The 72,089-nt window shown below is 42.1% G+C and overlaps 3 protein-coding genes and 1 long non-coding RNA gene across 6 annotated transcripts in view; 1 reads left to right on the top strand and 3 right to left on the bottom strand.

Annotated features, from left to right (window-relative positions):
* Window positions 1–24,476: 24,476 nt before the first annotated feature.
* Window positions 24,477–26,298, bottom strand: mid1ip1l (MID1 interacting protein 1, like). The gene is given in 3 exon segments (XM_061899950.1): window positions 24,477–25,260; window positions 25,262–25,534; window positions 25,674–26,298. Coding segments are annotated over 2 exon segments (537 nt in total). The 5' UTR covers window positions 25,478–25,534; window positions 25,674–26,298; the 3' UTR covers window positions 24,477–24,939.
* Window positions 26,299–29,984: 3,686 nt separating this feature from the next.
* On the bottom strand, window positions 29,985–56,212 carry tspan7 (tetraspanin 7). The gene is made up of 8 exons (XM_061899948.1): window positions 56,010–56,212; window positions 48,059–48,247; window positions 47,911–47,985; window positions 47,739–47,834; window positions 35,412–35,567; window positions 34,269–34,352; window positions 30,455–30,534; window positions 29,985–30,398 (listed from the first exon to the last, which is right to left on the bottom strand). The coding sequence occupies exons 1-7, from the start codon at window positions 56,094–56,096 to the stop codon at window positions 30,466–30,468; spliced, it is 756 nt and encodes a 251-aa protein (XP_061755932.1). The 5' UTR covers window positions 56,097–56,212; the 3' UTR covers window positions 29,985–30,398; window positions 30,455–30,465.
* On the bottom strand, window positions 46,721–47,732 carry LOC133552636 (uncharacterized). Its single transcript, XR_009806734.1, has 2 exons — window positions 46,907–47,732; window positions 46,721–46,873 (listed from the first exon to the last, which is right to left on the bottom strand). It is a non-coding gene; the product is annotated as an uncharacterized LOC133552636 (long non-coding RNA).
* An 11,027-nt stretch (window positions 56,213–67,239) lies between the features above and the next one.
* Window positions 67,240–72,089, top strand: part of srpx2 (sushi-repeat containing protein X-linked 2) — a 27,988-nt gene continuing 23,138 nt past the window's right edge. For all 3 annotated transcript variants that reach the window (XM_061899946.1, XM_061899947.1, XM_061899945.1), the window contains exon 1: window positions 67,240–67,532. In XM_061899946.1, the coding sequence (XP_061755930.1) occupies window positions 67,481–67,532 (52 nt within the window). In that variant the 5' untranslated portion in view covers window positions 67,240–67,480. The remainder of the gene's footprint in view (window positions 67,533–72,089) is intronic.

Genomic DNA, 72,089 nt, shown 5'->3' with positions numbered 1-72,089 from the left:
GTCCATGAAAAAGTCAAATGTTGGACACCTGGAAGGCAACAAAACAATATTTGTCCATGAAAAAGTCAAATATTGGACACCAAGAAGACAACAAAACATTATTGGTCAATGAAAAATTCAAATATTGGACACCAGGAAAACAAAACAAAGTATTTTCCCATGAAAAAGTCAAATATTGGACACCAGCAAGACAACAAAAACGATAGGTGTCCATGAAAAAGTCAAATGTTGGACACCTGGAAGGCAACAAAACAATATTTGTCCATGAAAAAGTCAAATATTGGACACCAAGAAAACAACAAAACATTATTGGTCAATGAAACATTCAAATATTGGACACCAGGAAGACAAAACAAAATATTTTCCCATGAAAAAGTCAAATATTGGACACCAGCAAGACAACAAAAACGATAGGGGTCCATGAAAAAGTCAAATGTTGGACACCTGGAAGGCAACAAAACAACATTTGTCCATGAAAAAGTCAAATATTGGACACCAAGAAGACAACAAAACATTATTGATCAATGAAAAATTCAAATATTGGACACCAGGAAAACAAAACAAAGTATTTTCCCATGAAAAAGTCAAATATTGGACACCAGCAAGACAACAAAAAAGATAGGTGTCCATGAAAAAGTCAAATGTTGGACACCTGGAAGGCAACAAAACAATATTTGTCCATGAAAACGTCAAATATTGGACACCAAGAAGACAACAAAACATTATTGGTCAATGAAAAATTCAAATGTTGGACACCAGGAAGACAAAACAAAATATTTTCCCATGAAAACGTCAAATATTGGACACCAGGAAGACAAAACAAAATATTTTCCCATGAAAAAGTCAAATATTGGACACCAGGAAGACAACAAAACAATATTTGGGGGGGTGTATCCTGTCACCGTCTGCTGTATGTTCAGTTTTTCCTTGCTGGTGCAGTAATCTACTTATTTATTTATACATATTTATTTATTTTCTATATATATTTATATATTATTTTTATATATTTATTTAATTATATATATGCACCTTATTGCTTTTTTCCATCCTGCACTACCATGAGCTTATGCAACAACATTTCGTTCTTATCTGTGCTGTAAAGTTCAAATTTGCGTGACAATAAAAAGGAAGTCTAAGTCTAAAAGAACAAATGAAAGTGACAAGGCGGGGGTGGGGGGGGGGGGGGGGGGTTGGGGTCAACTTTCACACACACTTTTGACATTGTGGTGCTGAAATCAAACCCTAAATGGAGGATTGACTAAAAAATTTCTCAGACAGTTTAATGTTGAAACCCAGTGTTGCTTTATGATGTCATCTCCACAACATTTGTGACACGCCTTTAAGTGTCAAATCTGTGCAAGATTGGTTGATCATAACAGATTTGCAGGGATAATTCAAGTATTGACCATTTTTCTAAGGATTCTAAAACTTGGGTGATGAATGTTTTACAAACCCTGTTTCCATATGAGTTGGGAAATGGTGTTAGATGTAAATATAAACAGAATACAATGATTTGGAAATCCTTTTCAACCCATATTCAGTTGAATATGCTACAAAGACAACATATTTGATGTTCAAACTCATAAACTTTATTTTTTATTTGCAAATAATAATTAACTTAGATTTTCATGGCTGCAACACGTGCCAAAGTAGTTGGGAAAGGGCATGTTCACCACTGTGTTACATCACCTTGTCTTTTAACAACACTCAATAAATGTTTGGTAACTGAGGAAACTAATTGTTGAAGCTTTGAGCTTTGAAAGTGGAATTCTTTCCCATTCTTGTTTTATCTAGAGCTTCAGTCGTTCAACAGTCCGGGGTCTCCGCTGTCCTATTTTACGCTTCATAATGCGCCACACATTTTCCATGGGAGACAGGTCTGGACTGCAGGCGGGCCAGGAAAGTAGCCACACTCTTTTTTTACGAAGCCACGTTGTTGTAACACGTGCTGAATGTGGCTTGGGATTGTCTGGCTGATATAAGCAGGGGCGTCCATGAAAAAGACAGCGCTTATATGGCAGCATATGTTGTTCCAAAACCTGTATGTACCTTTCAGCATTAATAGTGCCTTCACAGATGTGTAAGTTACCCATGCCTTGGGCACTAATGCACCCCCATACCATCACAGATGCTGGCTTTTCAACTTTGCTTCGATAACAGTCTGGATGGTTCGCTTCCCCTTTGGTCCGGATGACACGATGTCGAATATTTCCAAAAAACAATTTGAAATGTGGACTCGTCAGACCACAGAACACTGTTCCACTTTACATCAGTCCATGTTAGATGATCTCGGGCCCAGAGAAGCCGGCAGCGTTTCTGGATGTTGTTGATAAATGGGTTTGGCTTTGCATAGTAGAGCTTTAACTTGCACTTACAGATGTAGCAACAAACTGTATTTAGTGACAGTGGTTTTCTGAAGTGTTCCTGAGCCCATGTGGTGATATCCTTTAGAGATTGATGTCGGTTTTTAATACAGTGCTGTCCGAGGGATGGAAGGTCACGGTCATTCAATGTTGGTTTCCGGCCATGCCGCTTACGTGGAGTGATTTCTCCAGATTCTCTGAAACTTTTGATGATATTATGGAGCGTAGATGTTGAAATCCCCAAATTTCTTGCAACTGCACTTTGAGAAAGGTTGTTCTTAAAATGTTTGACTATTTGCTCACGCAGTTGTGGACAAAGGGGTGTACCTCACCCCATCCTTTCACAAGAAAGGATGGGGTGAAGGCTTCACTCTTACAGTCGGCTGGGATCGGAGACAAGTCACCCAGCAGATACTGCAGGTGCTGCTACACCTGGATTCATCTACCTGGTGATCTTCGTACAGGTGTAGTCAGCCAGTCTTTACAGGCACGGTGTGAGAAGCTGCGGCGAGGTCAAGGAGGACGCCAGCCTTAATGACATCAGCGGCGATGGCGGTGACGTCGGCAGCACAAGGAGGCGTATTGTCCAACACAATGCTGTCTTCTCTCTCACCGTGCATTGAGAGCATTCCACACATCACATGATGCTGTATGCCATACAGCACAAGCTGTATGCCACATGGCACATGCTGTATGCCACACATCACATGCCGTATGCCATACAGCACATGCTGTATGCCACATGGCACATGCTGTATGCCACATGGCACATGCTGTATGCCACATGGCACATGCTGTATGTCACACATCACATGCTGTATGCCACACATCACATGCCGTATGCCATACAGCACATGCTGTATGCCACATGGCACATGCTGTATGCCACACATCACATGCCGTATGCCACACATCACATGCTGTATGCCACATGGCACATGCTGTATGCCACATGGCACATGCTGTATGCCACACATCACATGCTGTATGCCACATGGCACATGCTGTATGCCACATGGCACATGCTGTATGCCACATGGCACATGCTGTATGCCACACATCACATGCTGTATGCCACACATCACATGCTGTATGCCACATGGCACATGCTGTATGCCACATGGCACATGCTGTATGCCACACATCACATGCTGTATGCCACACATCACATGCTGTATGCCACACATCACATGCTGTATGCCACACAGCACATGCTGTATGCCACACAGCACATGCTGTATGCCACATGCCACATGCTGTATGCCACACATCACATGCTGTATGCCACACAGCACATGCTGTATGCCACATGGCACATGCTGTATGCCACACAGCACATGCTGTATGCCACATGCCACATGCTGTATGCCACACATCACATGCTGTATGCCACACATCACATGCTGTATGCCACACATCACATGCTGTATGCCACACATCACATGCTGTATGCCACATGCCACATGCTGTATGCCACACATCACATGCTGTATGCCACACATCACATGCTGTATGCCACACATCACATGCCGTATGCCACACATCACATGCTGTATGCCACACATCACATGCTGTATGCCACATGGCACATGCTGTATGCCACATGTTGTATGCCACACAGCACATGCTGTATGCCACATGGCACATGCTGTATGCCACATGCTGTATGCCACACATCACATGCTGTATGCCAAACATCACATGCTGTATGCCACATGGCACATGCTGTATGCCACATGCTGTATGCCACACAGCACATGCTGTATGCCTCATGGCACATGCTGTATGCCACATGCTGTATGCCACACATCACATGCTGTATGCCACACATCACATGCTGTATGCCACATGGCACATGCTGTATGCCACATGCTGTATGCCACACATCACATGCTGTATGCCACATGGCACATGCTGTATGCCACACATCACATGCTGTATGCCACACATCACATGCTGTATGCCACATGGCACATGCTGTATGCCACACATCACATGCTGTATGCCACACGGCACATGCTGTATGCCACACATCACATGCTGTATGCCACACATCACATGCTGTATGCCACACATCACATGCTGTATGCCACACATCACATGCTGTATGCCACACATCACATGCTGTATGCCACACATCACATGCTGTATGCCATGTGCTGTATGCCACACAGCACATGCTGTATGCCACATGGCACATGCTGTATGCCACATGCTGTATGCCACACATCACATGCTGTATGCCACACATCACATGCTGTATGCCACATGGCACATGCTGTATGCCACATGCTGTATGCCACACATCACATGCTGTATGCCACATGGCACATGCTGTATGCCACACATCACATGCTGTATGCCACACATCAAATGCTGTAGGCCACATGGCACATGCTGTATGCCACACGGCACATGCTGTATGCCACATGGCACATGCTGTATGCCACACATCACATGCTGTATGCCACACGGCACATGCTGTATGCCACACATCACATGCTGTATGCCACACATCACATGCTGTATGCCACACATCACATGCTGTATGCCACACATCACATGCTGTATGCCACACATCACATGCTGTATGTCACATGGCACATGCTGTATGCCACACATCACATGCTGTATGCCACATGCTGTATGCCACACATCACATGCTGTATGCCACACATCACATGCTGTATGCCACATGGCACATGCTGTATGCCACACATCACATGCTGTATGCCACACGGCACATGCTGTATGCCACACATCACATGCTGTATGCCACACGGCACATGCTGTATGCCACACATCACATGCTGTATGCCACACATCACATGCTGTATGCCACATGGCACATGCTGTATGCCACACATCACATGCTGTATGCCACACGGCACATGCTGTATGCCACACATCACATGCTGTATGCCACACATCACATGCTGTATGCCACATGGCACATGCTGTATGCCACACATCACATGCTGTATGCCACATGGCACATGCTGTATGCCACACATCACATGCTGTATGCCACATGGCACATGCTGTATGCCACACATCACATGCTGTATGCCACACATCACATGCTGTATGCCACACATCACATGCTGTATGCCACACATCACATGCTGTATGCCACATGGCACATGCTGTATGCCACATGGCACATGGTGTATGCCACACATCACATGCTGTATGCCACACATCACATGCTGTATGCCACACATCACATGCTGTATGCCACATCACATGCTGTATGCCACACATCACATGCTGTATGCCACACATCACATGCTGTATGCCACACGGCACATGCTGTATGCCACACATCACATGCTGTATGCCATACAGCACTTGCTGTATGCCACACATCACATGCTGTATGCCACACATCACATGCTGTATGCCACACGGCACATGCTGTATGCCACATGGCACATGCTGTATGCCACACGGCACATGCTGTATGCCACACATCACATGCTGTATGCCACATGGCACATGCTGTATGCCACACATCACATGCTGTATGCCACACGGCACATACTGTATGCCACACATCACATGCTGTATGCCACACATCACATGCTGTATGCCACACGTCACATGCTGTATGCCACACATCACATGCTGTATGCCACATGGCACATGCTGTATGCCACACATCACATGCTGTATGCCACACATCACATGCTGTATGCCACACGTCACATGCTGTATGCCACACATCACATGCTGTATGCCACACATCACATGCTGTATGCCACACATCACATGCTGTATGCCACACATCACATGCTGTATGCCACACATCACATACTGTATGCCACACATCACATGCTGTATGCCACACATCACATGCTGTATGCCACACGTCACATGCTGTATGCCACACATCACATGCTGTATGCCACACATCACATGCTGTATGCCACACATCACATGCTGTATGCCACACATCACATGCTGTATGCCACACGGCACATGCTGTATGCCACACATCACATGCTGTATGCCACACGGCACATGCTGTATGCCACACATCACATGCTGTATGCCACACATCACATGCTCTATGCCACATGGCACATGCTGTATGCCACATATCACATGCTGTATGCCACATGCTGTATGCCACATGCTGTATGCCACACATCACATGCTGTATGCCACACATCACATGCTGTATGCCACACGTCACATGCTGTATGCCACACATCACATGCTGTATGCCACATGGCACATGCTGTATGCCACACATCACATGCTGTATGCCACACATCACATGCTGTATGCCACACATCACATGCTGTATGCCACACATCACATGCTGTATGCCACACGGCACATGCTGTATGCCACACATCACATGCTGTATGCCACACGGCACATGCTGTATGCCACACATCACATGCTGTATGCCACACATCACATGCTCTATGCCACATGGCACATGCTGTATGCCACATATCACATGCTGTATGCCACATGCTGTATGCCACATGCTGTATGCCACACATCACATGCTGTATGCCACATGGCACATGCTGTATGCCACACAGCACAAGCTGTAAGCCACACATCACATGCTGTATGCCACACATCACATGCTGTATGCCACACATCACATGCTGTATGCCACACATCACATGCTGTATGCCACACATCACATGCTGTATGCCACACATCACATGCTGTATGCCACACATCACATGCTGTATGCCACACATCACATGCTGTATGCCACACGGCACATGCTGTATGCCACACATCACATGCTGTATGCCACACATCACATGCTGTATGCCACACGGCACATGCTGTATGCCACACATCACATGCTGTATGCCACACATCATGCTGTATGCCACACATCACATGCTGTATGCCACACATCACATGCTGTATGCCACACATCACATGCTGTATGCCACACGGCACATGCTGTATGCCACACATCACATGCTGTATGCCACACATCACATGCTGTATGCCACACATCACATGCTGTATGCCACACATCACATGCTGTATGCCACACGGCACATGCTGTATGCCACACATCATATGCTGTATGCCACATGGCACATGCTGTATGCCACACATCAAATGCTGTAGGCCACATGGCACATGCTGTATGCCACATGGCACATGCTGTATGCCACACAGCACAAGCTGTATGCCACACATCACATGCTGTATGCCACACATCACATGCTGTATGCCACATGGCACATGCTGTATGCCACATATCACATGCTGTATGCCACATGCTGTATGCCACATGCTGTATGCCACACATCACATGCTGTATGCCACATGGCACATGCTGTATGCCACACAGCACAAGCTGTAAGCCACACATCACATGCTGTATGCCACACATCACATGCTGTATGCCACCCATCACATGCTGTATGCCACACATCACATGCTGTATGCCACACATCACATGCTGTATGCCAGAGCTGCAACTTCTCCTTCATGTGTTTGCGTATGAGAAAAGTGCCAAAGTGTGTTTGCTGAAGGCGCAGATAAGAGCAAACATATGGAAAGTGTGACAGAGCGGCTCCAATCTTTATTTACAACGTTGTTATGACGCGACCTCCTGTCACGGACTGGCGTGACCTAGCTTGAGTCATCATGCCTAGTCCTCATAGCGGACCCTGCCCGGCACGTACAGGTGCAGCGGGCACTTGGCAGCTCTGCATGACGGGCAAACAGGGCAGTGCCCCAGCAGCACCACCTGTCTCCCAAAAGATGATATACTGTATTTCCTTCAATTGCCGCCGGGTGTATAGTATGCACCTGCCTTGAATTACTGCCACGTCAAACTCGCTCCGCAAAATAATTAGCGCATGCTTAGCATTACCGCCGGGTCCAACTCGTCACGTCACGAGTGACACTTCACCTGTCATCATTTTCAAAATGGAGGAGGCTGATTTTGATTATTTGAAATGGCATAAAGGGAAAAAGATGAAGAGCTATTCAGTAGGATTTAAGGTCCAAGCTATTAAATACCGGTATGCTAAAAAGAACAGTAAGCAGCTATGTTTTATTAATATACCTGTGGAGCCGACGGTCCGACAGACAGGTAGGGCACGCTGGAGCCCGGCCCAAGATGGCGGCGAGGAGGCGGCGACGGCGAGCGTGCAAAGAGGAGGAGCGGAAGAGCGACCTGGACCGAGGTTTTATTGAAAAATAAACAAAGTCAAACTGCTCAAGCCATGTCCTTCCTTGGTGGTCCTGGGAACCCACAAGATGACGGCTTGAGACCGTCACAATACCGTAGCTGCGTGTGTCAAATAAGAGTCATTAAACGACTCCCGCCTCCTGGTGGTAGAGGGCGCTAGTGATCCTTCTTGCGACTACTCGGCTGCAGAAGAAGTGACAATGAGTGACGTGATATGTGCTGGGAACGGATATGACGCTGGGGGTGCACGACGGACCTTTTAGGCTGTAAACAACTATGTAAACAACCGGGCTGAAATAAAGCATGTTCCAGTCCTAAATACCCAGTGTATTTTATACAATAACACTTCCTGGTGGCAGCGGTGGGTTAAAGAGATCACCCACGGAGCAGAACGGGAGGGGCAGTTTACCGAGGATAATTCTGTCGTCGCCCCCACATTTGAGGAGCCGAGCTAACTGATAGCAGCGGTCTGACAGCAGTTTTCTGAACTGGACTTTCAATGGAAGCAGGAGGTAATAAAGGAAGATCTCCATCGAGACAGAGAGACTTTTAAAACTGAAGAAAGATAAGGAAGACTTCGATAAACAAGTTATCGATGCTTTTGATCAGAAGTAGCTGCGCATGGTCTTCATTAATAAGTAAAGGTAAGACCATAATAACATTTTTTTTTATATAAAATGTGCTTTTCATGATGCTATCCTTACATCACACTCAAATTTTTATTGCATGCCTTTGGTAAGTGCAGGAGTGAGAAGAGGTCAATTAGCTCCCCGGCGGCAATTCAAGGAAATACGGCTAATGGTACGTTTCAAGCAGGGGCTCCCGTGGCTTCTGATCTAAGTCTTACATGGAATACAGAGCAGTGATTATTCAGGGAAACAAACCATAGGGCAGCGAGTATTCTGCCCCAAGGTGCAGTCATGAGAAAATGCTATGAATGAACTGCCGAGCAACAAGTGGTGATGACACCATTTACATTTTAGTTTTGTTAATTGACTCTGGGGGCAGTAATGAGCAAGCCCTGTGAATCCACTTTGCAGCAGCAAGAGGCTACGAAAACACAACATAATTTGAGATTGTCTTTTTCTGCATTTCTGGTCATGACCCAAAGTTCATGACCATGGGTGAGGATGGGAACGTAGATCGACGGGTAAATTGAGAGCTTTGCCTTCTGGCTCAGCTCCTTCTTCACCACAACGGATCGATATGGCGTCTGCAACAGTGCAGACGCCGTATCAATCCACTCTTCCCTCACTCGTGAACAAGACTCCCAGGTACTTGAACTCCTCCACTTGGGGCAGGGTCTCCTCCCCAACCTGGTGATGGCGCTCCACCCATACCTGGGCCAGAACTATGGATTTGGACTTGGGGGTGCTGAATCTCACCCCGGTCGCTTCACACTTGGCGGCAACTGATCCAGTGAGAGCTGAAGATCCTGGCCAGACGAAGCCAGCAAGACTACATCATCTGCAAAAAGCAGAGACCTAATCCTGCGGTTACCAAACCAGATCTCCTCAACGTCTTGACTGCGCCTACAACTTCTGTCCATAAAAGTTATGAACAGAATTGGTGACAAAGGACAGCCTTGGTGGAGTCCAACCCTCACTGAGAGAGACTCTGACCTGACTGCCGGGAGTGCGGACCAAGTTTTGACACCATGGTCTCTGAGGACTCCTCAAAGGACCTCCCGAGGGACACGGTCCAATGTCTGCTCCAAGGCCACAAAACACATGTAGACCACTTGAGCAAACTCGACTGCTCCTTTATATATATATATATATATATATATATATATATATATATATATATATATCTCAGCGGCTGGACAGGAAACAAAACACACAAAAAACTGTATAGATCAGCGCCCCCTAGAGGTCTGACAAAAATTAAGTGTGGTCCGTAGCAGTACACACTTGTAATACACTTGTAGTACACTTGTAAAATACTTGTAGTACACTTGTAAAACACTTGTAGTACACTTGTAAAAGACTTGTAATACACTTGTAATAAACTTGTTATACACTTGTAATAAACTAGTTATACACTTGTAGTACACTCGTAATACACTCGCAACACACTTGTAGTACACTTTGAATACGCTTGTAACACACTCGTAAAACACTTGCAACACACTTGTAGTACACTTGGAATACGCTTATAACACACTTGTAATACACTTGTTATACACTTGTAATACACTTGTAGTACACTTGTAAAACACTTGTAATACACTTGTAGTACACTTGTAGTACACTTGTAATACACTTGTAGTACACTTGTAGTACACTTGTAATACACTTGTAGTACACTTGTAATACACTTGTAATACACTCGTAATACACTTGTAAAACACTTGTAATACACTTGTAGTACACTTGTAAAACACTTGTAATACACTTGTAATACACTTGTAGTACACTTGAAATACACTTGTAATACACTCGTAATACACTTGTAAAACACTTGTAATACACTTGTAGTACACTTGTAAAACACTTGTAATACACTTGTAGTACACTTGTAGTACACTTGTAATACACTTGTAGTACACTTGTAATACACTTGTAGTACACTTGTAATATACTTGTAATACACTTGTAATACACTTGTAGTACACTTGTAAAACACTTGTAGTACACTTGTAATATACTTGTAATACACTTGTAATACACTTGTAATACACTTATAGTACACTTGTAATACACTTGTAATACACTTGTAGTACACTTGTAAAACACTTGTAATACACTTTTAGTACACTTGTAAAACACTTGTAATACACTTGTAGTACACTTGTAATACACTTGTAATACACTTGTAGTACACTTGTAATACACTTGTAATACACTTGTAGTACACTTGTAATATACTTGTAATACACTTGTAGTACACTTGTAATACACTTGTAGTACACTTGTAATATACTTGTAATACACTTGTAATACACTTGTAATACACTTGTAGTACACTTGTAATACACTTGTAATAAACTTGTTATACACTTGTAATACTCTCGTAATACACTTGTGGTACACTTGTGGTACACTTGTAATACACTTGTAGTACACTCGTAATACACTTGTAACACACTTGTAGTACACTTGTAACACACTTGTAATACACTTGTTATACACTTGTAATACACTTGTAGTACACTTGTAATACACTCGTAATACACTTGTAACACACTTGTAATACACTTGTAGTACACTTGTAATACACTTGTAATATACTTGTAATACACTTGTAATACACTTGTAATACACTTGTAGTACACTTGTAATACACTTGTAATACACTTGTAATACACTTGTAGTACACTTGTAATACACTTGTAATACACTTGTAATACACTTTTAGTACACTTGTAGTACACTTGTAGTACACTTGTAGTACACTTGTAAAACACTTGTAAAACACTTGTAACACACTTGTAATACACTTGTAATACACTTGTAATACACTTGTAGTACACTCGTAATACATTTGCAACACACTTGTAATACACTTGTAACACACTTGTAATACACTTGTAATACACTTGTAGTACACTTGTAATACACTCGTAATACACTTGTAGTACACTTGTAATACACTTGTAATACACTTGTAGTACACTTGTAATACACTTGTAATACACTTGTAGTACACTTGTAATACACTTGTAATACACTTGTAATACACTCGTAATACACTTGTAGTACACTTGTTATACACTTGTAATACACTTGTAGTACACTTGTAGTACACTTGTAATACACTTGTAGTACACTTGTAATACACTCGTAATACACTTGTAATACACTCGTAATACACTTGTAGTACACTTGTAATACACTTGTAATACACTTGTTGTACACTTGTAATACACTCGTAATACACTTGTAATACACTTGTAGTACACTTGTAATACACTTGTAGTACACTTGTAGTACACTTGTAATACACTTGTAGTACACTTGTAATACACTCGTAATACACTCGTAATACACTTGTAGTACACTTGTAATACACTTGTAGTACACTTGTAAAACACTTGTAGTACACTTGTAATACACTTGTAGTACACTTGTAAAACACTTGTAGTACACTTGTAATATACTTGTAATACACTTGTAATACACTTGTAATACACTTATAGTACACTTGTAATACACTTGTAATGCACTTGTAGTACACTTGTAAAACACTTGTAATACACTTTTAGTACACTTGTGAAACACTTGTAATACACTTGTAGTACACTTGTAATACACTTGTAGTACACTTGTAATACACTTGTAAAACACTTGTAGTACACTTGTAATATACTTGTAATACACTTGTAGTACACTTGTAATACACTTGTAGTACACTTGTAATATACTTGTAATACACTTGTAATACACTTGTAATACACTTGTAGTACACTTGTAATACACTTGTAATAAACTTGTTATACACTTGTAATACTCTCGTAATACACTTGTGGTACACTTGTGGTACACTTGTAATACACTTGTAGTACACTCGTAATACACTTGCAACACACTTGTAGTACACTTGTAACACACTTGTAATACACTTGTTATACACTTGTAATACACTTGTAGTACACTTGTAATACACTCGTAATACACTTGTAACACACTTGTAATACACTTGTAGTACACTTGTAATACACTTGTAATATACTTGTAATACACTTGTAATACACTTGTAATACACTTGTAGTACACTTGTAATACACTTGTAATACACTTGTAATACACTTGTAGTACACTTGTAATACACTTGTAATACACTTGTAGTACACTTGTAATACACTTGTAATACACTTGTAATACACTCGTAATACACTTGTAGTACACTTGTTATACACTTGTAATACACTTGTAGTACACTTGTAGTACACTTGTAATACACTTGTAGTACACTTGTAATACACTCGTAATACACTTGTAATACACTCGTAATACACTTGTAGTACACTTGTAATACACTTGTAATACACTTGTAGTACACTTGTAATACACTCGTAATACACTTGTAATACACTTGTAGTACACTTGTAATACACTTGTAGTACACTTGTAGTACACTTGTAATACACTTGTAGTACACTTGTAATACACTCGTAATACACTCGTAATACACTTGTAGTACACTTGTAATACACTTGTAGTACACTTGTAAAACACTTGTAGTACACTTGTAATACACTTGTAGTACACTTGTAAAACACTTGTAGTACACTTGTAATATACTTGTAATACACTTGTAATACACTTGTAATACACTTATAGTACACTTGTAATACACTTGTAATACACTTGTAGTACACTTGTAAAACACTTGTAATACACTTTTAGTACACTTGTGAAACACTTGTAATACACTTGTAGTACACTTGTAATACACTTGTAGTACACTTGTAATACACTTGTAATACACTTGTAGTACACTTGTAATATACTTGTAATACACTTGTAGTACACTTGTAATACACTTGTAGTACACTTGTAATATACTTGTAATACACTTGTAATACACTTGTAATACACTTGTAGTACACTTGTAATACACTTGTAATAAACTTGTTATACACTTGTAATACTCTCGTAATACACTTGTGGTACACTTGTGGTACACTTGTAATACACTTGTAGTACACTCGTAATACACTTGCAACACACTTGTAGTACACTTGTAACACACTTGTAATACACTTGTTATACACTTGTAATACACTTGTAGTACACTTGTAATACACTCGTAATACACTTGTAACACACTTGTAATACACTTGTAGTACACTTGTAATACACTTGTAATATACTTGTAATACACTTGTAATACACTTGTAATACACTTGTAGTACACTTGTAATACACTTGTAATACACTTGTAATACACTTGTAGTACACTTGTAATACACTTGTAATACACTTGTAGTACACTTGTAATACACTTGTAATACACTTGTAATACACTCGTAATACACTTGTAGTACACTTGTTATACACTTGTAATACACTTGTAGTACACTTGTAGTACACTTGTAATACACTTGTAGTACACTTGTAATACACTCGTAATACACTTGTAATACACTCGTAATACACTTGTAGTACACTTGTAATACACTTGTAATACACTTGTAGTACACTTGTAATACACTCGTAATACACTTGTAATACACTTGTAGTACACTTGTAATACACTTGTAGTACACTTGTAGTACACTTGTAATACACTTGTAGTACACTTGTAATACACTCGTAATACACTCGTAATACACTTGTAGTACACTTGTAATACACTTGTAGTACACTTGTAAAACACTTGTAGTACACTTGTAATACACTTGTAGTACACTTGTAAAACACTTGTAGTACACTTGTAATATACTTGTAATACACTTGTAATACACTTGTAATACACTTATAGTACACTTGTAATACACTTGTAATACACTTGTAGTACACTTGTAAAACACTTGTAATACACTTTTAGTACACTTGTGAAACACTTGTAATACACTTGTAGTACACTTGTAATACACTTGTAGTACACTTGTAATACACTTGTAATACACTTGTAGTACACTTGTAATATACTTGTAATACACTTGTAGTACACTTGTAATACACTTGTAGTACACTTGTAATATACTTGTAATACACTTGTAATACACTTGTAATACACTTGTAGTACACTTGTAATACACTTGTAATAAACTTGTTATACACTTGTAATACTCTCGTAATACACTTGTGGTACACTTGTGGTACACTTGTAATACACTTGTAGTACACTCGTAATACACTTGCAACACACTTGTAGTACACTTGTAACACACTTGTAATACACTTGTTATACACTTGTAATACACTTGTAGTACACTTGTAATACACTCGTAATACACTTGTAACACACTTGTAATACACTTGTAGTACACTTGTAATACACTTGTAATATACTTGTAATACACTTGTAATACACTTGTAATACACTTGTAGTACACTTGTAATACACTTGTAATACACTTGTAATACACTTGTAGTACACTTGTAATACACTTGTAATACACTTGTAATACACTTTTAGTACACTTGTAGTACACTTGTAGTACACTTGTAGTACACTTGTAGTACACTTGTAAAACACTTGTAAAACACTTGTAACACACTTGTAATACACTTGTAGTACACTTGTAGTACACTTGTAAAACACTTGTAACACACTTGTAATACACTTGTAGTACACTTGTAAAACACTTGTAATACACTTGTAATACACTTGTAATACACTTGTAGTACACTTGTAAAACACTTGTAATACACTTGTAATACACTTGTAGTACACTTGTAAAACACTTGTAACACACTTGTAATACACTTATAGTACACTTGTAAAACACTTGTAATACATTTGTAAAACACTTGTAATACACTTGTAAAACACTTGTAATACACTTGTAATACACTTGTAGTACACTCGTAATACATTTGCAACACACTTGTAATACACTTGTAACACACTTGTAATACACTTGTAATACACTTGTATAAAACTTGTAATACACTCGTAATACACTTGTAGTACACTTGTAATACACTTGTAATACACTTGTAGTACACTTTTAGTACACTTGTAAAACACTTGTAATACACTTGTAGTACACTTGTAATACACTTGTAGTACACTTGTAATACACTTGTAATACACTTGTAGTACACTTGTAATACACTTGTGGTACACTTGTAATACACTTGTAGTACACTCGTAATACACTTGCAACACACTTGTAGTACACTTGTAACACACTTGTAATACACTTGTTATACACTTGTAATACACTTGTAGTACACTTGTAATACACTCGTAATACACTTGTAACACACTTGTAATACACTTGTAGTACACTTGTAATACACTTGTAATATACTTGTAATACACTTGTAATACACTTGTAATACACTTGTAGTACACTTGTAATACACTTGTAATACACTTGTAAAACACTTGTAATACACTTGTAATACACTTGTAGTACACTCGTAATACATTTGCAACACACTTGTAATACACTTGTAACACACTTGTAATACACTTGTAATACACTTGTATAAAACTTGTAATACACTCGTAATACACTTGTAGTACACTTGTAATACACTTGTAATACACTTGTAGTACACTTGTAATACACTTGTAATACACTTGTAGTACACTTGTAATACACTTGTAATACACTTGTAATACACTCGTAATACACTTGTAGTACACTTGTTATACACTTGTAATACACTTGTAGTACACTTGTAGTACACTTGTAATACACTTGTAGTACACTTGTAATACACTCGTAATACACTTGTAATACACTCGTAATACACTTGTAGTACACTTGTAATACACTTGTAATACACTTGTAGTACACTTGTAATACACTCGTAATACACTTGTAATACACTTGTAATACACTTGTAACACACTTGTAATACACTTGTAATACACTTGTATAAAACTTGTAATACACTCGTAATACACTTGTAGTACACTTGTAATACACTTGTAATACACTTGTAGTACACTTTTAGTACACTTGTAAAACACTTGTAATACACTTGTAGTACACTTGTAATACACTTGTAGTACACTTGTAATACACTTGTAATACACTTGTAGTACACTTGTAATACACTTGTGGTACACTTGTGGTACACTTGTAATACACTTGTAGTACACTCGTAATACACTTGCAACACACTTGTAGTACACTTGTAACACACTTGTAATACACTTGTTATACACTTGTAATACACTTGTAGTACACTTGTAATACACTCGTAATACACTTGTAACACACTTGTAATACACTTGTAGTACACTTGTAATACACTTGTAATATACTTGTAATACACTTGTAATACACTTGTAATACACTTGTAGTACACTTGTAATACACTTGTAATACACTTGTAAAACACTTGTAATACACTTGTAATACACTTGTAGTACACTCGTAATACATTTGCAACACACTTGTAATACACTTGTAACACACTTGTAATACACTTGTAATACACTTGTATAAAACTTGTAATACACTCGTAATACACTTGTAGTACACTTGTAATACACTTGTAATACACTTGTAGTACACTTGTAATACACTTGTAATACACTTGTAGTACACTTGTAATATACTTGTAATACACTTGTAATACACTCGTAATACACTTTAGTACACTTGTTATACACTTGTAATACACTTGTAGTACACTTGTAGTACACTTGTAATACACTTGTAGTACACTTGTAATACACTCGTAATACACTTGTAATACACTCGTAATACACTTGTAGTACACTTGTAATACACTTGTAATACACTTGTAGTACACTTGTAATACACTCGTAATACACTTGTAATACACTCGTAATACACTTGTAATACACTTGTAATACACTCGTAATACACTTGTAGTACACTTGTAATATACTTGTAATACACTTGTAATACACTTGTAGTACACTTGTAGTACACTTGTAATACACTTGTAATACACTTGTAGTACACTTGTAAAACACTTGTAATACACTTGTAATACACTTGCAACACACTTGTAGTACACTTGTAGTACACTTGTAACACACTTGTAATACACTTGTGATACACTTGTAATACACTTGTAGTACACTTGTAATACACTCGTAATACACTTGTAATACACTCGTAGTACACTTGTAGTACACTTGTAGTACACTTGTAAAACACTTGTAATACACTTGTAATACACTTGCAACACACTTGTAGTACACTTGTAGTACACTTGTAACACACTTGTAATACACTTGTTATACACTTGTAATACACTTGTAGTACACTTGTAATACACTTGTAATACACTCGTAATACACTTGTAATACACTCGTAGTACACTTGTAGTACACTTGTAATACACTTGTAGTACACTTGTAATACACTTGTAGTACACTTGTAATACACTTGTAATACACTCGTAATACACTTGTAACACACTTGTAATACACTTGTAATACACTTGTAGTACACTTGTAATACACTTGTAGTACACTCGTAATACACTTGCAACACACTTGTAGTACACTTGTAATACACTTGTAGTACACTCGTAATACACTTGTAACACACTTGTAATACACTTGTAGTACACTTGTAATACACTTGTAATACACTTGTAACACACTTGTAATAAACTTGTTATACACTTGTAATACACTCGTAATACACTTGTAATAAACTTGTTATACACTTGTAACACACTTGTAATACACTTGTAGTACACTTTTAATACACTTGTAGTACACTCGTAATACACTTGTAATACACTTGTAACACACTTGTAATAAACGTGTTATACACTTGTAAAACACTTGTAATACACTCCTCCACCACTTGTGGCACTAATGACAATCTCAAACAAACAGAAGTCTGCAGCTAAAATGAAAAATGTTCAAGCGCAACAATTAGGATGGAAGTGTGGAAGCTATATTTCCACTAGCACTTAAATTGTATTAGCAGTTTATTTAAAAAAGAACAGTTTGAATGTACTTATTTTAGCACGAGGTAAATGTATGTACATGTATTTCTTTAGGAGTGCTTTCTTCTGTTGATGAAATAGTAACCTTTGGGAGCAACACATGCTTTCATATTATTTGACAAACTGTAAGTAAGTTGGATATAACTATTGAATTAGGAGTAAGATTATTTTTACAAAACATGATGATTTCCATGTTTAATGACTTTGTTCTCAAATATGTCTCTTATGAATACAGAAAAAGGCCTAAATGGTCTCCTGAGTTGTAAGAAAGTGTTTCTACTCTTTTCATGACATGTTTTTAATGATTTATTTGCATGTTCTGTTGATTGTTTTGATCTGGAATGAATACAATCCAAGGAGAAGTACATGGCAATAAGAAAGGTGAGCACTATCCATGACATGTTGTCACTACATTTACTTGTTGGATTGATGTTAGTCTCCTTTAACTCAGATGTACTTGTTGTGATTGATGTTAGTCTCCTTTAACTCAGATGTACTTGTTGTGATTGATGTTAGTCTCCTTTAACTCAGTTGTACTTGTTGGATTGATGTTAGTCTCCTTTAACTCCGCCAGCTGTCACTCCTCGGCTTCACCCACTTTACCCTGAAAAGGGGCTCCACTCACCATTCTGTCCTTTGTGAGCTCCAGCAGAGAGAAACCAGGCAAGTTGCCCAGCATGAGGAGGTCAGCGAGGACGCAGACCACATGTCCTCACTTCTTGGCCTTTTGCCCACTGGTCAAGCTCTTGTCATGAGCAAGTGTACTACACCACTGTTGCTACAGCGAGTGGGGATGAGCAAGTGTACTACACCACTGTTGCTACAGCGAGTGGAGATGAGCAAGTGTATTACACCACTGTCGCTACAGCGAGTGGGGATGAGCAAGTGTACTACACCACTGTTGCTACAGCGAGTGGAGATGAGCAAGTGTATTACACCACTGTCGCTACAGCGAGTGGGGATGAGCAAGTGTACTACACCACTGTTGCTACAGCGAGTGGGGATGAGCAAGTGTACGACACCACTGTTGCTACAGCGAGTGGGGATGAGCAAGTGTACTACACCACTGTTGCTACAGCGAGTGGGGATGAGCAAGTGTACTACACCACTGTTGCTACAGCGAGTGGGGATGAGCAAGTGTACGACACCACTGTTGCTACAGCGAGTGGGGATGAGCAAGTGTACTACACCACTGTTGCTACAGCGAGTGGGGATGAGCAAGTGTACTACACCACTGTTGCTACAGCGAGTGGGGATGAGCAAGTGTACGACACCACTGTTGCTACAGCGAGTGGGGATGAGCAAGTGTACTACACCACTGTTGCTACAGCTAGTGGAGATGAGCAAGTGTATTACACCACTGTCGCTACAGCGAGTGGGGATGAGCAAGTGTACTACACCACTGTTGCTACAGCAAGTGGGGATGAGCAAGTGTACTACACCACTGTTGCTACAGCAAGTGGGGATGAGCAAGTGTACTACACCACTGTTGCTACAGCGAGTGGGGATGAGCAAGTGTACTACACCACTGTTGCTACAGCGAGTGGGGATGAGCAAGTGTACTACACCACTGTTGCTACAGCAAGTGGGGATGAGCAAGTGTACTACACCACTGTTGCTACAGCGAGTGGGGATGAGCAAGTGTACGACACCACTGTTGCTACAGCGAGTGGGGATGAGCAAGTGTACTACACCACTGTTGCTACAGCGAGTGGGGATGAGCAAGTGTACGACACCACTGTTGCTACAGCGAGTGGGGATGAGCAAGTGTACTACACCACTGTTGCTACAGCGAGTGGGGATGAGCAAGTGTACTACACCACTGTTGCTACAGCGAGTGGGGATGAGCAAGTGTACGACACCACTGTTGCTACAGCGAGTGGGGATGAGCAAGTGTACTACACCACTTCAGTGTCTGCTGTTGTCAGGACTCAGCCACTCAGCACATCATTGACAATCTTCCAGAAATGCCTTTTGGAGCTTTTAAAGGTGGCCTCCACATTGAGGTTATTTCTAATCCAAATGTAAGGCATCAGGAGTTATCTTGATATGTGGCACACTTGACTTTTTATGACGTCTGCTGGATGAAGGCTGCAAAATAGTTGATGTATTAATGCTTGCCTCTGCACTCGGACACTAGATGAAAGGATCACAAGTCTACTTTGACATGAAGAAATAAGTGTTGAAGGGGATGAAGACAAGTAAGCAGCTTGAATGCAGGAACACACCGAGCAGGAACACACCGAGCTGGAACACACAGAGCTGTAACACACCGAGCAGGAACACACCGAGCAGGAACACACAAAACTGGAACACACCGAGCTGGAACACACCGAGCAGGAACACACCGAGCAGGAAAACACCGAGTAGGAACACACCGAGCAGGAACACACCGAGCAGGAACACACCAAGCAGGAACACACCGAGCTGGAACACACAGAGCAGGAACGCACAGAGCTGGAACTTTTGAAGAAGCAATCTAGCAGGGCAGCTGTACCTAATAAAGAGGTCATTTGAAGACGGTGTTGGACAACTACAACTCAATCAACTCTGACTAGCAACAAAACATGAACATTCTCTCATTCCATGCAAGTTTGTAAAGTAGATGGTTGGATGGTGAGAGACTTCCTTCTTTGCTCTCTAAATCCCTGATCAGCCTGCTCACAAAACTGCTATACCTGCCCCATGTAGCATGACCCCATGTAGCATGACCTCATGTAGCATGACCCCATGTAGCATGACCTCATGTAGCATGACCCCATGTAGCATGACCTCATGTAGCATGACCCCATGTAGCATGACCCCATGTAGCATGACCTCATGTAGCATGACCCCATGTAGCATGACCCCATGTAGCATGACCCCATGTAGCATGACCTCATGTAGCATGACCCCATGTAGCATGACCCCATGTAGCATGACCCCATGTAGCATGACCTCATGTAGCATGACCTCATGTAGCATGACCCCATGTAGCATGACCCCATGTAGCATGACCTCATGTAGCATGACCTCATGTAGCATGACCCCATGTAGTATGACCTCATGTAGCATGACCCCATGTAGCATGAACTCATGTAGCATGACCTCATGTAGCATGACCTCATGTAGCATGACCCCATGTAGCATGACCTCATGTAGCATGACCCCATGTAGCATGACCCCATGTAGCATGACATGTAGCATGACCCCCAAAGTTTTAGGACGTGACTGCAAGGGTGATGTGTGGTGCAACATGGGCTGCTAGGACCCCCAAAGATTTAGGACGTGACCGCAAGGGTGATGTGTGGTGCAACATGGGCTGCTAGGGCCCCCAAAGTTTTAGGACGTGACCGCAAAGGTGATGTGTGGTGCAACATGGGCTGCTAGGGCCCCCAAAGTTTTAGGACGTGACCGCAAGGGTGATGTGTGGTGCAACATGGGCTGCTAGGGCCTCCAAAGATTTAGGACGTGACCGCAAGGGTGATGTGTGGTGCAACATGGGCTGCTAGGGCCCCCAAAGATTTAGCGCGTGACCGCAAGGGTGATGTGTGGTGCAACATGGGCTGCTAGGGCCCCCAAAGTTTTAGGACGTGACCGCAAGGGTGATGTGTGGTGCAACATGGGCTGCTAGGGCCTCCAAAGATTTAGGACGTGACCGCAAGGGTGATGTGTGGTGCAACATGGGCTGCTAGGGCCCCCAAAGATTTAGCACGTGACCGCAAGGGTGATGTGTGGTGCAACATGGGCTGCTAGGGCCCCCAAAGATTTAGGAAGTGACCGCAAGTGTGATGTGTGGTGCAACATGGGCTGCTAGGGCCCCCAAAGATTTAGGACGTGACCGCAAGGGTGATGTGTGGTGCAACATGGGCTGCTAGGGCCCCCAAAGATTTAGCACGTGACCGCAAGGGTGATGTGTGGTGCAACATGGGCTGCTAGGGCCCCCAAAGATTTAGGACGTGACCGCAAGGGTGATGTGTGGTGCAACATGGGCTGCTAGGGCCCCCAAAGTTTTAGGACGTGACCGCAAGGGTGATGTGTGGTGCAACATGGGCTGCTAGGGCCCCCAAAGATTTAGGACGTGACCGCAAGGGGGATGTGTGGTGCAACATGGGCTGCTAGGGCCCCCAATGTTTTAGGACGTGACCGCAAGGGTGATGTGTGGTGCAACAAGGGATGCTAGGGCCCCCAAAGTTTTAGGACGTGACCGCAAGGGTGATGTGTGGTGCAACATGGGCTGCTAGGGCCCCCAAAGATTTAGGACGTCACCGCAAGGGTGATGTGTGGTTCAACATGGGCCGCTAGGGCCCCCAAAGATTTAGGACGTGACCGTAAGGGTGATGTGTGGTGCAACAAGGGATGCTAGGGCCCCCAAAGATTTAGGACGTGACCGCAAGGGTGATGTGTGGTGCAACATGGGCTGCTAGGGCCCCCAAAGTTTTAGGACGTGACCGCAAGGGTGATGTGTGGTGCAACATGGGCTGCTAGGGCCCCCAAAGATTTAGGACGTGACCGCAAGGGGGATGTGTGGTGCAACATGGGCTGCTAGGGCCCCCAATGTTTTAGGACGTGACCGCAAGGGTGATGTGTGGTGCAACAAGGGATGCCAGGGCCCCCAAAGTTTTAGGACGTGACCGCAAGGGTGATGTGTGGTGCAACATGGGCTGCTAGGGCCCCCAAAGATTTAGGACGTGACCGCAAGGGTGATGTGTGGTTCAACATGGGCCGCTAGGGCCCCCAAAGATTTAGGACGTGACCGTAAGGGTGATGTGTGGTGCAACAAGGGATGCTAGGGCCCCCAAAGATTTAGGACGTGACCGCAAGGGTGATGTGTGGTGCAACATGGGCTGCTAGGGCTCACAAAAATTTCGGACGTGACCGCAAGGGTGATGTGTGGTGCAACATGGGCGGCTAGGGCCCCCAAAGGTTTAGGACGTGACCGCAAGGGTGATGTGTGGTTCAACATGGGCTGCTAGGGCCCCCAAAGATTTAGGACGGGACCGCAAGTGTGATGTGTGGTGCAACATGGGCGGCTAGGGCCCCCAAAGATTTAGGACGTGACCGCAAGTGTGATGTGTGGTGCAACATGGGCTGCTAGGGCCCCCAAAGATTTAGGACGTGACCGCAAGTGTGATGTGTGGTGCAACATGGGCTGCTAGGGCCCCCAAAGATTTAGAACGTGACCGCAAGGGTGATGTGTGGTGCAACATGGGCTGCTAGGGCCCCCAAAGCTGCTCTCATATTCCAGTTCTTTTGCAACGTCAACAGCCACTAAAAAGATGGGATACGACAAGAAAATATAGCTTGGACCTCTGACCCCGAGCTTGTGTTACAAATAGACACAGGGACCAGAAAGACAAGCCAAAATCAAAAAAAGTTATCAATTTTTTTTTATTTGTACTTTTCGCAGAATCTAAAATCAGAGGAGAAATAAGAGCTTGTTGAAGCAGTTAGACAACGGGAATCAAACAGGAGGATGAGTCAAGGCACGCCATGTTCCAGTAATCCTAAAAGCCCTTTTAAGCTGACTTGAAAATAAGCACAAAGCAACAAAGAGGAGGGACAGAATAACCAGCATTCAATTTCTCCTACAGTCGGAACTTTTATTCCCGCTCTGGTCAACCAATCCACGGTCCAATTGTGCTGTGCTTCCTGTGGGACAGTTAAACCTCCACCCAAGCATCGAAGTGTCCCGCTCAGCCAGGACGTGCTTCTGCGAGGCGTCACCGGTTTCTGCGGGGCGGGGAGGCTGGAGCGCTGATGCTCCGGAAGGGAAAGACAAGGGGGACCCCCGTCCCATCAAGTCCCGAGGGAGGAGTGCAAGGCTGGCGTTTGTTTACCTCATGAAGTTTCCACCTCCAATCTCTCGCTTGTATCTGTTGGTGAGGTGGTCCGCCTGCACGGTGAGCTTGGACAGCACCCCGAAGAGTCCTCGCAGGTGGAAGTGGAACTGGTGCTCCAGGTCGGTGTTGTCGGCCAGGGTGGGCGGCTCCCTGGTGACGGGCTGCTGCTCCTCCTGCTTGACGGCCATCTCCAGGAAGCTGGCGCCGCTGCTCATCTCCCACTTGAGTAGACCCCACTCCATGTCGTTCTTGATGGACTTGAGCAGGAGGTAGTGCTCGTACATGTCCCTCTGCTGCGGGCTGCGGGCTGCACGCCTCCTCCTCCTCCTCCTCCTCGCTGCTGCTGCTGCTGGTGTTGTTGTTGTTGTTGGGCTCCACCCGGTCCGCCGCCTGCTCCTCCAGGGGCATGTCTCGCAGCAGGCTGGGCACCATGATGGTCTCGTCCATGTTGTTGGCAGCCGCGATGAAGCGGTGCATGACGTTGATGAGGGAGTGCTTGTTGCTGGCCGGGTCGCTGCTGATCTGCATCATGGCTGACGGCTTTGAGGCTTTGCTTGGTTACTGGCTGGCAGGTGGTGGGGGTTAAGGCTGCAAAACAAGGACAGGAATCAAACAAAAGGTCAAAGCTCGACTAACAAGCATGAATGTATCATTTTTATTGTGTAGCATGCATGACCTTGACTTCCTGCATCAAACACCATCCACATGGATCCAAAACACAACTTACCTAAGGTTCCTTGGCGACCTGCTGAAATGCTCCAGGGAGGGCTGGTCGGGGCATCCAAGAGGGAGATTTGCGGGGAAAGCCTGTCACCGCCGCCGTGAAGGAAAGTGGGAATTTCCTCGCCGGAGCAGCAGCCTGAATGCTGCTTTATAGCCGCTGCCGGCGAGCTCCGCCCATACGCCCGTTTCCAACAAGTCCATTGGCCGGCAAGCAGGAAGAGGGCGGGGCTTGAAAGCGTCTGATCCCATTTGAGCCAATCACGATCTCGCTTCAAAAGCTCTTTCATGCGCGCAATTAGCCGTTAGCTTCTTCTACTACTTTGTCAAAGCCGTTACTAAAAAAACCCCCAAAGGCAAAGCCAGCGTGAACAAACACAATCCTTCAACGATAAAGACAACAAAGCGCTAAGAGCACTGCTGTGTAGTTTGAAAGGTGTGCGTCATTAGCGCCACCCGGTGGTCGACAAACTTCACATCAAAGCCTCTTAGTGTCGGTTTTTTTGTGGAAGTAACTGTCGAGTTACTTTTTTAAATAATAATGAAAAACACCATGTCAGGAAACGCCCGTAAAAAGAAGTCAAACTTACCAGGAAATGTGCTTAAAATGTTGGCGACGGTTTGAGAAGTCAAACTTACCAGGAAATGTGCTTGAAATGTTGGCGACGGTTTGGTTCAGTGATGCGTTCAGGGCCCGCCGGCTATGTGGCGTTCAAAACAAGCATAGGTGACTTAACACCGCGAGGTGGTCATCAACGTCGTTGTCTCACTTGTTAATGCGCATATTGCAACAATATGTGCACACTTGCATTGTGTTTTTGCTAGATAAAAAACAGTTAAATGAGTATAGGACGATGCAGATCGCCCATGACTTCCTCATTTTCTGATAAAGAAGTAATGTGTAAACATTACATTATCAATAATGAGCCAGCTTGTTACGGCAACTGTTATGTTTGATTATTCATTAGATATTAAAGGTATTGGTGTTTTCCGTCCTTAAAAAGATACAGTGAATGCATCTTTCAATGTTATGGTTTAAAGCACAAGACAGTCCCAATCCCATTATTCTTCAAAGTGTTTGTTATCATGTGACCCTTTGACCTAGCGCTCTTGTTCTCTTGCACTTTCTGAAGAGCAGTCTGCAATTTCCAGAGAGTATTGGGTATCGGACTGTCTTATTGTGGCGGTCCGTTCCCTGTATGATCAGTGTCAGAGCTTGGTCCGCATTGCCGGCAGTAAGTCGAACACATTTCCAGTGAGGGTTGGACTCCGCCAAGGCTGTCCTTTGTCACCGATTCTGTTCATAACTTTTATGGACAGAATTTCTAGGCGCAGTCAAGGCGTTGAGGGGTTCCGGTTTGGTAACCGCAGGATTAGGTCTCTGCTTTTTGCAGATGATGTGGTCCTGATGGCTTCATCTGACCGGGATCTTCAGCTCTCGCTGGATCGGTTCGCAGCCGAGTGAGAAGCGACCGGAATGAGAATCAGCACCTCCAAGTCCGAGTCCGTGGTTCTCGCCCGGAAAAGGGTGGAATGCCATCTCCGTGTTGGGGAGGAGACCCTGCCCCAAGTGGAGGAGTTCAAATACCTAGGAGTCTTGTTCACGAGTGAGGGAAGAGTGGATCGTGAGATCGACAGGCGGATCGGTGCGGCGTCTTCAGTAATGCGGACGTTGTACCGATCTGTTGTAGTGAAGAAGGAGCTGAGCCGGAAGGCAAAGCTCTCAATTTACCGGTCGATCTACGTTCCCATCCTCACTTATGGTCATGTGCTTTGGGTCATGACCGAAAGGCTAAGATCACGGGTACAAGCGGCCGAAATGAGTTTCCTCCGCCGTGTGGCGGGGCTCTCCCTTAGAGATAGGGTGAGAAGCTCTGCCATCCGGGAGGAACTCAAAGTAAAGCCGCTGCTCCTCCACATCGAGAGGAGCCAGATGAGGGGGTTCGGGCATCTGGTCAGGATGCCACCCGAATGCCTCCCTAGGGAGGTGTTTAGGGCACGTCCAACCGGTAGGAGGCCACGGGGAAGACCCAGAACACGTTGGGAAGACTATGTCTCCCGGCTGGCCTGGGAACGCCTCGGGATTCCCCAGGAAGAGCTAGACGAAGTGGCTGGGGAGAGGGAAGTCTGGGTTTCCCTGCTTAGGCTGTTGCCCCCGCGACCCGACCTCGGATAAGCGGAAGATGATGGATGGATGGATGATGGATGGATGGTTTAAAGCACAAGACAGTCCCAATCCCATTATTTTTCAAAGTGTTTGTTATCATGTGACCCTTTGACCTAGCGCTCTTGTTCTCTTGCACTTCCTGAAGAGCAGTCTGCAATTTCCTTCAAAAGCGCACTAAAACAAACACCTCCGGGCAACTCCAACCCCAGACTAACACCCTCCCACCTCCCCGGATTGTAAATAATCAAATTGTTGTTATGCTGAGCTCACTATGTTGCCGGCTGGCTGTACATATCCTACTAAGTCACACCTACACTCTTTCAATGTCCGTTTCTCACAAGATGCCATTGTTGATGACTGCTGTGCTGATATCAACCAAACCCTCCGCCCGGTTGTAAATAATTCAATGTACATACTCTGATGATGAACGTGTGTGATGACTGTAATATGCTGAGATTAATTATATTTGTACCAAGTTGAAAAACTTATTGGGGTGTTACCATTTAGTGGTCAATCGTACGGAATATGTACTGTACTGTGCAATCTACTAATACAAGTTTCAATTAATCAATGTCCTCTTCCAACTCTTTGATCATATTGTCAACGATGGAACTTGGGTGACACTTGCTAGAACTCGGGCTGTCAAAATGATTCTTTAAAACAAATCAGAGTGATCACAGGCTTGCATGATCTTAAGAAAAGACCCCAATATTTGTACATAAATGCAATTTTATCGTCATTCAGGAACGTTTTTCTTGAATACGTGACATTGCTTTTGAAGAATGTGAACTTCTTCCGGCCTTTATTTTGAAGTAGAATGTGTCAAGTCTCCCCACTCATTTTTGTACCGACGTATGCATTCATCTGATCACTAACCCTATTATAGAGAGCTTGTTGGGTCAAAAAAATGATTATCCATCCATCCATCTTCTTCCGCTTATCCGAGGTTGGGTCGCGGGGGCAGCAGCCTAAGCAGGGAAGCCCAGACTTCCCTCTCCCCAGCCACTTCGTCTAGCTCTTCCCGGGGGATCCCGAGGCGTTCCCAGGCCAGCCGGGAGACATAGTCTTCCCAACGTGTCCTGGGTCTTCCCCGTGGCCTCCTACCGGTTGGACGTGCCCTAAACACCTCCCTCGGGAGGCGTTCGGGTGGCATCCTGACCAGATGCCCGAACCACCTCATCTGGCTCCTCTCGATGTGAAGGAGCAGCGGCTTTACTTTGAGTTCCTCCCGGATGACAGAGCTTCTCACCCTATCCCAAGGTCAGGAAGGGGCGGTTTAGCTCGGTTGGTAGAGTGGCCGTGTCAGCAACTTGAGGGTTGCAGGTTCGATTCCCACTTCCGCCATCCTAGTCACTGCCGTTGTGTCCTTGGGCAAGACACTTTACCCACCTGCTCCCAGTGCCACCCACACTGGTTTGAATGTAACTTAGATATTGGGTTTCACTATGTAAAAGCGCTTTGAGTCACTAGAGAAAAAGCGCTATATAAGTATAATTCACTTCACTAATTCACAATCTCTAAGGGAGAGGAAACTCATTTCGGCTGCTTGTACCCGTGATCTTATCCTTTCGGTCATGACCCAAAGCTCATGACCATAGGTGAGGATGGGAACGTAGATCGACCGGTAAATTGAGAGCTTTGCCTTCCGGCTCAGCTCCTTCTTCACCACAACGGATCGATACAACGTCCGCATTACTGAAGACGCCGCACCGATCCGCCTGTCGATCTCACGATCCACTCTTCCCCCACTCGTGAACAAGACTCCTAGGTACTTGGACTCCTCCACTTGGGGCAGGGTCTCCTCCCCAACCCGGAGATGGCACTCCACCCTTTTCCGGGCGAGAACCATGGACTCGGATTTGGAGGTGCTGATTCTCATTCCGGCCGCTTCACACTCGGCTGCGAACCGATCCAGTGAGAGCTGAAGATCCCGGCCAGATGAAGCCAACAAGACCACATCGTCTGCAAAAAGCAGAGACCTAATCCCGCGGCCACCAAACCGGAACCACTCAACGCCTTGACTGCTCCTCGGTGGCAAAATAAATGATTAATGCAATATTATTTTGTGAGTTTGACAGCCCTAGTTAAAGCAAAAAGAAGCTAACAATAATACACTTGCTATATAGTTTTTGAAATAACGTCACTTGAATATTTGAGTGAATTGACATTTAATACTTGACATGCATCCACAAAGGTAAAGCAATGAAACACTGATATGTTATTGATGTCTGCTGGCATCTCGTCAGCTTGACTTATTCTCACTCAGGCACATGATTGAAGAAATGTCACGACAATGAGAGGTACTCCAGCTACGTGATGAACATTTTCATTCTTTCTCCAAGTAAACAACATTTGTGTGAAATGCTTTGGTCCCTGATTGAGGGGGAAACTACTTTTCCTTTTGATACTCCCTTTGCAAAAGTCCCTTCTGCTCCTCAGCCGTGTGTAGTGTGAGTACATAAAAAAAAGACAGCAAGGTTTGGTTTGTCACTCTAAAACAAACAAAAAAAAAAAAGAGTCTAAAATCACAGAAGGGTGAGTCGGGAGCAGCACACATGAAATCACCTGTGGAAGACAAAAGATTATTCTTCATCTCTCGCTCCCGCAACAGAGAACCTTACCTCCAGGACACTTAGACCATCTCGTACTGGTTGTTTGTGATGTATCGGGACAGGCAGCAGGCCAGGAATATTCCAATGAGCTGAGCGGAGGAACACACGGATGAATACAGACACACCATTAATTCACCTTTTGTGGGATTTGTTATGCAACTCAAACAGTAAGAATGCTGGACTACTGCTTTATGTCAACTGCTTTATGTCAGCTGATTATCGGTCCTGCTAGACACCGACCTCTATTTAATGATACAACTCTAACATTTGACAACCAAACAATAAAACAAGGCGACACGGTAAAGAATCTGGGTATTATCTTCGACCCAACTCTCTCCTTTGAGTCACACATTAAAAGCGTTACTAAAACGGCCTTCTTTCATTTCCGTAATATCGCTAAAATTCGCTCCATTCTGTCCACTAAAGACGCTGAGATCATTATCCATGCGTTTGTTACGTCTCGCCTCGATTACTGTAACGTATTATTTTCGGGTCTCCCCATGTCTAGCATTAAAAGATAACAGTTGGTACAAAATGCGGCTGCTAGACTTTTGACAAGAACAAGAAAGTTTGATCACATTACGCCTGTACTGGCTCACCTGCACTGGCTTCCTGTGCACTTAAGATGTGACTTTAAGGTTTTACTACTTACGTATAAAATACTACACGGTCTAGCTCCATCCTATCTTGCCGATTGTATTGTACCATATGTCCCGGCAAGAAATCTGCGTTCAAAGGACTCCGGCTTATTAGTGATTCCCAAAGCCCAAAAAAAGTCTGCGGGCTATAGAGCGTTTTCATTTCGGGCTCCAGTACTCTGGAATGCCCTCCCGGTAAAAGTTCGAGATGCCACCTCAGTAGAAGCATTTAAGTCTCACCTTAAAACTCATTTGTATACTCTAGCCTTTAAATAGACTCCCCTTTTTAGACCAGTTGATCTGCCGTTTCTTTTCTTTTTCTCCTATGTCCCACTCTCCCTTGTGGAGGGGGTCCGGTCCGATCCGGTGGCCATGTACTGCTTGCCTGTGTATCGGCTGGGGACATCTCTGCGCTGCTGATCCGCCTCCCCTTGGGATGTTTTCCTGCTGGCTCCGCTGTGAACGGGACTCTCGCTGCTGTGTTGGATCCGCTTTGGACTGGACTCTCGCGACTGTGTTGGATCCATTATGGATTGAACTTTCACAGTATCATGTTAGACCCGCTCGACATTCATTGCTTTCCTCCTCTCCAAGGTTCTCATAGTCATCATTGTCACCGATGTCCCACTGGGTGTAGATTTTTCCTTGCCCTTATGTGGGCCTATCGAGGATGTCGTAGTGGTTTGTGCAGCCCTTTGAGACACTAGTGATTTAGGGCTATATAAGTAAACATTGATTGATTGATTGATTGACAATGGCAGCTCATATGGATTCAATTTCAAGTTGATTGTAATGACTAAAACCCCTCATTTTCATTTTCCTGAAGGAATCAATAAAGTACAATCTATATGTCTAATCCATGCACATGATGCTAAGGTATGGAGGTTCATTTCTGTCTTTATTACCAAGGCTTATTTCGACACAGATTTTTTTTTTTACATCAAATGATGCCGACAATGACATTTGTGATCTCAATGTTTGTTAAAAGAGAGACTTATTTATCACACAACTGATCTTGTTTTACATACAGGAGCAGGAGTAAAATGCAATGAAAACAAAAAAAAAAATTGTCATAAATACGACATATTGCGCACTAATATGTAAAGATAAAATATGAAATACAAACCCCGTTTCCATATGAGCTGGGAAATTGTGTTGGATGTAAATATAAACAGAATACAATGATTTGCAAATCCTTTTCAAGCCATATTCAGTTGAATATGCTACAAAGACAACATATTTGATGTTCAAACTCAAACGTTTTTTTGTTGTTGTTGCACATAATCATTAACTTTAGAATTTGATGCCAGCAACACGTGACAAAGAAGTTGGGAAAGGTGGCAATAAATACTGATAAAGTTGAGGAATGCTCATCAAACACTTATTTCGAACATCCCACAGGTGTGCAGGCTAATTGGGAACAGGTGGGTGCCATGATTGGGTATAAAAACAGCTTCCCAAAAAAATGCTCAGTCTTTCACAAGAAAGGATGGGGTGAGGTACACCCCTTTGTCCACAACTGCGTGAGCAAATAGTCAAACAGTTTAAGAAAAACCTTTCTCAAAGTGCAATTGCAAGAAATTTAGGGATTTCAACATCTACGCTCCATAATATCATCAAAAGGTTCAGAGAATCTGGAGAAATCACTCCACGTAAGCGACATGGCCGGAAACCAACATTGAATGACCGTGACCTTCCATCCCTCAGACGGCACTGTATCAAAAACCGACATCAATCTCTAAAGGATATCACCACATGGGCTCGGAAACACTTCAGAAAACCACTGTCACTAAATACAGTTTGTTGCTACATCTGTAAGTGCAAGTTAAAGCTCTACTATGCAAAGCCAAAGCCATTTATCAACAACATCCAGAAATGCCGACAGCTTCTCTGGGCCCGAGATCATCTAAGATGGACTGATGCAAAGTGGAAAAGTGTTCTGCAGTCTGACGAGTCCGGATTTCAAATTGTTTTTGGAAATATTCGACATGCTGTCATCCGGACCAAAAGGGAAGCGAACCATCCAGACTGTTATCGACGCAAAGTTGAAAAGCCAGCATCTGTGATGGTATGGGGGTGCATTAGTGCCCAAGGCATGGGTAACTTACACATCTAAGAAGGCACCATTAATGCTGAAAGGTACATACAGATTTTGGAACAACATATGTTGTCATCCAAGCAACGTTATCATGGACGCCCCTGCTTATTTCAGCAAGACAATGCCAATCCACGTGTTATAACAGCGTGGCTTTGAAGAAAAAGAGTGCGGGTACTTTCCTGGCCCGCCTGCAGTCCAGACCTGTCTCCCATGGAAAATGTGTGGCGCATTATGAAGCGTAAAATACGACAGCGGAGACCCCGGACTGTTGAACGACTGAAGCTCTACATAAAACAAGAATGGGAAAGAATTCCACTTTCAAAGTTTCAACAATTAGTTTCCTCAGTTCCCAAACGTTTGTTGAGTGTTGTTAAAAGAAAAGGTGATGTAACACAGTGGTGAACATGCCCTTTACCAACTACTTTGGCACGTGTTGCAGCCATGAAATTCTAAGTTAATTATTATTTGCAAAAAAAAATCAAATACGTTGTCTTTGTAGCATATTCAACTGAATATGGGTTGAAAAGGATTTGCAAATCATTGTATTCTGTTTCTATTTACATCTAACACAAATTCCCAACTCAAATGGAAACGGGGTTTGTAAAACAAAAATGACAAGTGTTTTTAAATTTTGTGTCTAAAAATTCAGCGCGTTAATATTCTTGCTTCAAAACTCAAGACTCACTTCTGGTTGACCCGTGTCATGTGACTGCAAACCTGACACCTCATTGGATGCTTCAACCATTCCATCCATCCATTTTCTACTGCTTCTAACCCTCTCAGGGGGGCGGGGGTGCTGGAGCCTATTTCAGCTATATTTGGGAGGAAGGCGGGCCGAATGCAGCTGAGATAGGCTCCAGCACCCCCGCCATTCCTTCACTCTTCATTTACCGCAAGTTTTAAAGCAACAAATTCCTGCACTGAATTTCAAAACACTTTTTTTTCCCCACAAACTGAATTTGTCGGTGAACATTGTTTAATGTAAAAATGCATTTTGTTCACAGAATTTAAAAGCAAAAATTGTGGTGTATGAATTTAGTGTGAAAAATGTATCAGCTTGGTAATAAAGGGACAAAGGATTGAGTACCTGGAAGAATGCGATGCCAAAGGAGATGCCAGCGATGATGCCCAGGTTGGACTCCATCACAGTGGTGACCAGCGTGAAGCAGCCCTGCAGCACATGCAACTTCTTTCTTAGCCAGCAGATATTTGTCTCCACTTGAGGAGGATATTCTTTCTTTCTTCCTGGATTAGCACTTCCATACTTTTCTACACCACCACAAGGTCTTCTTGTCCTTCAAATCCAGAGGGGAGGCTGCTTTCGCTTTGGAACCAGCCCCTCTGCTCGTTCCAATGCTTTGCTCTCTAATTACTTATAAATCATCCTCCAATTATTCAATGAGTATTTTCTTAAGTCAATCATGTATTACGAAAAATATTTCTAAAGAAGCATATATAGATGATAAGTAGCCCACTGGAGAGGTTATAAAAACATAACGAATACATGACCTCACAAACTTGGTTTATTTATTATTATTTGTGTAAAACCTTTTGAGTTTGGCATTAGCTTAACTAAAATATCCCCAAAAATTTTTTCATAAAATTCAAGTCAAGGTATATTTTAACTACACCTTGTACAAACTGACTGCTTTGGAAATAAAGTGGATTGGACGGCAAGCAGCTTAAGTCTTCTTTCAGGTTCAGGTGCTGCACATTGTGCTGCCTAAACGGGCTGCGGTAGTACATGCTGTGTTTGCAGCAGTGCCAACCAAGTGCTGCCTAAACGGGCTGCGGTAGTACATGCTGTGTTTGCAGCAGTGCCAACCAAGTGCTGCCTAAACGGGCTGCGGTACACATGCTGTGTTTGCAGGAGTGCCAACCAAGTGCTGCACATTTTAAAATGAAGGTTCAAGTTGCTTTAAATGTTAAACTGTGTATATGAGACGTGTGCTACATATATGTTGCTTATATATTGTTTAAAAAAAAAAAAGTAATATAAGTGAAGCATGTTTTAGATTTTATATATTTTGAACCTTGTTCTTGTTGTGATGGGGTAGGTTTATATAAGCGTTGCTTCAACCTACACCCTTTCGGCTCAATCATTGCTCAAATGAGTGTTTTTATTTTTTATTTTTTTTCTTGTTGTTGTTCTTTGTTTTATGTGAAGATTGCCGAAATAAAATACATTGATTGATTGATTGCTTTAAAGAAGTGTGTGCTTTTAACTCACGGTGGAGTACACTTCACTCTGGGCCTTGTCCAGGTCTTTCAGGGTTTCCGGGGGACAGTTGCTGTTGACTTTGCAGCAGCTGGCAGGGATCCCGTTGTCTCTAAAGTAGTCCGTGTCGGCCCAGTCCGTGTAGTTTTTCACCCCGCAGCAATGTAACTGAAGAAGACAGGGAGTTGTCATTCTGCTACAACCAAGACACAAGTCACCTCCTTTAAATTATACAACCACTTGACCTTTTCAAAGAAGGTTTCCGGATTTAGTTTTCCTCATTTTTTGCCACGCTTGTCTGCACAAATAAACTCACAGTAAGAGCTTTGAAAAATGCTACTTTAAGGATGATTACCAAACTTCAAATAAAATTGGATGGCACACTTATTGTTTGTACTCTTTTGTACAAAGAGCGTCAAAACGCACGTTGGTCCACTTCAAGTCAGCAGGGACAAGCGGTATGAAAGAGTTCTTTTAGCGTAACACTTAGTGGAGAGACCATACATCCATCCATCCATTTTCTACCGCTTATTCCCTTGTGGGGCCGCGGGGGGCACTGGCGCCTATCTCAGCTACAATCGGGCGGAAGGCGGGGTACACCCTGGACAAGTCGCCACCTCATCGCAGGGCCAACACAGATAGACAGACAACATTCACACTCACATTCACACACTAGGGCCAATTTAGTGTTGCCAATCAACCTATCCAACTAAATCAATATACATATCGCCGTAGACACAATCGGTGACAATATAACATGCTTTTGATCAAATATTCTACATATTTTTATATGTTTTGGTCTGAGGAAACTAGAAATTATGAGGCAAGATTTGTTTCATGAAGTCACTCGCATTTTGGGAACCCAGCAAACAGGAAAGAGGAAGTCAGTGGGAGGGACCAGCTAACAGCCAATCAGTTAACAGTATTCACTGAACACTTGGAGGGCCAATCAGTTAACAGTATTCACTGAACACTTGGAGGGCCAATCAGTTAACAGTATTCACTGAACACTTGGAGGGACACGCTAAGGCATCCATCTCATCCATCCATTTTCTACCGCTTATTCCCTTTTGGGGTGGCTGGCGCCTATCTCAGCTACAATCGGGCGGAAGGCGGGGTACACCCTAAGGCAGTGGTTCTCAGATGGGGATACTTGAAGGTATGCCAAGGGGTACGTGAGATTTAATTTAAATATTCTAAAAATGGCAACAATTCAAAAATCTGTTATAAATATATTTATAGAATAATACTTCAACAAAATATGAAGGTAAGTTCATAAATTATGAAAATAAATACAACAATGCAATATTCAGTGTTGACAGCCAGTTTTTTTTGTGGACATGTTCCATAAATATTGATGTTAAAGGTTATTTTTTTGGTGAAGAAATGTTTAGAATGAAGTTGATGAATCCAGAAGGATCTCTATTACAATCCCCAAAGAGGGCACTTTAAGTCGATGATTACTTCTATGTGTAGAATTCTTTAGTTACAATTGAATCACTTGTTTATTTTGCAAGTTTTTAGTTATTTTTATATCTTTTTTTTTGTTGCTGAGATTAGGGGCTACTGTAATTTAAAAAAAATTTCACAGGGGGTACATGACTGAAAAAAGGTTGAGAACCACTGCCTGCTGTAAGAAGTGTGGCAACACCACCAAACTCCAGCATGTGGTGTTCAACAGCCTGTACACCACTGCCATCTAGTGTCTGAAATCTGCATGATCTTATTACCTCATGCAACCTGGCGACCACACACCTTCTCCACTAATATATACTCTATTCATTAGTAAGTCCTGAAATAATAATCCATATTGATCAATACAAAAATGGTGATATAGTTGGCAGCTCTAAAAAAAACTGTGTATTATTTTGGAAGTGACGTGTACAACCCGGCAGCTCAAACAGGTGTCCAAGAGTTTTATTTTAAATGAGTAGCAAAAGTTGGGTGGGCAAGCCAGTAAAGGATTATTTCAAATTAATCACATAAAAAAAAAACAATTGTTTTTGTAGATATGTTCGACACTATGCCATCTTCAATATTACATGTCTTTCAAATATTTGACATGCACTAAAAACAATGAGAAGTGACATCACGTACCAGCACTAACATGTCATCAAAGTACAATCTAGCAGGTCAAACACTACAAAGTGTTTACAAAGTACAATCCAGCAGGTCAAACACTACAAAGTGTTTACAAAGTACAATCTAGCAGGGCAAACACTACAAAGTGTTTACAAAGTACAATCTAGCAGGTCAAACACTACAAAGTGTTTACAAAGTAGGTCAAACACTACAAAGTGTTTACAAAGTACAATCTAGCAGGTCAAACACTACAAAGTGTTTACAAAGTACAATCTAGCAGGTCAAACACTACAAAGTGTTTACAAAGTACAATCTAGTAGGTCAAACACTACAAAGTGTTTACAAAGTAGGTCAAACACTACAAAGTGTTTACAAAGTACAATCTAGCAGGTCAAACACTACAAAGTGTTTACAAAGTACAATCTAGCAGGTCAAACACTACAAAGTGTTTACAAAGTACAATCTAGTAGGTCAAACACTACAAAGTGTTTACAAAGTACAATCTAGTAGGTCAAACACGACAAAGTGTTTACAAAGTATAATCTAGTAGGTCAAACACTACAAAATGTTTACAAAGTACAATCTAGCAGGTCAAACACTACAAAGTGTTTACAAAGTAGGTCAAACACTACAAAGTGTTTACAAAGTACAATCTAGCAGGTCAAACACTACAAAGTGTTTACAAAGTACAATCTAGCAGGTCAAACACTACAAAGTGTTTACAAAGTACAATCTAGTAGGTCAAACACTACAAAGTGTTTACAAAGTACAATCTAGTAGGTCAAACACGACAAAGTGTTTACAAAGTATAATCTAGTAGGTCAAACACTACAAAATGTTTACAAAGTACAATCTAGTAGGGCAAACACTACAAAGTGTTTACAAAGTATGTCAAACACTACAAAGTGTTTACAAAGTACAATCTAGTAGGGCAAACACTACAAAGTGTTTACAAAGTACAATCTAGTAGGGCAAACACTACAAAGTGTTTACAAAGTACAATCTAGCAGGTCAAACACTACAAAGTGTTTACAAAGTACAATCTAGCAGGTCAAACACTACAAAGTGTTTACAAAGTAGGTCAAACACTACAAAGTGTTTACAAAGTACAATCTAGTAGGGCAAACACTACAAAGTGTTTACAAAGTACAATCTAGCAGGTCAAACACTACAAACTGTTTACAAAGTACAATCTAGTAGGTCAAACACTACAAAGTGTTTACAAAGTACAATCTAGTAGGTCAAACACTACAAAATGTTTACAAAGTACAATTTAGTAGGGCAAACACTACGAAGTGTTTACAAAGTACAATCTAGTAGGGCAAACACTACAAAGTGTTTACAAAGTACAATCTAGCAGGTCAAACACTACAAAGTGTTTACAAAGTACAATCTAGCAGGTCAAACACTACAAAGTGTTTACAAAGTAGGTCAAACACTACAAAAGTGTTTACAAAGTACAATCTAGTAGGGCAAACACTACAAAGTGTTTACAAAGTACAATCTAGTAGGTCAAACACTACAAAGTGTTTACAAAGTACAATCTAGTAGGTCAAACACTACAAAGTGTTTACAAAGTACAATCTAGTAGGTCAAACACTACAAAGTGTTTACAAAGTACAATCTAGCAGGTCAAACACTACAAAATGTTTACAAAGTACAATCTAGCAGGTCAAACACTACAAAGTGTTTATAAAGTACAATCTAGTAGGGCAAACACTACAAAGTGTTTACAAAGTACAATCTAGCAGGTCAAACACTACAAAGTGTTTACAAAGTACAATCTAGTAGGGCAAACACTACAAAGTGTTTACAAAGTACAATCTAGCAGGTCAAACACTACAAACTGTTTACAAAGTACAATCTAGTAGGTCAAACACTACAAAGTGTTTACAAAGTACAATCTAGTAGGTCAAACACTACAAAATGTTTACAAAGTACAATCTAGCAGGTCAAACACTACAAAGTGTTTACAAAGTACAATCTAGCAGGTCAAACACTACAAAATGTTTACAAAGTACAATCTAGCAGGTCAAACACTACAAAGTGTTTACAAAGTACAATCTAGTAGGGCAAACACTACAAAGTGTTTACAAAGTACAATCTAGTAGGTCAAACACTACAAAATGTTTACAAAGTACAATCTAGCAGGTCAAACACTACAAAGTGTTTATAAAGTACAATCTAGTAGGTCAAACACTACAAAATGTTTACAAAGTACAATCTAGCAGGTCAAACACTACAAAGTGTTTACAAAGTACAATCTAGCAGGTCAAACACTACAAAATGTTTACAAAGTACAATCTAGCAGGTCAAACACTACAAAGTGTTTATAAAGTACAATCTAGTAGGTCAAACACTACAAAATGTTTACAAAGTACAATCTAGCAGGTCAAACACTACAAAGTGTTTACAAAGTACAATCTAGCAGGTCAAACACTACAAAATGTTTACAAAGTACAATCTAGCAGGTCAAACACTACAAAGTGTTTATAAAGTACAATCTAGTAGGTCAAACACTACAAAGTGTTTACAAAGTACAATCTAGTAGGTCAAACACTACAAAGTGTTTACAAAGTACAATCTAGTAGGTCAAACACTACAAAGTGTTTACAAAGTACAATCTAGCAGGTCAAACACTACAAAATGTTTACAAAGTACAATCTAGCAGGTCAAACACTACAAAGTGTTTATAAAGTACAATCTAGTAGGGCAAACACTACAAAGTGTTTACAAAGTACAATCTAGCAGGTCAAACACTACAAAGTGTTTACAAAGTACAATCTAGTAGGGCAAACACTACAAAGTGTTTACAAAGTACAATCTAGCAGGTCAAACACTACAAACTGTTTACAAAGTACAATCTAGTAGGTCAAACACTACAAAGTGTTTACAAAGTACAATCTAGTAGGTCAAACACTACAAAATGTTTACAAAGTACAATCTAGCAGGTCAAACACTACAAAGTGTTTACAAAGTACAATCTAGCAGGTCAAACACTACAAAATGTTTACAAAGTACAATCTAGCAGGTCAAACACTACAAAGTGTTTACAAAGTACAATCTAGTAGGGCAAACACTACAAAGTGTTTACAAAGTACAATCTAGTAGGTCAAACACTACAAAGTGTTTACAAAGTACAATCTAGCAGGTCAAACACTAGAAAGTAACCCTAACCCATTACTGTACTAACTATATGCCATAAAGAAGGTGGCGAGGAATGTTTGCCCGTAAGACTTGTGACTCACCGCTGTCTAGTCCACACACGACAAAACTTGCAGTCTTCTTGTTACGACAGAATATATCATAAATTCCTCACTAAAAGCAGCTACTTTCTTCCTCCGCTTTAAATCCTGCAGTTTATAAAACGGTGTGGCTAATTTATGGATTATTCTTGGCTGACGGCCATAATGCAACCAATTTAAAAGAAAACAAAACCACAGAAAAGGTGTTTCAGTGTTTAGGACCAATTCCCTCACTGGTGATGCAGGGCCCTTCTGTTTAGAGCTTTGAACCGGAAGCACAAGTACTGTTGCGTCTTCTAATCGTATTGATTGTTTATTTATCACGCCCAGCAGCATTTTTAAGTTTCACAACATAACTAAAGCAATTCCTAATAACTAAACAGTCCCATGTCTGACGTCTGTAGGAGCGGTCTTATGCATATCTTTATGTGCTTGCGTATTGTAATAAAGTATCATTAACTTACAATGGCATTGTCTTTGTATTGTTACAGGCTCATAAAGTCACCAAAACGTCAGCGTGGAGTTATTGAGTCTGTTAGCTGATAGGAGAGCAAGCGTGCGCAGCGAGTGGCTCCATGACCATGACTTTCTGATTTCTTTGATCGGCCGTTTTACTGCCTTGTTACAGACACCGTTTGGAAACAATAATTTATGGAGTAAAACTTTTACAAAATATTTCTGTGTAAATAACTAATTTCACAACTCATATATCTGCGGTGTGGCTAATATATGGATTTTTATTTTTTACTTAAAGGGTGCGGCTTATATACCGATGCGCCCTATAGTTGGGTTATATTCCATGATAGCTAATGTTAGCCATTGAAAATGCTATCATTAGCCAGCAACACGCAAAGCTAACGTGTTCCACACGGGTGTAGTTACATCACCCGGGTGTAGTTACATCACACGGGTGTAGTTACATCACCCGGGTGTAGTTACATCACACGAGTGTAGTTACATCACCCGGGTGTAGTTACATCACACGGGTGTAGTTACATCACCCGGGTGTACTTACATCACACGGGTGTAGTTACATCACCCGGGTGTAGTTACATCACCCGGGTGTAGTTACATCACACGAGTGTAGTTACATCACACGGGTGTAGTTACATCACACGGGTGTTGTTACATCACACGGGTGTAGTTATATCACCCGGGTGTAGTTACATCACACGGGTGTAGTTACATCACCCGGGTGTAGTTACATCACACAAGTAGTTACATCACCCGGGTGTAGTTACATCACACGGGTGTAGTTACATCACCCGGGTGTAGTTACATCACACGGGTGTAGTTACATCACCCGGGTGTAGTTACATCACACGGGTGTAGTTACATCACCCGGGTGTAGTTACACCACCCGGGTGTAGTTACATCACCCGGGTGTAGTTACATCACACGGGTGTAGTTACATCACCCGGGTGTAGTTACACCACGCGAGTGTAGTTACATCACCCGGGTGTAGTTACATCACACGGGTGTAGTTACATCACCCGGGTGTAGTTACATCACCCGGGTGTAGTTACATCACACGGGTGTAGTTACATCACCCGGGTGTAGTTACATCACCCGGGTGTAGTTACATCACACGGGTGTAGTTACATCACCCGGGTGTAGTTACACCACACGGGTGTAGTTACATCACCCGGGTGTAGTTACATCACACGGGTGTAGTTACATCACCCGGGTGTAGTTACACCACACGAGTGTAGTTACGTCACCCGGGTGTAGTTACACCACACGGGTGTAGTTACATCACCAGGGTGTAGTTACATCACCCGGCTGTAGTGACATCACACGGGTGTAGTTACATCACCCGGGTGTAGTTACACCACACGGGTGTAGTTACACCACACGGGTGTAGTTACATCACATGGGTGTAGTTACATCACACGGGTGTAGTTACATCACACGGGTGTAGTTACATCACATGGGTGTAGTTACATCACCCGGGTGTAGTAACATCACCCGGAAGGGGGCAGGAAATGATGCTAAACCACTTGGGAAAGTTAGCGCCCACAGGGCAGCCGTGTGAAAGTTCCAAGCAGACCAAGTAAAGTGGTCTTGTGGTTCCAGTGTCCGCCCTGAGATGGGGAGGTCGCGAGTCCAAAGCCCAGCCGAGTCATACCAAAGACTACAAAAATGGGAGCCATTACTTTCCTGCTTGGCACTCGGCATCAAGGCTTGGAATTAGGGCTTAAATGACCAAAAATGATTGCTGGGCGCGGCCACTGCTGCTCACTGCTCCCCTCACCTCCCAAGGGGTGAACAAGGGTGATGGGTCGAATGCAGAGAATCATTTGGCCACATCTAGTGGGTGTGTGTCACAATTTGGCCACACCTAGTGGGTGTGTGTCACAATTTGGCCACACCTAGTGTGTGTGTGTCACAATTTGGCCACACCTAGTGTGTGGGTGTGACAATTTGGCCACACCTAGTGTGTGTGTATGACACCTAGTGTGTGCATGTGACAATTTGGCCACACCTAGTGTGTGTGTATGACACCTAGTGTGTGTGTGTGTGACAATTTGGCCACACCTAGTGTGTGTGTGACAATTTGGCCACACCTAGTGTGTGGGTGTGACACCTAGTGTGTGTGTGTGAAAATTTGGCCACACCTAGTGTGTGTGTATGACACCTAGTGTGTGCATGTGACAATTTGGCCACACCTAGTGTGTGTGTATGACACCTAGTGTGTGTGTGTGTGACAATTTGGCCACACCTAGTGTGTGTGTATGACACCTAGTGTGTGTGTGTGACAATTTGGCCACACCTAGTGTGCGCGTGTGACAATTTGGCCACACCTAGTGTGTGTGTGTGTCACAATTTGGCCACACCTAGTGTGTGTGTGACAATTTGGCGACACCTAGTGTGTGGGTGTGACACCTAGTGTGTGTGTGTGACAATTTGGCCACACCTAGTGTGTGTGTATGACACCTAGTGTGTGTGTGTGTGTGTGTGTGTGTGTGTGACAATTTGGCCACACCTAGTGTATGTGTATGACACCTAGTGTGTGTGTGTGTGTGTGTGTGTGACAATTTGGCCACACCTAGTGTTTGTGTATGACACCTAGTGTGTGTGTGTGTGTGTGACAATTTGGCCACACCTAGTGTGTGTGTGACAATTTGGCCACACCTAGTGTGTGGGTGTGACACATAGTGTGTGTGTGTGACAATTTGGCCACACCTAGTGTGTGTGTATGACACCTAGTGTGTGGGTGTGACAATTTGGCCACACCTAGTGTGTGTGTATGACACCTAGTGTGTGTGTGTGTGACAATTTGGCCACACCTAGTGTGTGTGTATGACACCTAGTGTGTGTGTGACAATTTGGCCACACCTAGTGTGTGCGTGTGTGACAATTTGGCCACACCTAGTGTGTGTGTGTGTCACAATTTGGCCACACCTAGTGTGTGTGTGACAATTTGGCCACACCTAGTGTGTGTGTGACCATTTGGCGACACCTAGTGTGTGGGTGTGACACCTAGTGTGTGTGTGTGACAATTTGGCCACACCTAGTGTGTGTGTATGACACCTAGTGTGTGTGTGTGACAATTTGGCCACACCTAGTGTGTGTGTATGACACCTAGTGTGTGTGTGTGTGTGTGTGACAATTTGGCCACACCTAGTGTGTGGGTGTGACACCTAGTGTGTGTGTGACAATTTGGCCACACCTAGTGTGTGTGTATGACACCTAATGTGTGTGTGTGTGTGTGACAATTTGGCCACACCTAGTGTATGTATATGACACCTAGTGTGTGTGTGTGTGTGTGTGACAATTTGGCCACACTTAGTGTGTGTGTATGACACCTAGTGTGTGTGTGTGTGTGTGACAATTTGGCCACACCTAGTGTGTGTGTGACAATTTGGCCACACCTAGTGTGTGGGTGTGACACCTAGTGTGTGTGTGTGACAATTTGGCCACACCTAGTGTGTGTGTATGACACCTAGTGTGTGCATGTGACAATTTGGCCACACCTAGTGTGTGTGTATGACACCTAGTGTGTGTGTGTGTGTGACAATTTGGCCACACCTAGTGTGTGTGTATGACACCTAGTGTGTGTGTGTGACAATTTGGCCACACCTGTGTGTGTGTGACAATTTGGCCACACCTAGTGTGTGTGTATGACAATTTGGCCACACCTAGTGTGTGTGTCGCAATTGGGCCACACCTAGTGTGTGTGTGTGACAATTTGGCCACACCTAGTGTGTGGGTGTGACACCTAGTGTGTGTGTGTGACAATTTGGCCACACCTAGTGTGTGTGTATGACACCTAGTGTGTGCATGTGACAATTTGGCCACACCTAGTGTGTGTGTATGACACCTAGTGTGTGTGTATGACACCTAGTGTGTGTGTGACAATTTGGCCACACCTAGTGTGTGTGTGTGACAATTTGGCCACACCTAGTGTGTGTTTGACAATTTGGCCACACCTAGTGTGTGTGTGTGTGTGACAATTTGGCCACACCTAATGTGTGTGTGTGTGTGTGTGTGTGTGTGTGAGACATTTTGGCCACACTTAGTGTGTGTGTGTGTGACAATTTGGCCACACTTAGTGTGTGTGTGTGTCACAATTTGACCACACCTAGTGTGTGTGTGTGACAATTTGGCCACACCTGGTGTGTGTGTGACAATTTGGCCACACCTAGTGTGTGTGTGTGAGACATTTTGGCCACACTTAGTGTGTGTGTGTGTGACAATTTGGCCACACCTAGTGTGTGTGTATGACACCTAGTGTGTGTGTGTGACAATTTGGCCACACCTAGTGTGTGTGTATGACACCTAGTGTGTGTGTGTGTGTGTGACAATTTGGCCACACCTAGTGTGTGGGTGTGACACCTAGTGTGTGTGTGACAATTTGGCCACACCTAGTGTGTGTGTATGACACCTAATGTGTGTGTGTGTGTGTGACAATTTGGCCACACCTAGTGTATGTATATGACACCTAGTGTGTGTGTGTGTGACAATTTGGCCACACCTAGTGTGTGTGTATGACACCTAGTGTGTGTGTGTGTGTGTGACAATTTGGCCACACCTAGTGTGTGTGTGACAATTTGGCCACACCTAGTGTGTGGGTGTGACACCTAGTGTGTGTGTGTGACAATTTGGCCACACCTAGTGTGTGTGTATGACACCTAGTGTGTGCATGTGACAATTTGGCCACACCTAGTGTGTGTGTATGACACCTAGTGTGTGTGTGTGTGTGTGACAATTTGGCCACACCTAGTGTGTGTGTATGACACCTAGTGTGTGTGTGTGACAATTTGGCCACACCTGTGTGTGTGTGACAATTTGGCCACACCTAGTGTGTGTGTATGACAATTTGGCCACACCTAGTGTGTGTGTCGCAATTGGGCCACACCTAGTGTGTGTGTGTGACAATTTGGCCACACCTAGTGTGTGGGTGTGACACCTAGTGTGTGTGTGTGACAATTTGGCCACACCTAGTGTGTGTGTATGACACCTAGTGTGTGCATGTGACAATTTGGCCACACCTAGTGTGTGTGTATGACACCTAGTGTGTGCATGTGACAATTTGGCCACACCTAGTGTGTGTGTATGACACCTAGTGTGTGTGTATGACACCTAGTGTGTGTGTGACAATTTGGCCACACCTAGTGTGTGTGTGTGACAATTTGGCCACACCTAGTGTGTGTTTGACAATTTGGCCACACCTAGTGTGTGTTTGACAATTTGGCCACACCTAGTGTGTGTGTGTGTGTGACAATTTGGCCACACCTAATGTGTGTATGTGTGTGTGTGTGTGTGTGAGACATTTTGGCCACACTTAGTGTGTGTGTGTGTGACAATTTGGCCACACTTAGTGTGTGTGTGTGTCACAATTTGACCACACCTAGTGTGTGTGTGTGACAATTTGGCCACACCTGGTGTGTGTGTGACAATTTGGCCACACCTAGTGTGTGTGTGTGAGACATTTTGGCCACACTTAGTGTGTGTGTGTGTGTGTGTGTGACAATTTGGCCACACCTAGTGTGTGTGTGTGACAATTTGGCTACACTTGGTGTGTGTGTGTGTGACAATTTGGCCACACCTAGTGTGTGTGTGTGAGACATTTTGGCCACACCTAGTGTGTGAGTGTGTGACAATTTGGCTACACTTGGTGTGTGTGAGACAATTTGGCCACACCTAGTGTGTGTGTGTGTGACAATGTGGCCACACCTAGTGTGTGTGTGACAATTTGGCCACACCTAGTGTGTGTGTGTGTGTGAGACATTTTGGCTACACTTGGTGTGTGTGAGACAATTTGGCCACACCTAGTGTGTGTGTGTGAGACAATTTGGCCACACCTAGTGTGTGTGTGTGTGTGTGTGTGTGACAATTTGGCTACACTTAGTGTGTGTGTGTGACAATTTGGCCACACCTAGTGTGTGTGTGTGACAATTTGGCCACACCTGGTGTGTGTGTGAGAGACATTTTGGCCACACTTAGTGTGTGTGTGTGTGTGTGACAATTTGGCCACACCTGGTGTGTGTGTGAAAATTTGGCCACACCTAGTGTGTGTGTGTGACAATTTGGCCACCACTGGTGTGTGTGTGCCAATTTGGCCACACCTAGTGTGTGTGTGTGTGTGTGTGTGTGTGACAATTTGGCTACACTTGGTGTGTGTGTGCCAATTTGGCCACACCTAGTGTGTGTGTGTGTGTGAGAGAATTTGGCCACACATAGTGTGTGTGTGTTTGTGTGTGTGTGACAATTTGGCCACACCTAGTGTGTGTGTGTGTGTGTGTGTGACAATTTGGCCACACCTAGTGTGTGTGTGTGAGACATTTTGGCCACACCTAGTATGTGTGTGACAATTTGGCCACACCTAGAGAGTGTGTGTGTGTGTGTGTGTGTGTGAGACATTTTGGCCACACCTAGTGTGTGTGTGAGACTATCATCGGTACTTGAACTTGTAAAGAAGGATGGTAAAAATACTAAATAGCTGTCAATGGTATTTTGAAACGGGTGCATGAGCCTGCCCGGAGTATACTGTAAAGAGTGCACTTACAGTCCTCTGAATGATGTCCACTGCAGTTCTGCTGCTTTCAGTGCTGTTGTAGGACTTGACTGCATTTTTGTACGCGCTGCCCAGTTTAGCCTTGATCTGCACAAAAACAAATGACAAGAGCGGCGATGAGGAGGCGGCCTGGCTTCATCTGGAAAAGGCATCAACAACTCACCTCGTGCCTGAAGAGGAAGCCTGAGATGCCGGCCACCAGCTCAGCCAAGAAGACCAGCGTCAAGAACATGGCATACTGTTGGGCGCAGGGGGCGGGGTTAATGACAGCACAAGACAAGAAAAGTAGTGGCTAGATTGTGGCGGCTGACCAGTTTGAGCATCCAGGGGCTGCCTCGGCATGTGGCCAAGCAGCCAAACAGCCCGAAAATGATGATGGCAGCGCCGGTGCCGATGAGGACGTACGGTGCGTTGGTGGTGTCGTCGGAGGCCAGCACCATGTACGCCTCCAGGTTGACTTTGCCCCACACGCCCACCGCCAGCAGGATCATGCCTGTGAACTGAGTCCGAGCAGCCAGTTCACAGGCTTAGTTTTGCTCCATCGTGACAAACTGCAGCCCTAACCCTTCATTTTACAGCCAGGTGCAGGATTCTCACAGGAATCAGGCCAAAATTACAATTCACCAAACAGGTCAGCTTTTACCATCTCAGAACCCTAGCAAAGACCAAGGCCTACCTCTCCCAGAGCGACCTGGAGACCGCTATCCAGGCCTTCATCACACAGCGGCTAGATGACAACAATTCACTGGACGTTGTTGGCATTGATTCGCTCTACGTTGTTGGCATTGATCGGGCATCACTGCGCCGTTTGCAGCTTGTGCAAAACTCGGCTGCCCGTCTCCTCACCAGCACCAAAAAACGCGAGCACATCACCCCGGTCCTGGCCTCACTCCACTGGCTCCCTGTCCGTTACCGCATTGATTTTAAATGACTTTTAATTGTTTGTCAATCATGAGGTGGCGACTTGTCCAGGGTGTACACCGCCTTCCGCCCAATTGTAGCTGAGATAGGCCCCCGCGACCCCAAAAGGAATAAGCGTTAGGAAAATGGATGGATGTTTTTAAATCAGTAATGCGGACGTTGTACCGATCCGTTGTGGTGTAGAAGGAGCTGAGCCGAAAGGCAAAGCTCTCAATTTACCGGTCGATCTACGTTCCCATGCTCACCTATGGTCATGAGCTTTGGGTCATGACCGAAGGGATAAGATCACGGGTACAAGCGGCCGAAATGAGTTTCCTCCGCCGTGTGGCGGGGCTCTCCCTTAGAGATAGGGTGAGAAGCTCTGCCATCCGGGAGGAACTCAAAGTAAAGCCGCTGCTCCTCCACATCGAGAGGAGCCAGATGAGGTGGTTCGGGCATCTGCTCAGGATGCCACCCGAACGCCTCCCGAGGGAGGTGTTTAGGGCACGTCCAACCGGTAGGAGGCCACGGGGAAGACCCAGGACACGTTGGGAAGACTACGTCTCCCGGCTGGCCTGGGAACGCCTCGGGATCCCCCGGGAAGAGCTAGACGAAGTGGCTGGGGAGAGGGAAGTCTGGGTTTCCCTGCTTAGGCTGTTGCCCCCGCGACCCGACCTCGGATAAGCGGAAGATGATGGATGGGTTTTTAAATCCCTAAATGGTCTGGCCCCACAATACCTGACAGAGCTTCTGCATCATCATACCTCGTCTAGAGCCCTAAGGTCAGCTGACCAACTGCTGTTGGCGGTCTCTAGATCCAGGCTAAAGACCAGAGGGGACAGATCCAGGCTAAAGACCAGAGGGGACAGAGCCTTTTCCGTGGCCGCCCCTAAGCTCTGGAACAGCCTTCCGCTCCACATTAGGTCAGCCCAGAGCCTGGGGGTTTTCAAAAGCCTTCTTAAGACCTACCTCTTCTTGCTGGCCTTTGACCTGAGCTTAGTCTGCCCACTAGGCCACCATTTCTAGTCCTACCCCCCCACCCCTTCGCTTTAGTTCGATATTTCTATTTGTCACACTTTTTATTACTATGATTTTTATTTAGCACATTTTTTACTTTTTATTCAAGCCCTTTTACCATATTCCTTTTTCCACTATTTTCTTCAGCTCATTCTTTGTTTGTTTTCTGTTTCTTTAACCTGTAAAGCACTTTGGTTCAATTTAAAAGTTGCTGTAAACTTGCTATATAAATAAAATTGACTTGACAAAATACAACCTTACCTACTTTACATGTTGAACAATCCTATCCTTCAACAAACCACTGTCATCCACGAACCCTAAAAGGTTGTTTTGCAGATGCCGTAAAAAGCTGGCGAGTGCACAGTACAAAGATAAAAACATGGCCAACAACAAAAACAACAACAACTTCTTGTAACCGCCATTCAAAGAGGTCCCCAGATGTTTTTATCAAGCTCTCCGGTATTGTGTTGTGTCGTCAAGGTGCTACAAATACTAAAGCCATCAAGAGTGTTTTCTATGTTGTCACACTCATTTCTTAAACATATTTTGTGCCGTTTTGTGGCAAAATGGATGAAATTTTGCTGAATCCGTGCAATTAATTTGCTCTCATGTGTGAGAAAAGGGGGAAGGAAACACAATTGCACTATGAGGCCTGAACTGTTTATCTTATCTTGTTTTGTGCTTTGATTAGGCTGTCAAAAGTTCACTCATGTGATTAATCACAAAAAAATATTGCATTAAACTTATGATTATTCATGCAATTTATTGGAAACGTACAAGCTCTTTTACCCTAAGCGCTATATGGTTAGTGAGCAGGTCAATGCATACGTCAGTACAAAAAGGAGTGCTACTGGCAAATTTCACTCCAAAATACATCCTGAAAGAACTTTAGACAAAACTCTTACTAGGTTTTGTGAAAATAAATGACATAGATTCAAGTACACTTAGCACTGGGCCAATAAAACAATACCAATACATATCGCGATAGACTGAAAGATTGAAAACGCATTTTATAAAATATACATTTACATAACACGTACATACATATATATATATATATATATATATATATATATATATATATATATATATACATATATATATATATATATATAGACATGTATATATATATATATATATATATATATATGCACATATACATATATATGCATATATATATATATACATACATACATATAGCTGAGGGGATTATAATAAGAGGAAGGTTACATCCATCCATCCATTTTCTACCGCTTATTCCCTTTTGGGGTCACAGGGGGCGCTGGCGCCTATCTCAGCTACAATCGGGCGGAAGGCGGGGTACACCCTGGACAAGTCACCACCTCATCGCAGGGCCAACACAGATAGACAGACAACATTCACACTCACATTCACACACTAGGGCCAATTTAGTGTTGCCAATCAACCTATCCCCAGGTGCATGTCTTTGGAAGTGGGAGGAAGCCGGAGTGCCCGGAGGGAACCCACGCATTCACGGGGAGAACATGCAAACTCCACACAGGAAGATCCCGAGTCTGGATTTGAACCCAGGACTGCAGGAACTTCGTATTGTGAGGCAGACGCACTAAACCCTCTGCCAACGTGAAGCCCAGGAAGGTTACATTTGAAGTAAAAATGTTAACATTTAATCTCGTGTTCTGCTGGTCATAAAAAATGTCAATAATTATCGATATCGGCCAATATAGAACAATTTTATTGGGATACAGTTATAAGCGGGGTCGCCCAAGCCTTTGTAAAACGTTTAAAAACATTCCTGGATGACATTCTGACAATAAAATTGCATAACATTAGAAATATTGGGGTCTTTTTTTAGCGAATTTAAATTATGCAAGCTAGTAATCACCTGTGATTATCATAAATCGTTGATTAATCTGATTTAAAAAAAAATAATCACATGACCGCCCTAATTTTAATTTCTCGTACATTGCTTAGTTTGGTCACAGAGCCTGTCTGTCGTGGGTATATTTTTAAGCTTTTTATGCCATTTTTAGTACTTTTTCCCTCTAAATCGTGTAAAGCTCCCGGAATTGTGACTTGTTCTTGGAGCTGGATGAAGTATCTTCAGAGGTGAGGTGAAATGATCATACCTTGGGATTATCCATCTCTTTCACAGAAGGTAAACACATGTTTGTTTTTCTTCACTTGGTGACGTCATCACCTACTTTTAAAAGGAGCCTTTCTGCCGGGAGCTCAAATCTTGAACAGTCCCTAAAGTTTGTTTAAAAATATATATATTTTCCCAATGCGCCAAAAGTCTCCGTGTTGACTTTATGGTTTGTTGGCCGATTTGTTGTTGTTGCTTGCCCCCCGGCAAGGAGTGCTACTGGCAAATTTCACTCCAAAATACATCCTGAAAGAACTTTAGACAAAACTCTTACTAGGTTTTGTGAAAATAAATGACATGGATTCAAGTACACCTAGCACTGGGCCAATTAAACAATACCAATACATATCGCGATAGACTGAAAGATTGAAAATGCATTTTATAATATATACATTTACATATACACGTACATATATATATATATATATGCACATATACATATATATGCATATATGTATATATATATATACATATAGCTGAGGGGATTATAATAAGAGGAAGGTTACATTTGAAGTAAAAATGTTAACATTTAATCTCGTGTTCTGCTGGTCATAAAAAATGTCAATAATTATCGATATCGGCCAATATAGAACAATTTTATTGTGATACAGTTATAAGCGGGGTCGCCCAAGCCTTTGTAAAACGTTTAAAAACATTTGTGGATGACATTCTGACAATAAAATTGCATAACATTAGAAATATTGGGGTCTTTTTTTACCGAATTTGAATCATGCAAGCTAGTAATCACCTGTGATTATCATAAATCGTTGATTAATCTGATTTTAAAAAAAATAATCACATGACCGCCCTAATTTTAATTTCTTGTATATTGCTTAGTTTGGTCTGTCATGGGTATATTTTTAAGCTTTTTATGCCATTTTTAGTACTTTTTCCCTCTAAATCGTGTAAAGCTCCCGGAATTGTGACTTGTTCTTGGAGCTGGATGAAGTATCTTCAGAGGTGACGTGAAATGATCATACCTTGGGATTATCCATCTCTTTCACAGAAGGTAAACACATGTTTGTTTTTCTTCACTTGGTGACGTCATCACCTACTTTTAAAAGGAGCCTTTCTGCCGGGAGCTCAAATCTTGAACAGTCCCTAAAGTTTGTTTAAAAATATATATATTTTCCCAATGCGCCAAAAGTCTCCGTGTTGACTTTATGGTTTGTTGGCCGATTTGTTGTTGTTGCTTGCCCCCCGGCAAGGAGTGCTACTGGCAAATTTCACTCCAAAATACATCCTGAAAGAACTTTAGACAAAACTCTTACTAGGTTTTGTGAAAATAAATGACATAGATTCAAGTACACCTAGCACTGGGCCAATAAAACAATACCAATACATATCGCGATAGACTGAAAGATTGAAAACGCATTTTATAAAATATACATTTACATATACACGTACATATATATATATATATATATATATATATATATATGCACATATACATATATATGCATATATATATATATATACATACATACATATAGCTGAGGGGATTATAATAAGAGGAAGGTTACATCCATCCATCCATTTCCTACCGCTTATTCCCTTTTGGGGTTGCGGGGGGGCGCTGGCGCCTATCTCAGCTACAATCGGGCGGAAGGCGGGGTACACCCTGGACAAGTCGCCACCTCATCGCAGGGCCAACACAGATAGACAGACAACATTCACACTCACATTCACACACTAGGGCCAATTTAGTGTTGCCAATCAACCTATCCCCAGGTGCATGTCTTTGGAAGTGGGAGGAAGCCGGAGTACCCGGAGGGAACCCACGCATTCACGGGGAGAACATGCAAACTCCACACAGGAAGATCCCGAGCCTGGATTTGAACCCAGGACTGCAGGAACTTCGTATTGTGAGGCAGACGCACTAACCCCTCTCCCACCGTGAAGCCCAGGAAGGTTACATTTGAAGTAAAAATGTTAACATTTAATCTCGTGTTCTGCTGGTCATAAAAAATGTCGATAATTATCGATATCGGCCAATATAGAACAATTTTATTGTGATACAGTTATAAGCGGGGTCGCCCAAGCCTTTGTAAAACATTTAAAAACATTCCTGGATGACATTCTGACAATAAAATTGCATAGCATTAGAAATATTGGGGTCTTTTTTTAGCAAATTTGAATTATGCAAGCTAGTAATCACCTGTGATTATCATAAATCGTTGATTAATCCATCCATCCATCCATCTTCTTCCGCTTATCCGAGGTCGGGTCGCGGGGGCAACAGCCTAAGCAGGGAAACCCAGACTTCCCTCTCCCCAGCCACTTCGTCTAGCTCTTCCCGGGGGATCCCGAGGCGTTCCCAGGCCAGCCGGGAGACATAGTCTTCCCAACGTGTCCTGGGTCTTCCCCGTGGCCTCCTACCGGTTGGACGTGCCCTAAACACCTCCCTAGGGAGGCGTTCGGTTGGCATCCTGACCAGATGCCCAAACCACCTCATCTGGCTCCTCTCGATGTGAAGGAGCAGCGGCTTTACTTTGAGTTCCTCCCGGATGGCAGAGCTTCTCACCCTATCTCTAAGGGAGAGCCCAGAGGAAACTCATTTCGGCCGCTTGTACCCGTGATCTTATCCTTTCGGTCATGACCCAAAGCTCATGACCATAGGTGAGGATGGGAACGTAGATCGACCGGTAAATTGAGAGCTTTGCCTTCCGGCTCAGCTCCTTCTTCACCACAACAGTGATTAATCTGATTTAAAAAAAATAATCACATGACCGCCCTAATTTTAATTTCTCGTACATTGCTTAGTTTGGTCACAGAGCCTGTCTGTCGTGGGTATATTTTTAAGCTTTTTATGCCATTTTTAGTACTTTTTCCCTCTAAATCGTGTAAAGCTCCCGGAATTGTGACTTGTTCTTGGAGCTGGATGAAGTATCTTCAGAGGTGAGGTGAAATGATCATACCTTGGGATTATCCATCTCTTTCACAGAAGGTAAACACATGTTTGTTTTTCTTCCCTTGGTGACGTCATCACCTACTTTTAAAAGGAGCTTTTCTGCCGGGAGCTCAAATCTTGAACAGTCCCTAAAGTTTGTTTAAAAATATATATATTTTCCCAATGCGCCAAAAGTCTCCGTGTTGACTTTATGGTTTGTTGGCCGATTTGTTGTTGTTGCTTGCCCCCCGGCAAGGAGTGCTACTGGCAAATTTCACTCCAAAATACATCCTGAAAGAACTTTAGACAAAACTCTTACTAGGTTTTGTGAAAATAAATGACATGGATTCAAGTACACCTAGCACTGGGCCAATAAAACAATACCAATACATATCGCGATAGACTGAAAGATTGAAAATGCATTTTATAAAATATACATTTACATATACACGTACATATATATATATATATATATGCACATATACATATATATGCATATATATATATATATATATACATATAGCTGAGGGGATTATAATAAGAGGAAGGTTACATTTGAAGTAAAAATGTTAACATTTAATCTCGTGTTCTGCTGGTCATAAAAAATGTCAATAATTATCGATATCGGCCAATATAGAACAATTTTATTGTGATACAGTTATAAGCGGGGTCGCCCAAGCCTTTGTAAAACGTTTAAAAACATTTGTGGATGACATTCTGACAATAAAATTGCATAACATTAGAAATATTGGGGTCTTTTTTTACCGAATTTGAATCATGCAAGCTAGTAATCACCTGTGATTATCATAAATCGTTGATTAATCTGATTTAAAAAAAAATAATCACATGACCGCCCTAATTTTAATTTCTTGTATATTGCTTAGTTTGGTCTGTCATGGGTATATTTTTAAGCTTTTTATGCCATTTTTAGTACTTTTTCCCTCTAAATCGTGTAAAGCTCCCGGAATTGTGACTTGTTCTTGGAGCTGGATGAAGTATCTTCAGAGGTGACGTGAAATGATCATACCTTGTGATTATCCATCTCTTTCACAGAAGGTAAACACATGTTTGTTTTGCTTCACTTGGTGACGTCATCACCTACTTTTAAAAGGAGCCTTGAGCTCAAATCTTGAACAGTCCCTAAAGTTTGTTTAAAAAAATATTTATTTTCCCAATGCGCCAAAAGTCTCCGTGTTGACTTTATGCTTTGTTGGCCGATTTGTTGTTGTTGCTTGCCCCCCGGCTACCCCCCCTCCCCCACATCAGCGACATGGCCGCAGATGTTGTTGCCCCCCCCCCCCTCCACATCAGCGACATGGCCGCAGCTCACCCAGAAAATGAGGCTGTAGGAGATGAGGAAGGTCTTCAGGCAGGTAATCACTGGCTTCGTCTGAAGCCGTCGAGAAGGTGGCGACATTGTTGCTCAGTTACTGTTCAGGGTGAAAAGTCGAAAAAAAGCTGAGTGAAAGAGGTGAAGAGAAAGTTCCGAAGGGGGTTAACGCAGTGCGAGGAAGTGACGTCACTGGGCCAGATTTTTTTCCAAGGGAATCGACAATCAACATTAAGATAAGATTCGCTTTCAAAGTAAAGTATAATGTACACTTACACAACAATGGCTGATTTAGCTGTGTGGAAAAAATAATGTATTTTTACATCCAAATATAAACGTTTTACAATAAACTCAACGATTTAGCTTAACTCTCACGTAGTTTCCCATTAATGGAGAATTTCAGCGCTTTTATGTTGAAGTCACTCCAACTTCCTGTTAGGTGCTAGGTAACTGAACTATGAAACGTGATGCAACTTCTTTTTTTCCCAACGCCAGGGGGTTAAGGCAGAACTTGAAACGCAAAGCTTTATTTTTATTTCTTAAACAATGTAGAACAGATTTATGTTTTTTTTACAGGAGACACACAGTATGAATGATGATGTAAAGTTTTGGAGATCTCAATGGGGTAATGAGATATATTGCTCTCATGCATCACAGCGTTCTGGAGGAGTTGGCACATTCAAAAACAAAATTACAGGAGTCTCATTGCATCATAGTGATTATGATAAAAAATGGCCATTATATTCGTCAGGTTTTTGAGATTCAGAAAACAAACTTTATAGTTGCTAACATTTATGGATATAACTCGGTGCCTGACAATACTATTTTATTTCCATCCATCCATCCATCCATCTTCTTCCGCTTATCCGAGGTCGGGTCGCGGGGGCAGCAGCCTAAGCAGGGAAGCCCAGACTTCCCTCTCCCTCTCTAGCTCTTCCCGGGGGATCCCGAGGCGTTCCCAGGCCAACCGGGAGACATAGTCTTCCCAACGTGTCCTGGGTCTTCCCCGTGGCCTCCTACCGGTTGGACGTGCCCTAAACACCTCCCTAGGGAGGCGTTCGGGTGGCATCCTGACCAGATGCCCGAACCACCTCATCTGGCTCCTCTCGATGAGGAGGAGCAGCGGCTTTACTTTGAGTTCCTCCCGGATGACAGAGCTTCTCACCCTATCTCTAAGGGAGAGCCCCGCCACACGGCGGAGGAAACTCATTTCGGCCGCTTGTGCCCGTGATCTTATCCCTTCGGTCATGACCCAAAGCTCATGACCATAGGTGAGCATGGGAACGTAGATCGACCGGTAAATTGAGAGCTTTGCCTTCCGGCTCAGCTCCTTCTTCACCACAACGGATCGGTACAACGTCCGCATTACTGAAGACGCCGCACCGATCCGCCTGTCGATCTCACCATCCACTCTTCCCCCACTTGTGAACAAGACTCCTAGGTACTTGAACTCCTCCACTTGGGGCTATTTTATTTAATGAAGTGCAAAAAAAAATTTTACACTGGCTTGCCAAATTTCCAAATGCTTATATACTTGTCGGAGGTGACTTCAATACTGTCATTGACAATTCACTTGGCTCTCAAAGTAGTGTCAGCTCAAATCTGAAGTTATTAATGCAAAGGTTTGATGTAATTGATGCCTGGAGATATAAAAATCCGAATAAGACATCCTTTACCTGGTCCAATAAATCAGGCTCAAGAAAGTCTAGAATAGACATGGGGTTAATTTCTAAATCACTTCAAAACTGTGTTACTGTTCAAATTCGCTCCACTCCTTTGACTGATCATAGAGCTATTCAGATTCACATCTCTTTACATCCCTCTCACAATCCTTCAAAAAGCTCATACTGGAAACTCAACAGTTCAGTTTTATGTGATGAAGCAGTTAAAATTAGGATTAAAGATCTAATAAACTGCGATGAGGTGGCGACTTGTCCAGGGTGTACCCCGCCTTCCGCCCGATTGTAGCTGAGATAGGCGCCAGCGCCCCCCGCGACCCCGAAAGGGAATAAGCGGTAGAAAATGGATGGATGGATGGATCTAATAAACTGCGATGAGGTGGCGACTTGTCCAGGGTGTACCCCGCCTTCCGCCCGATTGTAGCTAAGATAGGCGCCAGCGCCCCCCGCGACCCCAAAAGGGAATAAGCGGTAGAAAATGGATGGATGGATGGATCTAATAAATTTTTTTCTTAATAAAGCCAAAACCCAAAATATTTATTGTACTAATTGGGAACTCCTTAAATATGAGGTAGGTAAATTTATTACAAAATATTGCAGCAATCTAGCTAAGAATAAGCGTTCTGAGGAGGGAAATGTGATTTCCATCATTACTGCATTATCCTCTATATGTCCAGATAATATGTCAGCAGAAGAAAAAAAAAAGTCTCTTAGAAAACCAAAATAAATTAGACAAAATGTATCAATCAGAAGCAGAAGGAGCCTTTGTAAGATCTAGAAAACAATGTCTGGAGGAAGGTGAACAAAACTCTGCGTATTTCTTTCGTTTAGAAAAATCGCAGGCTCAAAATAACGCCAATTGAAAATAAATGATGTGGTTTGCAATGACGCAAAACAGATTGCAAATTTTTGTTCTCAATTTTACAAAACATTATACTCTGAAAGTGATGCTGTTAAGTTTATGGATACCTTAACTGAAACTGAATCAATCAGCACAGCTGACCAAGTATTCTGTGACCGTCCAATCTGTCTCAAGGAAGTAGTGGAATCAATTAATAGTTTAAAAAAATAACAAATCTCCTGGAGTGGATGGTATTACATCTGAATTCCATAAAATATTTTCAGATGAGCTAGCTCCTTTCTTACTAGAAGTATTTTGTGAAGGTATTGATACAGGTGCCCCTTCCTCCAACTTTAACACAAGGCTTTATTACCCTTATACCCAAGCCAAACAAAGATTTACTAATCATTGATAATTGGCGTCCAATTAGCCTTCTAAACAATGACTATAAAATTGTAGCTATTATTTTGGCTAAACGTTTAAAATTGGTTCTGGATGACATAATTGATGAGACACAGTCAGGTTTTATGAGAGGAAGACACATATCTAATAATATCAGGCTTGTACTTGACATTCTGGATTACCCAGAGGTCATTCATGATGAAGGCTTCCTTCTTTTCCTGGACTTTTACAAAGCTTTCGACTCGATCGAACATGAATTTATATTCAGGACACTTGAGAAATTTGGCTTTGGCAATTTTTTCCGCAAAACAATTAAGACTTTGTACTGCAATGGTAATAGTTCTATAAAGCTCAAATCTGGTACATCTCCAAGATTCGAGTTAAAACGTGGGATACGGCAAGGTTGTCCTATTTCTCCATATTTATTTCTGTTAGCCACCCAACTGTTATCGGTTCATATAAAAACTAGTCATTTAAAGGGGATTTCTGTATTAGACAGAGAAATAATTATCAGCCAACTCGCTGACGACACAACACTCTTTTTGAAAGACTCTTCTCAAATTCCCCTAGCCTAGGATGTGATTCATGTTTTTTCCTTGGCTTCTGGTCTCCGTCTAAATGTGAATAAATGTCAATCAATCAATCAATCAATCAATGTTTATTTATATAGCCCCAAATCACAAATGTCTCAAAGGACTGCACAAATCATTACGACTACAACATCCTCGGAAGAACCCACAAAATGGCAAGGAAAACTCACACCCAGTGGGCAGGGAGAATTCACATCCAGTTGGACGCCAGTGACAATGCTGACTATGAGAAACCTTGGAGAGGACCTCAGATGTGGGCAACCCCCCCTCTCTAGGGGACCGAAAGCAATGGATGTCGAGCGGGTCTAACATGATACTGTGAAAGTTCAATCCATAGTGGCTCCAACACAGCCGCGAAAGTTCAGTTCAAGCGGATCCAAGACAGCAGCGAGAGTCCCGTCCACAGGAAACCATCTCAAGCGGATCAGCAGCGTAGAGACGTCCCCAACCGATACAGGCGAGCGGTCCATCCTGGGTCCCGACGAGCGGTCCATTCTGGGTCTCGACTCTGGACAGCCAGTACTTCATCCATGGTCATCGGACCGGACCCCCTCCACAAGGGAGTGGGGGACATAGGAGAAAGAAAAGAAGCGGCAGATCAACTGGTCTAAAAAGGAGGTCTATTTAAAGGCTAGAGTATACAGATGAGTTTTAAGGTGAGACTTAAATGCTTCTACTGAGGTAGCATCTCGAACTGTTACCGGGAGGGCATTCCAGAGTACTGAATGTGAACTAATGGCTGTGAAGAGATGTGAAATGATGTCTGTATCTCAAATTCCAGTTAAGGATAGTATTAATTACCTAGGAATACATATCACTAAAAATCAAAACTCTAGATCGGTATTGAACTTCAAACCAATTGTAGAAAAAACTAAGAAAATATTTAACCAATGGCTACAGAGAAATTTATCCTTAAAAGGCAGAACCTTACTTTCCAAAGCAGAAGGTATCTCCAGGCTTACGTATGCAGCTATTTCTTTAGATGTTAACCAAAAAATATGTAAAACTATTGACAAAATACTGGTTGACTTTATTTGGAAAAACAAAATTCATTATATTAAGAAATCTGTTATAATGAACAATTACAATCAGGGTGGTCTAAACTTTCTTGACTTCACTACACTAAACAACACCTTTAAAATTAATTGGATAAGACACTACTTGAAAGACCCTACCTCAATTTGGAACTTTATTTCTCATCATGTATTCTCTAACCTTGGCGGCCTAAAATTTTTGCTATTGTGTAATTATAACATTGATAGGATTCCTGTTGCGCTCTCAAACTTCCACAAACAAGCCCTTCTAGCATGGTCTCTTGTATACAAGCACAATTTTTCACCTACCAAATATTTCATCTGGAACACTAAAGACATATGTTACAAAAGGAAATCTCTTTTCCTCAATTGGTTTAACAATAACATTATTTTAGTGAGTCAGCTTTTCAATAAGGAAGGTCAACTTTTTAATCACCAAGAATTTCTCAACCAATTTAAGATACCTGTGACTCCCAAACAATTTGCTATTGTATTTAATGCCATCCCAACAGGTGTTATTATGTTGTACAGGGCTTACACACCTCCTCTTTCTGCTGTAAACATTGTGAATGATCCACTTGACACTCCTTTGCTTTGATCAAAAAAATAACAGAAAAATCCACAGCTTATTCCAAAATGATTGTGTGTCTGTCTCCTATGTCATTTCCTTATGGAATAATGTTGTAAATGACATCTGTTGGATCAAAACGTGGTCCCTTCCTAACAGGTATTTACTTACCAACAAAGTCAAAGAGATATCATTTAAAATCATCCATCGCTATTACCCTGTAAAGACTGTGATGGTTAGATAGAAGAAGGACATTGATGTTACCTGCACCTTTTGTAACATGCACCCAGAGACTGTCAACCACTTGTTTTGGACTTGTGAAAACACTCCATCACTATGGCAGGGCATCTGTCGCTTCATCCTGGACAATATTTATGACAAATTTGTGCTTTACTTTAAAGATGTGATTTTTGGTTTTACACTGTATGAACAAAAATTTGAAAAGGAATTCTACCTTTGCAACCTTCCATCCATCCCATCCATCATCTTCCGCTTATCCGAGGTCGGGTCGCGGGGGCAGCAGCCTAAGCAGGGAAGCCCAGACTTCCCTATCTCCAGCCACTTCGTCTAGCTCTTCCCGGGGGATCCCGAGGCGTTCCCAGGCCAGCCGGGAGACATAGTCTTTCCAACATGTCCTGGGTCTTCCCCGTGGCCTCCTACCAGCTGGACGTGCCCTAAACACATCCCTAGGGAGGCGTTCGGGTGGCATCCTGACCAGATGCCCGAACCACCTCATCTGGCTCCTCTCGATGTGGAGGAGCAGCGGCTTTACGTTGAGCTCCTCCCGGATGGCAGAGCTTCTCACCCTATCTCTAAGGGAGAGCCCCGCCACCCGGCGGAGGAAACTCATTTCGGCCGCTTGTACCCGTGATCTTATCCTTTCGGTCATGACCCAAAGCTCATGACCATAGGTGAGGATGGGAACGTAGATCGACCGGTAAATTGAGAGCTTTGCCTTCCGGCTGAGCTCCTTCTTCACCACAACGGATCGATACAACGTCCGCATTACTGAAGACGCCGCACCGATCCGCCTGTCGATCTCACGATCCACTCTTCCCCCACTCGTGAACAAGACTCCTAGGTACTTGAACTCCTCCACTTGGGGCAGGGTCTCAGGTTCCCTGCCTTTGCAACCTCATTATTTTATTGTCTAAGTTTTATATTCATAAATGTAAGTTTCTTGATACCCGTCCTTGATGTTTGATGTTTCCCTCTTACACACTTGTAAGAGGGATGTGTTCTGTGGCTATGAGTTGTTTTTTTTCCCCTTTGCCTCAGTCTGCACCCCCTCTCCAGGGCCCAGGCTAAGACCGATTTTTAAATTTTATTTTAATCTTCTATTTTTTTCTCTTCTCCCCTCCCCCCCCCCCCCCTTGTTTACCTGTATCTCATCTTTTCTGTAAGGGGCGCTGGAAGCCGGCAGACCCGTCAGCGATCCTGTTCTGTCTCCCTGTAATGTTTGTCTGATCTTGAATGGGATTGTGCTGAAAATTTTAATTTTCCTGAAGGAACTCTCCTGACGGAATAAATAAAGTACTATCTATCTATCTATCTATCTATCTTTTGTGCCTTTAAAAAAGATCTGGAACTTTACATTAAAACGCTCTCTACCTCTAACAACAAAAAAGCTGTGAAAACGATGATGCTGTGTTCCAAATTTAAGTTGTTTGATGAATCTGAATAAGCCTACGGCTTTGCATTTTGTTTATTATATATATATATATATATATATATTTGTATTCTATTTTTATTATTTTGAACTTACAACCCCCTGGCGCTGTTTTGTACTGTTTTCATAATGTTTTATAATGTTTTATATTGTTGTTTGACTTACTGTTTGTAATTGTTGAAATCTATAAATAAACCTTTAAAAAAAAAAACTTATTTTTTCCCTTAAACCACCCACGTTATTGTTCAATGAGAAATATGTCTATAATACCGAAGAGTACTATAATACATTTTTCTTCAGACTATCAGATGACGCTTAACTTAAACAACATATCACTTATTTATGAATCCTTCAGTTAATCACTTTACTAAAGTGGTTATTACGGTGGCCCGGAAGTGCAAAACATTTAAACATTTTACAAAACAAATTACAGTATCAGAAAAAAAAAATACTTTACACTCAGAGAAAACACCAGCAACCTCAAAAGGGACAAGCGGTAGAAAATGAATGAATGGGATGTATAAAACGAAAGCCGAAACAATTTAAATTTTAAGCAAACCGGAAAAGGAATGTCCCCAAATCCCAGATTGACAGTGAAATCAGCCTATCATTGTGTTCATTTCCGCAGAGCCCGAATAAGGAAGTAAGCCTCAGCAGATATGGACAACATGATTGGTTGATTTAGCTGTCAATCTAGAATTCTACACCTTCTTATTCCGGTTTATAAAACCCGAGTTGTTTTGGCTTTTGTTTTTGTTTTTCTAAAATTGCAAAATATTTCGTTTATTGGGAATTTTTTTCAGAAACTACAAATGATTTCGCTTTTTGTGTTTTCTGAGGTTTGTAAAGTGTTTTGTCTTTTGTTTTCTGCAAGTGTAAATTGTTTAGTTAATTGTTAAAGTGTTTTCAACTTCCAGGGCACCGTAGATGCTGCCCCGGACCATCTTCTTAGATCACTGTTGATTCTCAATGATTGTGCTGTGGACGCACATTGCATCAACACAACACCTATCAGAAGTCGGACATGTTGCCCCCCTCTAATGCCATCTTCTGGACAATGCTGAACTTCAACTGTAAACTATGGTCAACCTGCACATCAATGCAGCTTCTATGCCGCCAGATAAACTCCAACATCATGTATGAATAAGTATTATTATCACAATGACAATAAAGGAATTGATTGATTGATAATGTATTTAAACATCGCGGCGCCCAAATGTCACTTCAAATGTTGGAAAAGTATGTAGTCAAACGTGGGAAAGGCGTATAAAACATGAAAAGCATGTAGTCAAATGTTACGAGAGGCGTATAAAACATGAAAAGCATGTAGTCAAATGTTAAGAGAGGCGTATAAAACATGAAAAGCATGTAGTCACATGTTAGAGAGGCGTATAAAACATGAAAAGTATGTAGTCAAATGTTAAGAGAGGCGTATAAAACATGAAAAGCATGTAGTCACATGTTAGAGAGGCGTATAAAACATGAAAAGTATTGGGTCACATGTTAGAGAGGCGTATAAAACATGAAAAGTATGTAGTCACATGTTAGAGAGGCGTATAAAACATGAAAAGTATGTAGTCACATGTTAGAGAGGCGTATAAAACATAAAAAGTATGTAGTCACATGTTAGAGAGGCGTATAAAACATGAAAAGTATGTAGTCACATGTTAGAGAGGCGTATAAAACATGAAAAGTATGTAGTCACATGTTAGAGAGGCGTATAAAACATGAAAAGTATGTAGTCACATGTTAGAGCGGCGTATAAAACATGAAAAGTATGTAGTTAGAGAGGCGTATAAAACATAAAAAGTATGTAGTCAAAGGGTAGAGAGGCGTATAAAACATGAAAAGTATTGGGTTACATGTTAGAGAGGCGTATAAAACATGAAAAGTATGTAGTCACATGTTAGAGAGGCGTATAAAACATGAAAAGTATGTAGTCAAATGTTAGAGAGGCGTATAAAACATGAAAAGTATGTAGTCACATGTTAGAGAGGCGTATAAAACATGAAAAGTATGTAGTCACATGTTAGAGAGGCGTATAAAACATGAAAAGTATGTAGTTAGAGAGGCGTATAAAACATAAAAAGTATGTAGTCAAAGGGTAGAGAGGCGTATAAAACATGAAAAGTATTGGGTCACATGTTAGAGAGGCGTATAAAACATGAAAAGTATGTAGTCACATGTTAGAGAGGCGTATAAAACATGAAAAGTATGTAGTCAAATGTTAGAGAGGCGTATAAAACATGAAAAGTATGTAGTCACATGTTAGAGAGGCATATAAAACATGAAAAGTATGTAGTCACATGTTAGAGAGGCGTATAAAACATAAAAAGTATGTAGTCAAAGGGTAGAGAGGCGTATAAAACATGAAAAGTATTGGGTCACATGTTAGAGAGGCGTATAAAACATGAAAAGTATGTAGTCACATGTTAGAGAGGCGTATAAAACATGAAAAGTATGTAGTCACATGTTAGAGAGGCGTATAAAACATGAAAAGTATGTAGTCAAATGTTAGAGAGGCGTATAAAACATGAAAAGTATGTAGTCAAATGTTAGAGAGGCGTATAAAACATGAAAAGTATGTAGTCACATGTTAGAGAGGCGTATAAAACATGAAAAGTATGTAGTCACATGTTAGAGAGGCGTATAAAACATGAAAAGTATGTAGTCACATGTTAGAGAGGCGTATAAAACATGAAAAGTATGTAGTCACATGTTAGAGCGGCGTATAAAACATGAAAAGTATGTAGTTAGAGAGGCGTATAAAACATAAAAAGTATGTAGTCAAAGGGTAGAGAGGCGTATAAAACATGAAAAGTATTGGGTTACATGTTAGAGAGGCGTATAAAACATGAAAAGTATGTAGTCACATGTTAGAGAGGCGTATAAAACATGAAAAGTATGTAGTCAAATGTTAGAGAGGCGTATAAAACATGAAAAGTATGTAGTCACATGTTAGAGAGGCGTATAAAACATGAAAAGTATGTAGTCACATGTTAGAGAGGCGTATAAAACATGAAAAGTATGTAGTTAGAGAGGCGTATAAAACATAAAAAGTATGTAGTCAAAGGGTAGAGAGGCGTATAAAACATGAAAAGTATTGGGTCACATGTTAGAGAGGCGTATAAAACATGAAAAGTATGTAGTCACATGTTAGAGAGGCGTATAAAACATGAAAAGTATGTAGTCAAATGTTAGAGAGGCGTATAAAACATGAAAAGTATGTAGTCACATGTTAGAGAGGCATATAAAACATGAAAAGTATGTAGTCACATGTTAGAGAGGCGTATAAAACATAAAAAGTATGTAGTCAAAGGGTAGAGAGGCGTATAAAACATGAAAAGTATTGGGTCACATGTTAGAGAGGCGTATAAAACATGAAAAGTATGTAGTCACATGTTAGAGAGGCGTATAAAACATGAAAAGTATGTAGTCAAATGTTAGAGAGGCGTATAAAACATGAAAAGTATGTAGTCACATGTTAGAGAGGCATATAAAACATGAAAAGTATGTAGTCACATGTTAGAGAGGCGTATAAAACATAAAAAGTATGTAGTCAAAGGGTAGAGAGGCGTATAAAACATGAAAAGTATGTAGTCACATGTTAGAGAGGCGTATAAAACATGAAAAGTATGTAGTCACATGTTAGAGAGGCGTATAAAACATGAAAAGTATGTAGTCACATGTTAGAGAGGCGTATAAAACATGAAAAGTATGTAGTCACATGTTAGAGAGGCGTATAAAACATGAAAAGTATGTAGTCACATGTTAGAGAGGCGTATAAAACATAAAAAGTATGTAGTCAAAGGGTAGAGAGGCGTATAAAACATGAAAAGTATGTAGTCACATGTTAGAGAGGCGTATAAAACATGAAAAGTATGTAGTCACATGTTAGAGAGGCGTATAAAACATGAAAAGTATGTAGTCACATGTTAGAGAGGCGTATAAAACATGAAAAGTATGTAGTCACATGTTGGAGAGGCGTATAAAACATGAAAAGTATGTAGTCACATGTTAGAGAGGCGTATAAAACATGAAAAGTATGTAGTCACATGTTGGAGAGGCGTATAAAACATGAAAAGTATGTAGTCACATGTTAGAGAGGCGTATAAAACATGAAAAGTATGTAGTCACATGTTAGAGAGGCATATAAAACATGAAAAGTATGTAGTCACATGTTGGAGAGGCATATAAAACATGAAAAGTATGTAGTCACATGTTAGAGAGGCGTATAAAACATGAAAAGTATGTAGTCACATGTTAGAGAGGCGTATAAAACATGAAAAGTATGTAGTCACATGTTAGAGAGGCGTATAAAACATGAAAAGTATGTAGTCACATGTTAGAGAGGCGTATAAAACATGAAAAGTATGTAGTCACATGTCAGAGAGGCGTATAAAACATGACAAGTATGGGGTCACGTGACCAGGAGGAGAAAGTAACAAGGTCGCCCTCTAGCGGCCATAAAGTCGTCAGTCATCTAGCAGAAGCCTCGCCGAAGAAGATCTGCAGAGACCAGACCAAGAACTCCTGTTTGCAGCACTTGGGACTATTTCAAGTAGTTTAGGTGACATCTGGGAAGGTTTTGTGGAACGTCTCCTCGTTGGAGTGTGACGTGGGAAGTCCACGCGGACCTGCGCACTACTTTCTCTTCGCAGCTGCGGAGTCATCTTTTGTGGACGGATATGAGCCTGAGGAGCCTGCTGGTCTTCTTGTCCTGGTTCTTCTACCTCACAGGTTAGTCTCCGGTCTTCCTTTCCTGGTTCTTCTACCTCACAGGTGAGTCGCTGGTCTTCGTGTCCTGGTTCTTCTACCTCACAGGTGAGTCACTGGTCTTCTTGTCCTGGTTCTTCTACCTCACAGGTGAGTGACTGGTCTTCTTGTCCTGGTTCTTCTACCTCACAGGTGAGTCACTGGTTTTCTTGTCCTGGTTCTTCTACCTCACAGGTGAGTCACTGGTCTTCTTGTCCTGGTTCTTCTACCTCACAGGTGAGTCACTGGTCTTCTTGTCCTGGTTCTTCTACCTCACAGGTGAGTCACTGGTCTTCTTGTCCTGGTTCTTCTACCTCACAGGTGAGTCACTGGTTTTCTTGTCCTGGTTCTTCTACCTCACAGGTGAGTCACTGGTCTTCTTGTCCTGGTTCTTCTACCTCACAGGTGAGTCACTGGTCTTCTTGTCCTGGTTCTTCTACCTCACAGGTGAGTCACTGGTTTTCTTGTCCTGGTTCTTCTACCTCACAGGTGAGTCACTGGTCTTCTTGTCCTGGTTCTTCTACCTCACAGGTGAGTCACTGGTCTTCTTGTCCTGGTTCTTCTACCTCACAGGTGAGTCACTGGTCTTCTTGTCCTGGTTCTTCTACCTCACAGGTGAGTCGCTGGTCTTCTTGTCCTGGTTCTTCTACCTCACAGGTGAGTCACTGGTCTTCTTGTCCTGGTTCTTCTACCTCACAGGTGAGTCACTGGTCTTCTTGTCCTGGTTCTTCTACCTCACAGGTGAGTCACTGGTCTTCTTGTCCTGGTTCTTCTACCTCACAGGTGAGTCGCTGGTCTTCTTGTCCTGGGTCTTCTACCTCACATGTGAGTGACTGGTCTTCTTGTCCTGGTTCTTCTACCTCACAGGTGAGTCACTGGTATTCTTGTCCTGGTTCTTCTACCTCACAGGTGAGTCACTGGTCTTCTTGTCCTGGTTCTTCTACCTCACAGGTGAGTCACTGGTCTTCTTGTCCTGGTTCTTCTACCTCACAGGTGAGTCACTGGTATTCTTGTCCTGGTTCTTCTACCTCACAGGTGAGTCACTGGTCTTCTTGTCCTGGTTCTTCTACCTCACAGGTGAGTCACTGGTATTCTTGTCCTGGTTCTTCTACCTCACAGGTGAGTCGCTGGTCTTCTTGTCCTGGTTCTTCTACCTCACAGGCTATAATTGGTTTATGTTGAGTGTCTTTTCCTTTACAAAAATGGTACAGGACAGGAGGATTGTATTTTCTATTCACACGTGTTGGCATGGCAACAGTTGTTGGACATGGCGTGCTTGTAGCTTTCAAAGTCTTTCAAGCGCATGTTGATATCAAATCCAGCTTTGTGGGGAGGATGGAATGTTTTTATTGAGAACTGTTTGGCCAAGAATGGTCTCCATCAGCCTTCCAGCCACCCACACTTGAATTGAAGTCAGACAAGTTGTCATGTGTTGTCTTATATTTGCAGCAATGAGTGGAATTGAAGTCAGAAAAGTTGTCATGTGTTGTCTTATATTTGCAGCAGTGAGTGGAATTGAAGTCAGAAAAGTTGTCATGTGTTGTCCTATATTTGCAGGAGTGAGTGGAATTGAAGTCAGAAAAGTTGTCATGTGTTGTCTTATATTTGCAGCAGTGAGTGGAATTGAAATCATAAAAGTTGTCATGTGTTGTCCTATATTTGCAGGAGTGAGTGGAATTGAAGCCAGAAAAGTTGTCATGTGTTGTCCTATATTTGCAGCAGTGAGTGGAATTGAAGTCAGAAAAGTTGTCATGTGTTGTCTTATATTTGCAGCAGTGAGTGGAATTGAAATCATAAAAGTTGTCATGTGTTGTCCTATATTTGCAGGAGTGAGTGGAATTGAAGTCAGAAAAGTTGTCATGTGTTGTCTTATATGTGCAGCAGGGAGTGGAATTGAAGTCAGAAAAGTTGTCATGTGTTGTCCTATATTTGCAGGAGTGAGTGGAATTGAAGTCAGAAAGGTTGTCATGTGTTGTCTTATATTTGCAGCAGTGAGTGGAATTGAAGTCAGAAAAGTTGTCATGTGTTGTCTTATATGTGCAGCAGTGAGTGGAATTAAAGTCAGAAAAGCTGTCATGTGTTGTCTTATATTTGCAGCAGTGAGTGGAATTGAAGTCAGAAAAGTTGTCATGTGTTGTCTTATATTTGCAGCAGTGAGTGGAATTGAAGTCAGAAAAGTTGTCATGTGTTGTCTTATATTTGCAGCAGTGAGTGGAATTGAAATCATAAAAGTTGTCATGTGTTGTCCTATATTTGCAGGAGTGAGTGGAATTGAAGTCAGAAAAGTTGTCATGTGTTGTCTTATATGTGCAGCAGTGAGTGGAATTGAAGTCAGAAAAGTTGTCATGTGTTGTCTTATATTTGCAGGAGTGAGTGGAATTGAAGTCCGAAAAGTTGTCATGTGTTGTCCTATATTTGCAGCAGTGAGTGGAATTGAAGTCAGAAAAGTTGTCATGTGTTGTCTTATATTTGCAGCAGTGAGTGGAATTGAAGTCAGAAAAGTTGTCATGTGTTGTCTTATATTTGCAGCAGTGAGTGGAATTGAAGTCAGAAAAGTTGTCATGTGTTGTCCTATATTTGCAGGAGTGAGTGGAATCAAAGTCAGAAAAGTTGTCATGTGTTGTCCTATATTTGCAGGAGTGAGTGGAATTGAAGTCAGAAAAGTTGTCATGTGTTGTCTTATATTTGCAGCAGTGAGTGGAATTGAAGTCAGAAAAGATGTCATGTGCTGTCTTATATTTGCAGCAGTGAGTGGAATTGAAGTCAGAAAAGTTGTCATGTGCTGTCTTATATTTGCAGCAGTGAGTGGAATTGAAGTCAGACAAGTTGTCATGTGTCGTCTTATATTTGCAGGAGTGAGTGGAATTGAAGCCAGAAAAGTTGTCATGTGTTGTCCTATATTTGCAGCAGTGAGTGGAATTGAAGTCAGAAAAGTTGTCATGTGTTGTCTTATATTTGCAGCAGTGAGTGGAATTGAAATCATAAAAGTTGTCATGTGTTGTCCTATATTTGCAGGAGTGAGTGGAATTGAAGTCAGAAAAGTTGTCATGTGTTGTCTTATATGTGCAGCAGGGAGTGGAATTGAAGTCAGAAAAGTTGTCATGTGTTGTCTTATATTTGCAGGAGTGAGTGGAAATGAAGTCCGAAAAGTTGTCATGTGTTGTCCTATATTTGCAGCAGTGAGTGGAATTGAAGTCAGAAAAGTTGTCATGTGTTGTCTTATATTTGCAGCAGTGAGTGGAATTGAAGTCAGAAAAGTTGTCATGTGTTGTCTTATATTTGCAGCAGTGAGTGGAATTGAAGTCAGAAAAGTTGTCATGTGTTGTCCTATATTTGCAGGAGTGAGTGGAATCAAAGTCAGAAAAGTTGTCATGTGTTGTCCTATATTTGCAGGAGTGAGTGGAATTGAAGTCAGAAAAGTTGTCATGTGTTGTCTTATATTTGCAGCAGTGAGTGGAATTGAAGTCAGAAAAGATGTCATGTGCTGTCTTATATTTGCAGCAGTGAGTGGAATTGAAGTCAGAAAAGTTGTCATGTGCTGTCTTATATTTGCAGCAGTGAGTGGAATTGAAGTCCGACAAGTTGTCATGTGTCTTCTTATATTTGCAGGAGTGAGTGGAATTGAAGCCAGAAAAGTTGTCATGTGTTGTCCTATATTTGCAGCAGTGAGTGGAATTGAAGTCAGAAAAGTTGTCATGTGTTGTCTTATATTTGCAGCAGTGAGTGGAATTGAAGTCAGAAAAGTTGTCATGTGTTGTCCTATATTTGCAGGAGTGAGTGGAATTGAAGTCAGAAAAGTTGTCATGTGTTGTGTTATATTTGCAGCAGTGAGTGGAATTGAAGTCAGAAAAGTTGTCATGTGTTGTCTTATATGTGCAGCAGTGAGTGGAATTGAAGTCAGAAAAGTTGTCATGTGTTGTCTTATATTTGCAGCAGTGAGTGGAATTGAAGTCAGACAAGTTGTCATGTGTTGTCTTATATTTGCAGGAGTGAGTGGAATTGAAGTCAGAAAAGAGCTCATGTGTTGTCTTATATTTGCAGCAGTGAGTGGAATTGAAGTCAGAAAAGTTGTCATGTGTTGTCTTATATTTGCAGCAGTGAGTGGAATTGAAGTCAAAAAAGTTGGCATGTGTTGTCTTATAGTTGCAGCAGTGAGTGGAATTAAAGTCAGAAAAGTTGTCATGTGTTGTCTTATATTTGCAGCAGTGAGTGGAATTGAAGTCAGAAAAGTTGTCATGTGTTGTCTTATATTTGCAGGAGTGAGTGGAATTGAAGTCAGAAAAGTTGTCATGTGTTGTCTTATATTTGCAGCAGTGAGTGGAATTGAAGTCAGAAAAGTTGTCATGTGTTGTGCTATATTTGCAGCAGTGAGTGGAATTGAAGTCAGAAAAGTTGTCATATGTTGTCTTATATTTGCAGGAGTGAGTGGAATTGAAGTCAGAAAAGTTGTCATGTGTTGTCCTATATTTGCAGCAGTGAGTGGAATTGAAGTCAGAAAAGTTGTCATGTGTTGTCCTATATTTGCAGGAGTGAGTGGAATTG

The sequence above is a fragment of the Nerophis ophidion genome, linkage group LG05 (genome assembly GCF_033978795.1).
Source record: "Nerophis ophidion isolate RoL-2023_Sa linkage group LG05, RoL_Noph_v1.0, whole genome shotgun sequence".
NCBI classification, from domain to species: domain Eukaryota; kingdom Metazoa; phylum Chordata; class Actinopteri; order Syngnathiformes; family Syngnathidae; genus Nerophis; species Nerophis ophidion.
The sequence above is the reverse complement of the archived record's forward strand: the minus strand, read 5'-3'. Positions and strand labels throughout refer to the sequence as shown.

Bases quoted from the DNA above. Each gene is read 5' to 3' on its own strand.
- tspan7 (XM_061899948.1), bottom strand. From the start codon at position 56,096: ATGTCGCCACCTTCTCGACGGCTTCAGACGAAGCCAGTGATTACCTGC. The intron at 47,986-48,058 runs GTCAGCCGCCAC...TGCGCCCAACAG, and splicing joins GCCCCTGGATGCTCAAACTG to TATGCCATGTTCTTGACGCT. The intron at 35,568-47,738 runs GTAAGTGCACTC...TGTCTTCTTCAG, and splicing joins TGGACATCATTCAGAGGACT to TTACATTGCTGCGGGGTGAA.